Consider the following 71,459-nt stretch of genomic DNA (forward strand, 5'->3'; position numbering starts at 1 on the left):
CTGAACGTCTTCCTCATGGACTCACCATATACTGAACAAGGGCCCTGTGACAGGCCCTGTAGGGAGGACATGAGGGTGGATAAATCAGAGCCTGTGTCTGCCCCACACAGCATTCGTTTCTAGTGTGGAAATCAGATAATGAAGAGCCACTGAACAATGCAATACTTAGAAGCTGTGATGTGTGCTAGGAAGCAAACAGGATTGATGGAGGGGGAAAAAAAAGGATCTGCCTTTGATTTTGTGGCTGAGAAGGCAGCTTTGAAAAGGTCCCATAAGCTGCTCAGAGAATTAAAGGGCAACAGCGGTGGCAGAAGTCTAAGCTCTTGGCAGAGGGGCACCAGGGTCTTTTCTGCCAACTGATAACTCTATGCAGACTGTGAAACAAGAATAACAGCCCCTTCCTTGTGGCTGACATAGTCTTCTCAGGACCCAAGGCTTTATAAACTGTGCATGGACCTCAGCCTAAAAATCTGTTGGCCAGTGCTGGCGCAGTATGCAAACCATACAACCGTACATGGCAGACTTGGCCAGCCAGTGCCTGAAAGTCAGCACCCCTGAGTAATAAGACCAGGCTGTCACTAAGACACTGGTCATTTTAACTCCGTTTGACCTTGTCCTTATTTTAAATATTGAAAAACAAAGTTATGTCTGTTTGTAGAGGTCTTGGTGCCAGAATTTGGGGGATTCTTCAAGTTGCAACCATCTAGGCAGTGCCTGCAAGTCAAGGGGGTGGGGTGGGGGGAAGGCAAGTGCCTTTTTGTCTTCAGGGTAAACCATACGTCCTACTCTTTGGGGGTGCCAGAAAAAAGGAGTCCAAACTCTTGCAATAAAACAGGATCCTAGCTGAAGTTCCCCGCCCCCCTTTTTATTCTTCATCCTTTCTCAGGAACCAGAACTTGTTTAGCAAAGGGGAAACCTTCTGGCTTAGAATCCCTGTTAGAAACCCAGACCTTGTCAATTCTACTTAGTCAAACCCTCATCCATCTTTGAGACCGGCACAGCTACCAGAGCTGTGCATGGAGGCCTGGATTTGCCACCTAAATAATTGGAATGTCTGCATTCACTTCAAATCTCAGTTTTATGCAGGAAGTCTCTGTGTCTTTTCATGATGCCTTGATTTTGATACATTTACCACATTCTTTAAAAGTTGGAAAGTGGAGAAAACAAAAGAAGGATGTCTTAATGCATCCAGGCTGTAATAACCAAATGTCCTATAGACTGAGTGGCTTCTAAGCAAAAGTTGTGGAGACTGGAAGTCCAAGGTCAGGGTGCCATGATTTGGTGTCTGGTCAGGACAGCTTTCTGGCTCATAGACAGCACTTTGTAACTGTCTTTACAAGGTGGAAGGAATGAGATAGCTCGCTAAGGTTTTTTATGAGGGCACCAATCTTATTCACGAGGGTCCCACCCACATGGCCTAACCACCTCTCACAGCCACACTTTCTAAAATCATAATTTTAGAGATTAGGACTTCCATATGTGAATTTGTGGGGAAGGGGAATATGCATCCTGATCACAGCAACATTCTAACGAATCTTTTACAGAATTGTGTTCAAGAGGTTTGTGTATTCGTTTCCTATGGCTGTTATAACAAACTAACATAGATTTAGAGCCTTCAAACAACTCACATTTATTATTTTTATAGTTCTCGAGGTCAGAAATCCAAAACCAGTCTCACTGGGCTAAATTTAAGGGGTTGCCAGGCCAGATCCTTCTGGAGGCTTTGAGGGGAGAACCTATTGCCTTGTCTATTCCAGCTTCTAGAGGCTTCCTGCTTTCCTTGGCTTATGGCCCCTTCTTCTGCCTTCAAAGGCACATCTCTTCCAAGACGTGCGCTTCCTTGTGTGTTCTCTCTCTCTCTCTCTCTCTCTCTCTGTCTCTCTCTCTCCTCTCTCTCTCCTCCCTCTTATCTGTGCTCCTGTCATCACATTGCCTTTGCTCACTCTGACCCTCTTTTAAGGATCCTTTCTTATTTTTTGAAATTTTTATTTATTTTGGGGTACTGTTGTGCAGCTGGGCGGAGCAGGGGCATCCACTGCTATCCTTAGGTGTTGGTTCTGGTGACTCTGCTGGAAAGAATTTGAGTGAGACACAGAGTAGTAATCAAAAGTTTAATGGAGTGAGAAGCGAGTGAATGTATAGCATGGGGACTGTGGGGACTGCCTTCAAGAGAGGACAGTGAGGCTGGATTTTTAAGGAAATGGAGTCATTTGTTCTTGCCTCAGTTTCCCTGTTCCTCCTTCATTGGTTTATTTCCTTTGGATAGCCATCAGCAAGCTTTCTTTGGGAGGGTCTTGGTATTCTGGTTGACAGTGTGATTGTGACAGTTTTGGTAATAAGGGAGGGTTGGTTGCCAGAGACAGTGATGGCATTTTTCTGGAAATCATGGTGTCTCTGGGGTGGGGGGGTTATAATTAGCTGTAGCTAGGGGGCTACCTTGAGGTACCAGATAACTTCTCTGATGCTTATCTGTTTTAGTTAGGGTCCCCAGGACTTTAAATAATAATTCCCTTAAGGGATTTTCTCTACACCTTGGGGAAAGTTAGGCATTGAATAGCTCATTCCCCAATGCTTGCCTATTTAGATAAGGTTCCCCACAGTTTCAGTTTTGTGACTCCCGAATTTTTCTTGGTGTCTGTCCTTCATTGCCTTTTCCATCTACCTGTCTATTCATGGCTAACTAACCCAAAAGTACCAGGGACTGAACCCAGGGCACTAAACCACCAAGCCACATTCCCAGCCCTTTTAATTTTAATTTTGAGATGGTCTTGATAATTTGCTGAGGACTTTGTTAAATTACTGAGGCTGGCTTGGAATGTGTGACTCTCCTGCCCCAGATTCTCTCTCTTTTTTTTTTTTTTTAAGAGAGAGAGAGAGAGAGAGAGAGAGAGAGAGAGAGAGAGAGAGAGAGAATTTTATTTTTAATATTTATTTTTTAGTTCTCCGCGGACACAACATCTTTGTTGGTATGTGGTGCTGAGGATCGAACCCGGGCCGCACGCACTCCAGGCGAGTGCACTACCAGTTGAGCCACATCCCCAGCCCTGCCCCAGATTCTTGAGGCTGAGATTATAGGAGTGCACCACTGAGCCTGATGAGGAACCTTTTAAATTAAATTAAACTAATTTTTTTTTTTTTTTTGGTACTGGAGATTGAACGTAGGGGTGCATAACCACTGAGCCACATCCTCAGTCCTTTTAAAATTTTTTTTGGAGGGCTGGGGATGTGGCTCAAGCGGTAGCGCGCTCGCCTGGCATGTGTGCAGCCTAGGTTCGATCCTTAGCACCACATACAAAGATGTTGTGTCCGCCGAAAACTAAAAAATAAATATTAAAAAAAAAATTTTTTTTGGAGACAGGACTTCGATAAGTTGCTGAGGCTGGCCTTGAAATTGCCATCCTCCTGGACAGCCTCCCAAGCTGTAGGGATTATAGACATGTGCCACCATACCCATCTACATTTTAATTTTTATATGTTTAGTTTTTGAGAGATGAGGTCTTACTATGTTGCCCAACTGCCCCCAAACTTCTGGGCCCCTGCCTCAGCCTCACGAGCAGCTGGGACCATAGGCATCCACACCTGACTCTCATGAGGAGCGTGTGTGTGTGTGTGTGTGTGTGTGTGTGTGTTGCTGGGGACTGAACCCAGGCCTTGTGTATGCGAGGCAAGCACTCTACCAACTGAGCTATATCCCAGCCCTCATGAGGAACTTTGTGATCACACTGGGCTCCCTGGATAACCTGGGATAATCTCCCTTGTCCAAATCCTCAATATCTGTATGATCCCACTGAAACATGAAATCTAAAATAGTCATACTCAGCTCCCCATGGTGGTGCCCACGCCTGTAATCCCAGCTACTCAGGAAGCTGAGGTAGGAGGATCACAAATTGGAGGCCAGCCCTGGGCAACATAGTGAGAGCCAGCCTAAAGAAAAGTCATACTCATAAAGACAGAGAATAAGTAGGATGATGGTTTCCAGGAGTGGGATGGGGTGAGGGGTGGTGGGGGCACAGGCAAAAGAAAATAGGAAGATACTGGTTAAAGGGCACAAAATTTCAGTTGTGCAGGATATATATAAGTCCTGAAGATCTAAAGATCTACAATGTAGCATTGTGCCTATAGCTAAGGATACTATATTGCAAGCTTAAAATAGTTGAGATGGGGGCTGGGAATGTGGCTCAGGCGGTAGCGCGCTGGTCTAGCATGCGTGCGGCCCAGGTTCGATCCTCAGCACTACATACCAACAAAGATGTTGTGTCCGCCGAGAACTAAGAAATAAATATTAAAAAAAATTCTCTCTCTCTCTCCTCTCTCTTTAAAAAAAAAAAAGTTGAGATGGTAGATCTAATGTGTTCTAGCAGCAAACATAAAAACAAGGTCGGGGAGATGACTGTGGGAGGTGATAGGCATCTTTATGACTTTTCTCTTTCTTTTTTTTAGTTGTTGATAGACCTTTATTTTATTTATTTTTATGTGGTTTATTTATTTTACATGGTGTTAAAGATCAAACATGCTAGACAAGCCTCTATGGCTGAGCTACAGCCCCAGCACTTTATGACTTTTCTTTATTGTCTTGTTGAAGTGTTTTCAAGGATGTTTACTTATCTGTAAACTCATTGAGATGAACATGTTACATATATACCGGTTTGGTTTTTGTCCCCTTTCCATTAAGGTTGTAACAGAAAGATTTCCCCACAGGAAATCTTTGTAACCATCTTTCTTCAAGGCTGCATAAGGGGTTGCTTCAGATTGCTCAAACTGAAGACCAGACTGTTGACCCTGCTACATTTTGCTGCAGCCCGCATCCCTTATATTTAGGACTATTGCCATAGTGTAGATTCCCAGCAGCAGGTCAGTAGGGGAGAAAAGGTTTATGAATCTTATTACTTACTGCCTTGAGTCCTTCTAGAAGGATTTTATCCATTTACACAGCCTCTCTTGAAGAATCCCATTTGACCTTCTTAAAAATAAAAAAAGTTCTTTTCTAAATAATAAAAGCATTATATCCTCATTAAAGAATATTTGGAAAATATAAAAAGAGCCAAAGGGGAAAAATCTTTTATAATTTCATAAAATGAAACACCACCTAATTATAATATTGTAAATACTTCATTAATATGAAATGCATTTCTTTTCAATACTTCTCTGTGTGCAAGTGTGTGAGACTTTTAAAAATCAAGGATATAATGTTAGGAATTTTTTTTTTTTAGATTTAAGATTCTTCATGATTTTAGATATGTAAAAGTTCTTTTCTGCACACCACTAGGTATCAAAATCAGGACCTTGCACATGCTAAGCAAGCACTCTACCAACTGAGCTATACCCCAAGCCTTTATTTATTTATTTATTTATTTTTGTGTGTGTGTGTGTGATAGGGTCTTGCCAGGTTGCCGAGGTGGGACTTGAAGTAGAGATCCTCCTCTCTCAGCCTCCTGAGTTGCTGGAATTACAGGAGTGGCCCACAGTGCTTACGAATATTTTATTGTGCTTATCTTGGGATGGTTTCCATCCTGTTTAACCTGTGGATGACCACCTTCTATGTCACTCAGAATCTGGAAGGCTGGTGGATCCTTCTTTCCCTGGGTGATGAATGTCAGGGTCTAAGGTGGGGCCCATAAATCCTAACTCCCCTACTTAATCTGAAGTCTGAAGAGTTCACTAGAAAATAGTTAAAGAGCTTAAATTTTATGACAATTGAGCTTTATAAAACAAATAATTGATGCCATTTATAAGTAAAATATTTTCCTCTTTGAAAAATAGATTATGGCTGGGAGTAATGGCCCAAGCCTGTAATCCCACCAACATAGGAGGCAGAGGCAGGAGGACTGCAAATTCAAAGCCAGCATCAGCAATTTAGCAAGGCTCAGAGATACTTAGCAAGATCCTGTCTCAAAATAGAAAATAAAAAGAGCTGGGGATGTGACTTAGTTGTTAGGTACACCTAGGTTCAATCCCCAGTATTGCAACAAACAAACAAAACTCCCCATACCTACCCACTCCCAATAACAACAACAATAAAAACTGTTTTTTTTTTTTCTTTTCTGGATGTTGTACATTGTTCTATTTGAAGGGAAGTTAGGACCTGTAAGAAAACCCAATCCAAACTAGACAAGGCAAAAAAGGTATCTTTTGGTTCAGAGGGCTGGAAAGTACAAGACTCATATATGGCTAGATCCAGGAGCATGCTACATACGTGATCTGATCTCTGCCTCTTTTTTAAGGGCTGGTTCTATTTTTAAGAAAAATCTTTATTTCATCAGTCCCAGGAACTCTCATCCAGTCTCACTGGTTCCTCCCTGTAGCTAGGGCAATGTGGAGCTCTAGTTGGTTAGGCCCCATCATAGCTTGTGGACTGGGAAGGTGAATTAGGATCAATACCCCTGCACCCAACCAACAAAACAAGAAAACAAAAAACTGCAGGCGGGACTAACCTGTCCCCACAAATGTCCTTCTGTCCACTCAGTGCCACCCAAGAGTCGTCCTCAGGGATTCGTTGTAGCTGGGTCAAGCTGAAGCTGGGTTATTAAAATGACACAGGCAAACCCAAGCGCTGGAAGAACAGAGCCATTCAGGACACAGGGCTCCAGAGCCACCTCCCCTCTCCTGGAGTTGCTCCTTTTTCTGTTCTTTTGGTTTCTTTAGCTATTTCAAGGTCAACCAATGAGGAAACTCAGATACCAGACTCAGGACTGCCTGAGGATAGTGAGGCTCCAGGACTTTTCCCTACTATTTCACTTTGGGTTTTTTCTTTCAGACTTTCGAGGGAAGGCTTGACTGTCTCAGCATGGTCCACCCACAGCCCAATTAGCTGTGGCAAACCGAGTGGAAGGGACATTGAGGGTGTGGTGGTGGTGGCAAATCTGGTATAAATTGCTGCCTGCTCCCCATTCCTTCAGGGCTGCCAGGGAAGGGGTCTGAGTCAAGTTGTAGTGCGATTGATTAGATTCCAACCCCAGAGCTTCCAGGTCTCCTTGGGGCCCCCAGTTGATTTCCTTCAGTTTATGAGTGCTTGCTCTTCATGTGTCCCATTTTTAAATTATACCAACATTCTGAAGTTGAGACTCTGCCAGGTCAGAGTTTTTCCCAGGGTCATACAGAGTGTCTCGGAGGGCATGCGGTGGTTAATCCCAAAATAGCACCCACAGCAGCTGAGATTAGGAGAGGCCTGGGGAGTCCTCCAGGTGAGAGATCTTAAAGCAGGTTTGAGGTGATACTGGAAGGGCAGGAGGACGGTTCTCCCAGCCTCACAACTGGGCAGCACTGGTGGTGGTGGCTGCGGCAGGGCTGAGGCCTCCCCTTCCTTGTCCTGAGCTCCCTCCCTTGGGCCCTGTCCTCCTAAACTCTAGCTTTACTGCACTCTTGAGTGACTCAGCAGCTTTCCCTGCCTGCCAGTCTCTGGGAGTGGTTGGGCCTTTGTGTGCAGCAGAAGACCCCAGGTTGGGAAGCAGGAAGTCCTCAGAGATGGGGCGACTCATGGGCTTGGGAGGCAAATCATCTATTTATTTTTTGCTCCCTAGGATCTGTTTTTGCTTAAAAAAAATTTCTTTTGGGGGGTGCTGAAGATGAAACCCAGAGCTCCACTTGCTACACATACTCCTAGCCAATTTGGAATTACACACCACATCCTGATTCTGAGCATACATCTGCCCTCCCCTCCTCAGTTCCCTTTTCTCAGCATTCTGCCATTGGAGCGACATTCCTCCTTCCTGAACTGGGGATTGAGCCTGGGGGCGCTCTACCACGGAGCCACATCCTCGGCCCTTAACACCATTTCTAACTCCGGTGGTCACTTTCCCATTTCTTCTGCCACCTCCATCCAGAAGTCTACCCTGACTGTCTCTGCCAATGTCCCTGCTGCCTACTTCTTTAGTCACAGCTGGCTGTGAGCAAATGTCCTGATTCTGCAACCTGGCATCTCTTCCACGGGGCCTTAAGTACGTCGTTGGTCCAAGGCCAAGGGTGTGCAGAATCTTCATTCATCCTAGAATTCATTAATCCTTTAAGCCGGCTTCAGGTGGTCTGGCGCGGGACAATGGGGACAGTGATGAACCAGGCCCCCAGCTTAGGCCTAGCAGGGAGAAGGTGATAGTTCACTCTACACAGGTCCTGGCGGGACAGGGGTCCCTGAGAGGCTCTCTGCTGGCCTGCGGACCCAGCGTGAGGTATTTGCAGGGCAAACTCGGCTGCACTGGGGAGTTTTCTTTGCCATTTAAAAGCTGATGCACGCGGGCGGGTTTGAGGCACCGGAAACATTGTGTCCAGATCCTGGAGTGCAGAGCAACAGTGGCCACCAGCTCAATACTGCACCGCCTCGAGGGCTCGGTGTTCCGGCTAGACGTGGACTGACCTCAGACACTCGGAGCCCGATTTAACACTCGCGCGGACTTTGCTACCGGAGCACCAGGGCCACCTAGTCCACCCAGGCGCGGACCCGTTCCAGAGCCAGCCGCCCCATCAACTCCGGAGAGGAGGTCTCAGTTTCCAAGACCGAACCGTAGGCACAGGAACCCTGCGCCTTTCCAGCGCTGGGAAACCCAGGGCACCGCTCAGCTAACCGGAAGATCCCCCTCCCCTACCCAAATGCTTCCACCCGGCCCGAGGTTCCGGCAATGACCCGCGTGTCCCCGCGCACGCACACACCACGCGCACGTCCGTCTCACGCTTCTCGGTCGCTCCGTGCCCGGGCGCACGCAGGCCCTTACCCGCGCCCGCACACTTCTGCAGGCTCGCGCGTTCGCTGCGGGCTCAGAGCGAACCAGAAGGGTAAGAGCGCGGCTTGCGGGAAGGAAGGGACCCAGGCCCCAACGGGGCGCTGCCCGGGGCGTGGCCTAGGGCGGAGCTCGCTCGGCTGGGCGCGCAGGGCGGGGGCGGGTCCGCGCCGCCGCTGTCCACAGGGCCCCGCCCTCGGCCCCGCTGCTCGCTCCCCTCGGTTCTTCTGCGCCGCATCCCGGGCTGTATCCGCCACCGCTTCCGTAGCTCCCGCCGCCACCGCCTCCGAGGTAGGCGCAGCAGAAAAGGGCCTGGGCTCTGCTTGCGCCCCGGGTCGCGGGCCGGGCTCCTGGGGAGCTGAGAGGGAGGCGATGGCGGGAGGAGCGGGCGAGGGCGAAGGGCCTAAGAGCACGGTCCGGGGAAGAGAGCAGGGACGGCCAGCGCGGGCCTGCCTGGTCAGCAGCAGGCAGAAAAGTCCTGCGGGTGGACACCGAGAGGGTTCTGGCTGAGGAGCGCGAGAACTAGGAGCCAGCGGCTGGGGGCGAGAGCCCAGCGGACTTGCGGGCGGAAGGGCATGGGCCACCGCGTGGAGGCCCTGCCGGCCTCGGGTCTAGGTGACCTTCCTCGGCCTGCGCCCTCTGGCCCTCGATCCTGTCAGCGTCGGTCTGGTGGGGACCCTCCCAGCTCCCACGCTTCTTGGTCCAGGACCCCGGGTCTGTGTGGGCCAAGATGCCGCCGCAGGAATGAACTCCTGTGACGTGCCCCGGAGCCCCCGGTCCTACACGCTCCGGTCGGCCCACGCCCGAAGAAGCTGGCGCTCGGCAACTCCAGCGCGTGCCAGCGCCTTCCAGGGCGGAACGGAGAGTCGACTTAGGCCTCAGACGTCAGGACTCGGGCCTGGGCAGTAGGTTTGGCCTCGGAAACGAGATCCTCCGGGAAGCAATGTGGCCTCCTTGTCCTTAGAAGGAATTTCTGATTCGGTGGCTCATTCATTCAGCAACTGCAACTCTGCGTTTAGGAAAACTGGTTCTGAGCGGACTTCAGATTTGAGGCCCACAGCCCTAGTGATTTGTCCAAGGTCATAGAGCTGGGAAGATACCAAACATCAGTTTTGTTATCTGTAGAATGGGAGCAATTCTACTGTCCCTCCCTGGGTTCTGAGGAAAAATGAGTTGATGCCTTCAGAACTTGTCTAGTGTGCACAAGGCCTCCATAGAAACCCTGACATTTACCCTTGAGACTTTTGAAGAGGATCTAGCCCATCCCCCACAGACCATTTTGCTCCATGTGGTATTCTGAAAGGGATTCAATAAATATAGCTCCGTTATTGTAAACATTATTGCTGTATTAGCATCAAGAATTTTATACAGGTAACTTTCAGGATAATTCATGAGAAATCCTGTTCAGTTTGCAAATGACAAGGTCAGACTGGAGCAGTAAGTTTGCATGTGCAGTCCTTGAATGCAGGAGCAGACAAGTTTCACCTAGGCCTCTCTCACCTGAAGTCCCCTCTACCAGCCTCCCTTCACCAGGGGAGATAGGAGAAAGTGCTTCTCTTTTGCCTAATATTCTGCTGTTGCAAAGATCAGGGCAAACTACCCAGGGCCAGCCTTCTTTTTCTCCATCCCAGCTCTGGACTGACAGTTCCTAGAGGGTCAGACTTAGGCTACCTGGCACACAGTAGGCTCTTCAGAGGGTCTGTGGGAGTCAATGCACTCTTTTTGTCCACCTTAATCGAAAGAGTTTTTTTTTTTTTTAATTATTATTCTAGCACATAGCATATAGTAGGTAACATTAAGTATTCTTGGAATTATTGAATGGGCCTATGTAGGGGCTGAAGACCCAGGCCATTGTCCATTGATCCTGGACATCCTTTTGATGAACATAGCTATCTCACTCACAGAAAATAGTTTTGCCTAGTAGAGAGTCATAAATATTTGAAGAACTATTGTGGTATGTACAGCCTAGAGCATTTTGTGGGAGGCAAAACTTTTCTGATTTGAAAAAACTTTACTTTAAACACTTGATTTTCATTCCTTGATGTCCCAAGTCCCATGGGAAACTTGTTGAACTGATGTTTCTAGGCTTGAAGGCAGGGTGACATGGATGAGTGGGTTTCTATCCAAGGCTATGGGCCTGGTGCCCTTTCCTTCTCTGATGGTGGGTGGGTTGATGTCTTCTGCCCAACTTGTCGGGAGTAACATGCCTGGCCCAGGGAAGTTACTGCTCACAATTGATTACTTTGTTTTATTTCTGCTATTCTAGAGTTGGGCTATAGGCAGGTGCTATTGGTAGCACAGAAAGCTTGGACTCAGGAGGACCATACAGTGAGGAGGTACATTGGGCCTCTGGCCCTGCTGGATAATAAGCACATGTGGACTCTGAACTCTAGGCTGGTGGCGATCAGGGGCATCATCCCCCACCTTTGCCAGCAAGATGATCCTGAGGCACTGAAGTTCACTTTGATAGAATTTCCTGTAGTCTGATGTCTTTGGTGGTAGTGACTGAGAGGCGCATGTGTGGCTGAGAAAAGCCAGGAGGCAGCCTCTCAGGATGTCCCAAGGATCTGCAGTCTTTGGTCTTGGGATCCCCTGGACTCCTGTGGATCCACTAAGAGTCAGAGGAGGACCTTCAGCTGGGCCTGGGCATATTTTTTTTTTTTTTTTTTTTAAAGTGGGTAGGGGTAGAGGGAATCTGCTCTTTATTCACAACTGGTTTGGAAAGAAACAGAGAGAGCAACCTGAGTTTGCAAAACAGGTCCAAAATGAGCCATAGGGTCTAGTACAGGCTAAATCACTTTCTTATGCCTCAATTTCTCTGCTGCAAAAGTATGATTATCATTGTCACTTTGTTTGTTGAGAGTCTGCTCAGTGCTTTTCTGGGGGATGTATGTATGTTCTATGACATTGAGTTCACCTCCTTACAACCCTGGGAGAGAGGTTCTGTTGTTGACATTTCATTGGTCAAGAAGCTTGGGCACAGGTAAATGTCACACAGGTGAGCAGGGTGGTGTTCCATGCAGGTGTTCTCACACTGTCGTCCCTGCTCCAAGGGCCATTTCAAGGAGCTAATAAACATGAACGCCTATTGAAAATTAGAGATTGCTGTTCGGATGGGAGATGTTATTCTTTCACAGCAATTGGAGTGAGCTTGTGCATGACTGAGTGCAAGCCAGGCAGCAGTGGACGATGGTCAGGTCACCCCTGTTTGTGACAAGGACAGTGGTACTGGTGTCTTTTAGAAGGGTCAGTGTTCCGTGGGTTGAGGCAGGAGGCTTTCTTCCAGGACCTGGCCTGACAGTGCTCAGCTAAACAATGCCCCTTTATGGACAAGGGAGAACTCTGGACCCTGCGGTTCAGGGTGATTTTTTGGCAACATGCTCAGCAGCCATTATTATAATAAGAAATTTACAAAATGTAACTTTAATAAAACATTAGCTGTGTTTGTTGCAAGCTTGATGTGAATGAAATATGAGAGTGAGGGCTTTATATTAACAAACTAATGTGTTTCTGAATGATGCTGAGCCAGGTGCTCCTTCCCCATGTTAAAGCTGAAGAAGAGTGAGGTCACAGAGGTGTTGACTTGCTCAAGGTCACACACCTAGAAACTAGCCGAATAGGATTGAGACTTGGGTCTTTTTGACTCCCGAGGCTACTACCTGTCCCAAATGCAGTCTGTGTAATCCCAGTGGGCCAAATGGGGAGCAAGGCTCCAGAAGAATGAGGTGCCTGAAGTCAGGCAGGAGTGCCTGGTGTGCCTGGACCCTGGACCCTGGACCCTGCTGTGTTTGCCACCAGCCCAGGCCTTCTTCCTTTGGTGGGTGGGTGAGTAGGCAGCTGTCTCCTAGTCAGCTACATTCTCCTGTGTCTCCTGGAAGGCCAAACTGGTGGCCTAGCTTCCAGCGTGTTTTAAAATAGAAGCAACGCCTGGAAAGCCGGGCTGCCCTCTGCGACTGTTGTGGAAGAGAGAGTGTGTGTGGGGGAGGGCAGCTGCTTTGAGAACACAAACCTGCCACCAGAGCACAGAGCCTTGGCTTTGCCAGCATCTGGAAGTGGGGAATGTTCCCTGGGCTGCCACTTCCTGGAGAGAGAGTGCTGTATGTGGGGGCTGAGGGGAGGCTCCTGAGTATGATCCATCCCCCCAACATTCTGGCTTTCAGAGCTGGCCTCTAGGCTTACCTTGTGCTGGGAAGTTGTTTTTCCTGGTCCCCAGGGTGGGGGCAAAGTCTTGTTGGTCTAATCTAATCCCAGTGGGTCTGACGCCCCTTCTGTAGGCTTATTGCCCTGGAATGGCCAAAGTCGTCCCCCCCCCCTTCCTGAGGGGATTCCTGGGATGATGATGTTTGTTGGTTTTGACTGTTGTGTTGGTCACTGTCTTAGCAGGCATCAGACGCGCATTTCCACATGGTGATCCGAGAGAGTTTAATGAGGGGATCACTTGCAGATAGGTGGGCAGGGTAAAGGATACCCACAAGGGGGGTACTCCTGGGTCTGTTAACAACTTGAGGCCTTCAGCGGGAGGAGCTCCCTGTCAGGGGCTCTGCTTTTGGGTAGGAGAAAGCAGTTGCTATCCACCTGAGGCCAGGAAGGGAGGGAACCTGAGGGTCAAGGACCTGATCCCACTCTCCCCTGAACTCCCGTCTTCTGCATGTGCCTCACTTTTGGTGAACCCAACCATAAACCCATTGATAACAGTCCATAATGATCAGCTCTGGGCACAGAGCAGGATGGGATGGAGAAAAGTACATCTGGAGGAGCAAAGAGGATCTAGTATAATAGATGATGTCACCACCATCATTGAGTTTTCTCCCTGTGCTAGACACTCAGTGTTCCATCTATTTCACTTATTCCTTGGAACACTTCCCTTCAGGAGGCTCCATCGTTAGCCCCCATTTTAGAGATGAGCAATATGAGAACCTGTGAGCAGAAGTGGCTTGTCCAAGGTCATACAGCCAGTAAGAGTTTAATGAAGGGATTCATTAACAAAGATGCGGGCAGGGCACAGGGTACCTGACTGGGGTGTGGACCTGGGTTTATTAATATCCTGGCTATCTTCTGCCAGGCTCAGCCTTTCTGAAGTCACTGTGCCCTGTGGAAAACTGAATGGGCTGGGAAATGCCATGGCAGGGTAGCTCCTGGTTTGTGGTTCATCCTCCTGGTGCCCTTTTGTCTTTGGAGGTAGAGTCTTAACCCCCTGGGGTGTTAACCTGTGTTCAAGGGACTTCTCCCAGCTATTCCTGGCTGAGCTCTGGGGACCCACAGCCACCCCACTCCCTGCTTTAAACCACTGCAGTCATTCTTGGCTCTCTGAGGGCACCGAGGGTCACCTGCCTGGATCCTTCTGGGGGAGGATCTGCTGAGAAATGAGCATTTGTCAAGGTAGGGGTTCTAAGAGGTGCTTGGTGCAGGAAGTGAGCCTCTTCTTCTTGTTGACATTTGGGGCCATGCTGCATGCGGACAACCAGAGGCTGGGGGTGGGAAGACAGGAGGATTGGCGTCTGCTTGCCCTGGGGGATTCTCATGCACATGAGGAGCTTTGTCCCACTCCTGCTTTTGGGTAGTGTGGCCAAGCCATTGGTGGTCACCTGGGAGTGGAATCTCCTGTAGACTTTGCCTGATAACCCTACCATCTCAGTATAGTTTGAATATATTCTCAGTGTGGACATTGTCTACATAATTTTTCCTTCTGGCATCTCTACTTGCAACAACCTGTTGGAACATTTTGGCTTTTAAAATTATCAATGTATGCAAACAATTTAAATAATGAAGTAGAATAATGAAAGTCCTCTTTGAACTCCATACTTTCCCCAACCTTAGATAAATTCAGTTGTGTTTTAGATGACTGTGTCACCACATATAAATCCACCTCATTATTTTCAATAATCACGGCGGCTCTCCTTATTTTAGCTAGCATGAACTTGTGAAAATGAATTTTCTTCTTTTGTTTTCCTGTTGATGGACATTTTAGGTTGCTTCTGGTTTTGCATTACCAGTAATGTGTGTGCATCCTCTTGTGCACACCTTTGACTGCATTGGATACTACTTTGGTGGGTTCGTAGGAGTGGAATTGGCACTAGGGTTAATGCTGGGTTTATTCCTCAGCAATTGCCCTCCAAAAAAGTGTACCTCTAGTATTTACACTCGGTGTGAACAGGAGTGACTTCCACACCAACATTGGGTATCATTTAGTTTTGCCAGTTGCCGCTTGGCAATTGGACTGTGCTTGATTTTGAGACCATAAGTGTCTGATTCTCACTTCTGAAGGCACTTGCTCACCTTGGGTTTAACTGTCCTTAGGCCTGGATTAAAGCAGGTGTGTGCAGGGTGCCAGTCCAGTCTCTTACTCTCTCCACTCAGGGTGCTGCAGCTGCCCTGAACAGGGAGCTCCTATTTTCTGGTTACATTGTAATATCTTTAGTCCCAATTGTTAGATACTAAGTTTCTATCCCTACCACCCTTACTATATTGCTTTTTTGTTTTTGAGTCAAGGTCTTGCTTTGTTGCCCTGCTGGCCTCTAACTCCTGCGCTCATCCAGTCTTCCTGCCTCAGCTTCCCAAGTAGCTGGGACTACAGGTGTGTGCCTTCAGGCCTGGCGTACAGTAATACTTAGATGTTCATTGCTCATTCACTCATTAAACATAATTTATAATGAATACCTATCTTGTGCCAGGCCTTGGAATCATTTACATCTAGCTTTTTCCATAATTTGGATGTTTATGCATAGTGGACTTTGAGTACTTCGAGTTCAAAGGTGTGATTTGGGGATAAGTGTGGGAAGGTAGGGGCACGGTGAGCAGAGCAGCTATCACTGACATGCAGCTGATGAGTCAGGAAGGATGTGTCCCCCCAAGATGGAGGTTATGTAAGTGTGTTATGCTGGGTGATATACTATCTCTCCCTTCTTGTGCTTCCAGTATGGCTGGATTTACATTCCTTAGCTGGAGTGGAGCTTGCATAATTTGTTCAAGGTCAGCCAGGGAAGGGTTGGGTAGGCAGGCTGGCAGGCTGTGGAGGGGAACTAGGGACTACTGTCTCTGGTGTGCTTTGCTGGTCATTCTCAAAGTCATCAGTGACCGCAGGCAGGTCTGCATACCCTGCCTTGCCCAGCCTTCTGTTTCCTGTTCTGTCATGGGTGTGAAGCTCCTGGTTCTGCCCAGAAGCCCTTGTCCAGGCAGAGAAGTGTGGTCCTGTCTTCCCCAGGCTGCCTTTTCTTTTTCTCTGTGCAGGGCTGGCTGCCTGGCCTGCATCAGACTGCTCTGATTCCTGCTTGGCCTCTAGAGGCTGGGCTTCTGGAGGCACGTGGGACAGATGCTGCAAAGACAGCTGTGCATGCAAGACAGTGTGCATTGGTAAACTGCACAGATAGTAACTGGGAACAGGTCTGGGTGGGAAAGGCAGGGATGAGTCAGGGCCAGGGTTCAACCTCAAAGCCAGCACCCTCACAGGGTTAAGTGAAAAAACTGTGTGCTCCCTTCTCTATCTAGTCTTAGCCTAAAGAAACAATACAGATCATTGTATCTGCCATAAAACTGTCTCTGAAGTGGGTTCTGAGACTCATATAAAAATGGGTGTTTTCTTCATAATTGTAAGAAGGCTGAGCTCTTGGGGAGGCAGGGCTATCTGTCTCAGGGCCTTCCTTAATCCTGTCAAATAATGAAGCACAGGAGGGGGTGTGGGTGCACAAAAGGCAGAGAGGAAGCTACAGCTACCTAGCAATGGGGCAGGTGGGGGTAGTGAAGGGGCGAGCCATCCTTTAGTTCTCAGGTTCAGGAGTGGGTTTGACTGCCCAGCTAGCAGTCCTCCCTGCAAGGTGCTGTGCTGGGGAGTTACCTAAGCATGGGGCACCCTTACCCGAATGGGGAGCATTAGAATGGGGGTGTTATGCTCCATTATTTTGTGTTTAAGCAGACTGGGAAGTGATGTGCATCCAGAAATGGTTAACACGGAGTGTTGGCACTTGGGGTTGTGTTTTAGTTAACTGGTAACTTCACTTACATGCATCTGGTATCAAATAAAGGAAGTGTTGCAGGACTTCAAGGAAGGGAGCCCATAGCCCTGGGAGGGCTGGCTTTATTTGAGTTCCTAAGGGCCCCTCTTCTGAGCTCTGTCTTCCCAACCCCCTTGTCCTTGCCTGGTAATCTCCTTAGCAACCTCAGGCTTTTAGGCTGATGTTTGCTGTGGGTGGAGTGTTTTTTTTTGATGGGTGGCTTTGCCTGTTGGGTTTTGGAGATTAAGTGATAAGAGAGGGTATTTGGGGAGCATTAAATGATGAGAGTTCTGCCTTTTTCCCTGAGGGAGATACCAGTCCAGATGCAAAGGCCTCCGTGTCTGTCAGGCAGGTCCTGGAGGGTCTCTCCTGTGGGGCCAGGGAAGAGTAGAGGGAAGGCCCTGGGTGCTGAGGTGCTGGAGGGATTTAGATAACCCAAGGTACCACCACTGGACATTCCTCCTCTTTCCCAGGCCCATCCACAGAGCAATAACACCAAATGGAGGTGCTCTGTCCACTGGCTTGTTAACCCTGGCAGAGATGGAGAATGTTCTGGGTCCTTTGCCAAGATGTCTGCAAGTCTGCTTGGGGCCCTATTACCTCAGCTTTCCATCTAGGACTGTTTTGCATTGGCTTCTCCTAGGAGGGGCCAGGCTTATCTGTCTTAAGACCCTCTATCCTTAGGCAGGTAGTATGTCTTGAGGACTTGGTAGGTGGTTTCTGGTGTGACCCTGGGGTTGATGTCCCTAGAGGATTAGTTGAGAGGAAAGAACAAGTGGGAGGAGGGGATTCCTCAGACCTGAAAATGCCCGTAGGGGTAGCCTGAACTGGATCTCCTCCCCTCTTCTCTGTGCTCTGACCCAGGGTTCCAGCCTGTTCATGTGCAAGAAATAACAGCAGCAGCAAAAATAGGACAGAGTAAACAGCTCACTGCTCTTCTCTGCTGTGACACATAAGTGAGCTGGGACAAAATTAGCAAAGCTTCTGAAAAAAAATAAAATAGGGCCTGGACCACAATTTCATGATTTAAAATTGTGGAGGTGTATAGTCTTTTTTTTGGCAGTGTACCCAGCATTTCAGTGGGCTCTCGGCAGTGTCGGTGGAGTGAAGGCCTTGGTCAGGAATGCAGCTTCTAGTTGTGATCTTGTTCCCCTGGGATCACTTGAATCCCTCCTCAGTGGGCTCCTGCTCCCCAGGAACATGCCATGAATGTGTTTATTTGTGTAACTGCATACATATTATGTGTGGTTTCAGATGGGTTATATGCAGATTCAGTTTGATAAATTAGGTATAATGTTTTTAAAAGTGAATGGAACTGACCTTCAGGTTAATGAGACTACTATTCTGTAATAATTCTGGGGATGGAGAAGGTGTGGGAAATGGTGCTTTCTTATGACCCCTTCTTTTCCTGGACGGGGTACATAGAGTGGGCTTTCCTGGATTAGGATTTTAATTCTATGTACATAGCTTGTCAAAGCAAAACCTTCCAGGGCTGTCAGGCACTGTGGTGCATGCCTGTAATCCCAGAGAGTTCAAAGCCAGCCTCAGCAAAAGCGAGGTGCTAGGCAACTCAGTAAGACCCTGTATCTAAATAAAATACAAAATAGGGCTGGGGATGTGGCTCGGTGGTCTAGTGCCTTTTAGTTCAATCCCTGATACCCCTCCCCGCAAAAAAAAAAAAAAAAAAAAAGCCTTCCAGGGATGTAGTGTTGTCTTTCAGGCAAAGATTGAGTTACTCTCTTTCCTAGAACATCAAGATGCTTGATGAATATTTGTTGACTGACTTTATGATATGTAACAAGCCAAATAGTGCTTTTTTTTTTTTTTTTTAAATTTGTGCTGGGGATCAAATCCAGGCCCTCACACACGCTAAGCAGGTGTTCTATTATTGAGCTCCATTCCCAGTCCCCCAAGTAGTACTTGGATAGTTGGTTTTAAAATGAAGTGATGCTGCAGTGCAATTAAGTTTTGTTTAAATTAATTTTTTTTCTTTTTGTATTATATGGCTGAATTTCTTTCCATGTTGGGATTGCCTAACTAGTTAGATCTTATTTTATTCTCTATGAGGAACATGACTCTAAAAGCGGGATCCCCTGAGGTCTGGGAATGTAGCTCAGTGGTAGGTATTTGCCTAGAATGCTCAAGGCCCTAGGTTCAATCCCCAATTTTGTATAAAGTTGGGCTCATTCTGGTACATAATAGATACTCAGTAATATTTGTTGGTTGAATAAAATCAGAACCATATAGAAATACGTCATCATAAAAAACTGATTTTTATTTTTTTTTATTTTTTATTTTTTAAAGAGAGAGAGAGAGAGAGATAATTTTTTTTTATTTTTAATATTTATTTTTTAGTTCTCGGCAGACACAACATCTTTGTTGGTATGTGGTGCTGAGGATTGAACCCGGGCCGCACGCATGCCAGGCGAGCACACTACCGCTTGAGCCACATCCCCAGCCCAAAAAAACTGATTTTTATTCAGTGCATTTAATGTCCTAGCAACCGACATTTTGTAAGAAGATATGTTTTATTGGCAAGAGTCCTGCAATCCAGTAAAATAGCTGGCTCATGGGAATGTGTCTTTGATAGATAATTCATTCAGCAAAAATTTACTGACTCCCACTATGTTCTGGGCCTGTGCTCTGTCCTGGGGATACCCAGAGGAGGCTGGTGGCCTGTCAACAAAGATTTACTGAGTGTCTCAACTCTGGACCCAAAGTGAAGGACAGGACCTTACATGCTTCCTCTGCCCACACCTGGGAGGATACATTGCCTGAAACTCTTAGTGGTGGATAATTTTTATTGGTTGTTAATTGTGTCTAATAATTTTTATTGATGGTAAACTAATTTCCATAATTACCAATGTATTTATTCTGGTGGTTCTTTTATTGCAGCAGAAGATGGCTGTGCCTCCCACGTATGCCGATCTTGGCAAATCTGCCAGGGATGTCTTCACCAAGGGCTATGGTAAGTGCTGCTGGGAGGGAGGGGGCGCCTCAGCTACAAACCCAGTTGGCATGTTTGCAGTTTTACCTTAATAGTGTGGGAGACCTGGGTTGGTCCACTATTTAGAACTTCTATGTCTGGGAAAAGAGATCAGCTTTCTGTGGTTGTGAAGCAGTTTTTGTTGTGTACTCAGTAGGGGCAGCTTGTGGATTGATGCTAACAAGCGGATGTTCTCATTTTCTCTTGCAAGCAAGGAGCAGCCCTGGATGCTGCTGCAGTGGAGCGCAGCTTCTAAATATAGCCTGTCGTGCTCACGAGGCCCTGGTGACTGTCTCTGCCAGCTGCAGGCACCTTTCTCAGGCCTCACTAGGAGTGCATGTGGAGCCCAGGTGGGCTGTGCCTGCCTCTCTGCTCTGTTCAATGGCTGCTGAGCTCCATGGAGGCCACCGGCAGCAGGCGCTGGGCCCTCAGCCTTCGGGGCCTCCGTGTTCTTCCTTGTAGAAAGCATTTCCAAACAGCTATGAGTGAGGCGCTGCTCTTGGCTTCATTACTTAATCTGTTTACTGTTTTCTTTTTTCTTTAGGCTTTGGATTAATCAAACTCGATTTGAAAACAAAATCTGAGAATGGATTGGTAAGTTATCCAACTCACATGGAACATGGGTATTTATTGTTGATTGGCAGATAGCTACCCTGTGCTGAGTGGCAGAACCAAAAGCTCCTTTTTGGATTGTGTCAGTTTTGAGGTTGTCACTCATTGCATCTGTGTGTAATGGGTGGTCCAGGGAACTATGCCCAGAGGCCCCCCGTTTAGCAGCTGTTAATACAGGAAATGGCAATGGTTTCATTTGACGCTTCCCTTTCTGTCTCCCTCCCTCCCTTCTTTCCTTCTTATGTTGGGGATCAGACCTAGGGCCTCCAGTGTGCTAGGCAAGCATTGAACCACACTCCCAGACCCTTCCTTGTGTTTCTTATTTTAATATCAACCTGTGTTTAATGCCATATGATTCTTTTAGAAACAATCTTAGTAGTCCCTTTTAGATTGTGTGTGTAGTCATGACTGGAAAGGAGATTTGGGTTGAGTTGCTGCCCTTGGCTTCATTACTTAATCTGTCAACTTCAGCCCATTGCTTCTTCTCTGAATGAGGCAGGAGATAGGAGGGAAGGGAGGCCTTCTTGGCCAGACTTAAGAGTAAGAGGGGAGGAAGGAATCTGTCTCCTGACAAAGCATTCCCCATAACTCCTCGAGGTAGCACAGACTCTTTTACGCCTCTGTACATTTTAAAGATCTAATTGAATTGTGAGATTAGATGTCGCCTGCCCACACTTCAGGTCTCAACTGTTGCATGATGGCCTGAGTGGTACCAAGGACATGGTGGGCTGCAGGTTGTGACTCTCCCTCTCTTTTGAAGGAATTTACGAGCTCAGGCTCAGCCAACACAGAGACCACCAAAGTGACGGGCAGCCTGGAAACCAAGTACAGGTGGACTGAATATGGCCTGACATTTACAGAGAAGTGGAACACTGACAACACACTAGGCACTGAGATCACTGTGGAAGATCAGGTAACAGCCCCTGTGAAGGGACGTGGGTTTCATTCATTCACACCTGCCGGCCTGCCCTGTGACTAAACCTGGTGGCACATTTCTTTTTTGTTCAGCTTGCACGTGGACTGAAGCTGACCTTCGATTCATCCTTCTCACCTAACACTGGGTAAGACTCTCATTTCTTCCCTGTGAGGGCTTTCTATGGTATTAGGGGACCTGAAAGCCTTTTGAGACAAAGGTTTTTGAGAACGGGGCTGACGTTACCTATAAGGCAGCCTCCAAGACATAGAGATACAAATTCTCTGGTTTTCATTTGGTTTCAGGACACATCCACATCCATCCATTAATGAGCACTTTTTAATTTAGAAATGGTTTTTACCCAAACCCAGGTCTTGGTGTACCTGTCCTTGACCTTGTACTCATCTGGGGATCTGAGGGTGTCCAGGCCAGGCTGCTACCCTCCTCCTCACCACAAGGAGCTTCCTTTTTAATGGAGGATGAAGACTCGTGTTTAGCAGTGTTTTTGAATAAGATTCTGTACTATCCTGTACTTCTGGCTGCAGGCTACAGAATGTCTGCTTCAGTAATGCTGTTTCATATGGCAAGCCTGCTAGTAATTGTAAATGGCTAGGGCCACAGGGCAGCAGGTGATATTTGGAAGGAACGGCTAACTGACCAGTGTTGCCAGCCCATTTGTTGGGTGCTAGGGGTCTTTTTCTCCACTGAGACCTTTTGGGCTTGACTACAAGAGAGCTCCTGAGGCTGCACTTTCCATGGTGGGACCCTCTGGTAGGTTTGTTGGTTCTTAATGCATCAAATTAACTTGCCTCAGCTCCAGAGTGCCTGAGTGGCTAATAGGAACTGTTCTCTTCTGGAATACACACCTGTTCTTCCCCCTCCAGTTGAGGTGGGTCCCCTCAACTGGAGGAACATTGTTTTTTACACTGATGATGGGATCAAAGGCACGTACTGAATTTAAGTTTTTAATTTTTAAGTTGAACGATTTCTTTGGTAACAAGATACATAAAATTCATCATATTCATTGTCTATTGTTCATTGGCATTATGAATTTCATTTTTTGCCATTCCATGTTATCTTCTTTTTTTCTTTTCTAACAAATGCTTATTCGAAAAAGCATCCACTAACGCCATGCTGTGCGAGGTATGGGGTGACCACAAGCAACTAGATTGGCTGACATGATTCCTTTTCCCTGGAAATAAGACCTTCTTTCTTCTTCTTCTTCTTTTTCTTCTTCCTTTTTTTTTTTTTTTTTTTTTTAATGGTACTAGGGATTAATCCTACCTAGGGGTATTCTACCACTGAGCTACATTTCCAGCTTTTAAAATCTTTGTTTTATTTTTAATTAATTAATTATTTCTTCTTCTTTTCCTTCTCCTTCTCCACCAGAGATTGAACCCAGGGGCACTTAACTTCTGAGCTACACCCCCATCCTTTTTATTTTTTTGAGACAGGGTCTTGCTAAGTTGCTGAGGCTAGCTTTAAACTTGTGATCCTTCTGCCTCAGTCTCCCAAATTGCTTGGATTATAGATGTGTGCCTCTTTGCCTGGTTAAAATTTTATTTTGAGTCAGAGTCTCACTAAGTTGCCTGGGCTGGCCTCAGAATTTGTGATTGTCTTGCTTCAGCTTCCTGAGTTGCTGGGATTATAGATGTGTGCCACCATGCCCCACTGAAAAGGCTTTTTGTAAGATGGTTTTGGATGATTGGTCAGGAGCTGTTTAACTCTTGTCCCCTTCTCTGCCTTGATTCCTCCTGCCAGGAGCATTGCCTTTTTGCTGGTCCACTTCCCCCGGGCATCATGCCATCATACCAGGGAGCAGTTATCCACAGAGATCCTCTGACGGGGTGAGGGGCTGGAGGACAAGACCACATGCCTGAATTTGCTGCGTGGACTTTGCTTGCTGCTCTAAGATAGCACACTTTGGGTTTTTCCATGACCTTTGGGGAGGTCTGCAGAGAAGAGGTTTGTAGCAAGTCTGAGAGACTTCTCTGCAGACCTCCCCAAAGGGAGGTTTTTACACACACCCACACACGTATGTATATATTTACCCACTGTATTGAGTGACTGACTTGGACCATCTAGGTTTGAGTAAGTACACTCTATGATGTTTGCTAAATAATGAAATTGCTCAATGATGCATTTCTCAGAATGTGTCTTTGTCATTAAACAAGCATGACTGTAATGGTCAGAAGCAGCAAATGAATGTTGCTGTTGTATTATTAATGGTTGTCCCACTGAGGTTTTCTTTCTAGTCCATGAATCAGGATCCTATGTTGCATTTAGTCCTTTGTCTTCTCTAATATGGGCAATATTCTTATCTTTCTTTGTCTCTCTTGACATTTTGAAGAGCAGCCGATTATCTCATAGAATGTCCTTTAATTTGGATCGGCCTTATGTTTCCTCATGATTAAATTCAGGTTATAAACAGGTGTGATGGCAAAGGCCTATAATCCCAGTGACTCAGGATGTTGAGGTAGGAGGCTTGCAAGTTCAAGGACAGTCTTAGTAACTTAGCAAAATCCTCAGCAATTTAGTGAGGACTTGTCTCAAAATAAAAAGGGCCCTTGGTTCAATTGCTGGTACCCCAAACAACAACAACAACAACAAAATTCACATTACACATTTTTAGCAACCATAGAAGTGATGTTGTGTTGTGTCCTCAGTAGATGCTCTCAGGAAGAATATGTCAGTGTGCCTCATTACTGATGAAAATGACTCTGATCATGGTTAAAGTAGTGTTTGCTAGGTCTCTTTACTGTAAAGCTATTGTTCTTTCTCTTTGTAATTAGTAGGTATCTGATGGGAAGATATTTTAAGACCGCAAACATTCTGTTTCTCATCATTGCTTTGGCACAGATAAAAGCAGCCTTGGGTGATTCTTGCCTGTGACACTTCTGTTTGGAAAATGGTGATTTTTTTCTATTCCTATCACTCCTTCACTTATAATTTGGGATCTATTATAAGGAAGAGCTGTCCCTTGTCCCTCATTTACTTAATTGGTTATTTATGTTAGTAATTTATATTAGTATGATTCATGAGTATTTATTTTATGGGTTATAACCCATTGTCTCTTTTATTTTGTTGCTCACATTATCTGAGATGTGGCCATTGGGAGCTCCCTCAGGTTGACACCTTGTGCTTTTGACGAACTCCTCTCATTTTTTTTGAGCTCATCTTTATTTTTGGTTTTAGAAGATGTAAGGGTTCATCTTATATTTGCTCTTACCTGCTATTAACCATTTCTCCAAGGAGACCTGGTTTCTTATATTGGAGAATGGTGTTTAGAAGATAAGGTTGTGGGAACTATGTGTATATTTTCCTGCTGGGTATTTGAGGAAAGTTTTGATGACTCTTGATGAAGGTTGGAGATGAACATTGGCTTCCAAAGCCACTGAGGGGTGCTGCCTGGAAAGCACTTGGCTCCTGAAGATGCTGAGTGTGACCACATCTGGTCCCTAATGCAGATGGCATTAGGGACCAGCACTCATCCTAGAGTATCTGTAACAGATAAAGACTGCTTGCTAACCACAAATCAGAGTCAAGCCTCTCTTGGTGCTTGTCAGATTAGCGCCACTGCTTAAATAGCTTTAAAAAAAACCACAGTGATATTCGAGAATGGAAAGGCTTCACAGCTGTAGTCACTGTGCTAGAAAGAACAGAAACCTTGGTAGAAGCCTGAGCCACTGTCCCAGCCTTGCTCCTTCTCTTGGGGAGCTTGGATCACTGGTCAGGATCCCATGAGACGCTGGGTGCCATGGAAACTAGTGTGAGTGGTGCATACATTGGTCAGAAGCTTTGCCATGGGTACTAAAACTCTGTGATTGACAGCATCTTTTTATCTGATGCTCATAAGATGCCCTATTTCTACATTTCGTGGCCTCCTGTTCTTTTACATGTCAGCCTCTTGATAGTCTTCTTCCTGCAAAGAATAGGCAGACCAGAGTAGGTGGATTTGGAATTTTTCTCATTGAAAGGTAATTTGTTTGTTACTCCTCTTTAAAATGTATAGAAACTGAGGGTAGGAAAGAGGGTGGGATGAGATGGACATCATTACCCTAGGTACATTGCAGGAATGGTTGATTCTACTTCGTGTACAACCAGATAAGTGAAAAATTGTGCTCCAGTTGTGTACAATGAATCCAAGTGCATCCTTCTGTCATGTGTCACTAACTAGAACAAATAAACAAATAAAAATAAATAAACAAAATGTACAGAAACAACTTGAACAGAATTGAGGTCCTAGAGTTTCATTGTCATTTTTTATTTCTTTCAAGTGCTGGGGATTGAACCCAGAGCCTTGTGCATCCTAGGCAGGCACTCTGCCATTGATCTACATCCCTAGTCCCCCAAGTGTCACTTGGGAAGGGTGTTGGCTTTCTGTTCTCATTGAGAACTTGGATTGCTTCAACTTAAGTTTTTTTTTTTAATTATGGGAAATCTCAAATACACAAAATTACACAGAAAAGTATACTAAGCTCTAATCGTTTTCTCATTATTTGCCTTTAATAATTGCCAACCCATGTCATTTTTTATTTAGACAGCCATAAATAACTTCTCTACTCAAATATTACTTAAGTAAGTAACAGCATGTAATTTCATATGTAAATATTATAGTAGGTATTGCTAAATGGTAAGTGTTCTTTCTAAAGAAGTATAACCATTGTCTTGTTATTAACTGAAAAAAGTTAACCAGAATTCCTTTATATTGTCAATACTGAGAATTGAACCCATGGATACTTTAATACTGAGCTATTATCTCCATTCCTTTTTTATTTTTTGTGGCTCCAGGAATTAAACCAAGGGCCTCTCATATGCTAGGCAAGCTCTCTACCACTGAGCTACATCCCCGGCGCAGTCCTTTATATTTTGAGACAGGGTCTTACTAAGTTGCCAAGGTTGGCCTCAACAACTTGTCATTCTTCTGCCTCAGCTTCCTGAGTTGCTGGTATTACAGGTGTGTGCAGCCACACCTGGCTATACTGTCAAATCTTTAGTCTGTTCAAATATTCATGATTTTTGTGACTTTTTTTATATTTATTTTTTAGTTATAGGTGGGCACAATATCTTTATTTTATTATTATTTTATTTTTATGTGGTGCTGAGGATGGAACCCAGTGCCTCACTCATGCTAGGTGAGCGCTCTACCACTGAGTTCCAGCCCCAGTCCCATGACTTTTTTTAATAGAATCAATAATTGTCTAGGGCTAGGGTTGTGGCTCAGCGGTAGAGTGCTCACCTTGCATGTGTGAGACCCTGGGTTCGATCCTCAGCACCACATACAAAAATAAACAAGTGAAATAAAGTTGTTGTGTCCAACTACAACTAAAAAATAAATATTTAAAAAAAGTTGTGTATGTAAAATTGGGAAAATTGTTTAGATGCCTTCTCAGTCTCTTAATTTTCCAATTTTCTTTTTTTCCTCTTGCCACTTATTATAAGGCGATCATTTGTTCTATAGTTCATAGTTACGTATAGACTGGATTTTACTGTGGGGAGCCACAATGATTGACCGCATCCTTCCAATCCTGATGCCTCAGATTCTGACCAACCCCTGCATTCACTGTAGCTTGGGAGGGGTCTAGCTCGGATAGTAAGGGGTCTTCTTTGTGGGGTGTGCCCTAGGGTTGAGTTACACTCACCTGTCCCTTGTAGTCTTGCCTCTTCTGCCCTTTTTTGGATAGAACTTTCTAAGAACAAGAGTCCCCCCAATAAAAGCTCACTTCCAAACGTGTTCCCTCTCTCTCACCAGCCTCTCGTGACTTTCTCTTGCTCTCCCTTTTGGGGAACCTGAGCCTGAGGCTGAGAGCAGGGAAACTGTCCTGAAGCTTGTGTAAAGATAAACTGTGTCTGTGTTTTATCTGGTGTCCCTGCAAATTCATACCAGTGATCTTAAGTTCAGATGCCTGTGCTGGTCGGGGGCAGCACCACTTATTATAAGGAGATCAATTTGTTCTATAGTTCATAGTTACATATAGACTGGATTTTACTGTTTGTATCTCTGTAGTATCATTTAACACATTCATTCCCCTACCCCCATTTTTTTTTTTTGTGTGTGTGTGTGTGTGTGAATTGTTAAGTCTAGAAGCTTTGTCACATTTGGATTCTGTTACGGAGTTCAGGGAATAAAAATAGAGGTAGTGCTGTGTGCTTCTGTTGCCCGTGGGATGTACACATAGGCCCTCTATTTGTATGATGTCAATGTTATTCATAAGCCTACTTTTATAATTCCTCCTTCATTTATTGGTAGAATATTATAATAAAGAGAAAATTCTCATCAACTATTTGGTGACCTTGAGGCATAGTTAGTACTAACTATGATTATTGATTCTTTTTTTTTTTTTATTTTCAGAGTATTAGATTGATTCTCTGAACACCAGAAAATTTTTTGTGTCATTATGAATTCATAGATTAAAAACATACTCAATATGTTTTAATCTACTGCCAATATTATTTTTTTTAAATGTTTTCATTAGTGCATGATATTATTTTTACCAAAGCCCTTCCTTCAAAGCCCCTTCATGTGAGCTCTTCAGTCTTTTTGTTCAACCCTAGGAATGTTTAATCGCTGTGGTAGCTGGTGCAGGATCACCTTATATATTTTCTGCCCAGACTTATAATTGGACATTTCTCAAGGAGCAGTGGTTCCTCAGAGGAGGGAATTAAAAAAAAAAAAAAAAAAATATATATATATATATATATTAATGTCTTTATTTATTTAGGCTGTGCAGTTCCTGCATTCTAAGCAGATCTGATTTCTCCTGTGGTCTCTGCTGAAAATGCAGATGGTCACAGAATGGGGCCATTTTATAGCTGAACAACAGAAACAACCAGATGAACATAGTTCCTATTCTTTTGATAAATTCAATCTTTTTTTCCAACATTTGCTTTTGGTAAAAGACAATATATTTGCTGGTGATATGACCCTTCTTTGGGATTTCTGGTTCTGGAGGAACAGGCATCAGAGGCACTAAACTGGTCATAGACTCAAATGTGGCACCATTAGCCTGGACCTGGGGTCAGGTGCAGCCAACCAGGACTTCTGGCCCCCATGACTTCCGGGCCCCAGCTTCCACATCAGCACCCAGTTCTCTGAATTATATACACAGCAGGGTCTCACAAACATGGCCTTGAAAGCTATCTTACCTTTGTATTCACTTAGAAGGGATGTAGTATTTGCTTTTATACTTACTGGCTGATCCACAAAGAAGATGACCATCTCCTTAAAACTGCTGTTTAGGTAGCTGCCTTCATGACAGAAATATCTTTCCCACAGGTTTGGAAGATAGCAAAGATGCATCTGTTTCATAATTACATAGTAATGCTCTGCCTAATAAATGCTTGTGTAGGCTGCTCCTTAAGCCTAAGGAGAGGAGAGAAAAGAAAGATTACCGAGTGCTTACTTTTCAGGTCCCTCTGCTGTGCTCTCACTTTGTTACTGTGCCTCTGCAGACTGGAGTCCAGTTGAAGAGAGGCCACATCCTGTCCAATGTGACCAGTAACTGCTTACCAAAGACCTGAGGCCCTGACTTCATCTCCACCCCCTCTACCCCATTTAAACTGGGATTAAAAAAAGAAATTTGCATTCCTTGGCATGATGAAACCAAGGTGAGTTAGCTTCTCATTGAAATTTAATCTCTTTTTCTTCAGGAAAAAAAATGCTAAAATCAAGACAGGGTACAAGCGGGAGCACATCAACCTGGGCTGCGACGTGGACTTTGACATTGCTGGGCCTTCAATCCGGGGCGCTCTGGTGCTGGGTTATGAGGGCTGGCTGGCTGGCTACCAGATGAATTTTGAGACCGCAAAGTCCCGAGTGACCCAGAGCAACTTTGCAGTTGGCTACAAGACTGACGAATTCCAGCTTCACACTAATGTGTAAGTGTACATGTGCAGAGTTTGAGTGTGTGATTTTCATTTTTTTTTTCCCTAGACACAATTTCTTTTCTTTTTTTGTACTAGGGGTTGAACCCAGGAGTGCTTAACCACAGAGCCATCTCCCCAGCCCTTTTTATATTTTATTTAGAGATGGAACCTTGCTAAATTGCTTAGGGCCTCACTAAGTTGCTGAGGCTGGCTTTGAACTCCTGCCTTAGCCTCCAAGCTACTGGGATTACAGGTGTGTGCCACTGTGCTTGGCCTAAGTGAAATTTTTTTTAAAAAAATATTTTTGAGTTATAGATGGACAGAGTATCTTTATTTTGTTTATTTATGTGCTGAGAATCAAACCCAATCACTCTTCCACTGAGTCACAACCCCAGTCCCCTAAGTGCAATTTTTAATCACTATAATGAGTGTTTGTTGGCATCAGATGAATCAAATGGCCTCTTGGCATTTTTTCTGTTTCTCGCCCATCTGTTTCCTAAAGTGTCTTAGTTTCTGTTCTGTGAACAGCAAATACTGCCACTGGTACCCAGGATGACTGATTGGTTATAACAAGACATGGTGTCAGTCCAGGGGGTGTCCCTTTCCTGCAGCGTTCTGGACCCTGGAGGTCCTTTCAGTTTTAGTTAACAAAATGGGAGGACAGGATAGGGAAGATGAAGCTCTGTTGCTTGCATAAGCCTGAGGATCAGCTTTCATGCTTAGTGGAATATACACATAGATAGATAGATTAGGAGCTGATTATCTCAGTGGAGTGCAAAGGTCTTCTCTGCATTTTTTTTTTTTTTTTGAGGGGTACTGGAGATTGAACCTGCCCCAGAGGGTGTTTTACCACTGAGCTCCATATTTACTCTTTTTATTTGATTTTGAGATGGGTCTTGCTAAGGCTGGTGTTGAACTTGTGACTCTCCTGCCTCAGCCTCCCCAATAGTTGAGTAGGAAGCATGCAAATCACTGTGCCAAGAATGGTGGGGCATTTAAGTTTATTAATTAAGGACAGTGTGAGGAAGGGAAGAAAGGATTAAGCTTAGTGTTGAGAGAGCTCCTTATAATTAGACTTAAGAGTTGAAATAGAGTCATGATTTAGGTTGAAGCAAACAAAGATTTTTTTTTTTTTTTTTTTTAAAGATAGAAGAGGGGGGAGTGAGAGAGAGAATTTTTTAATATTTATTTTTCAGTTTTCGGTGGACACAACATCTTTTATTTTAATTTTTATGTGGTGCTGGGGATCGAACCCAGCGCCCCGCGCATGCCAGGTGAGCACGTTACCGCTTGAGCCACATCCCTAGCCCCAAACAAAGATTTTAATCATAAAAATATTTTTTTATTAGTTCCGGTGAGGAAGGTACTAGATGAGTACAGTACAAGTTTCTTTCTTTCCACTAGAGGTCACTACAGAAGTTTAATAAGTCACTTCTTAAACTTAAGACCAATTAAGTGGCATTAATGTGTAAAATAATATTATTTGTTTCTTGAGAACTTTTTATCATTAGTTTAAAATTTGAAAATATGAGTCTTTTTTTTTTTTTTGTACCAAGAATTGAACCCAAGTGTGCTTAATCACCAAGTCACATCCCCAGCCCTTTTTTTTTTTTTTTTAAATACTTATTTCTTTTTTAGTTCTCAACAGACACAACATCTTTGTTTGTATGTGGTGCTGAGGATCGAACCTGGGCCGGACGCATGCTAGGGAGCACGCTACCGCTTGAGCCACATCCCCAGCCCCCTCCCCAGCCCTTTTAATGTTTTATTTGGAGACAGGGTCTTGCTAAGTTGCTTAAAGCCTTGTTAAGTGGCTGAAGCTGGCTTTGAACTTGGGATCCTCCTGCCTCAGCATCCTGAGTCGCTGGGATTACAGTTGTGCTCTACTATGCCCAACTAAAAATTTGAGTCTTTTAAAACTAAAAAGTCAGAGGAAAAACTAATAGAGGCAGTTCAGGGATGGCCAGGGAGGCAAGGAGGTGTGATACTGAGGGGCAGCACGAGAGAATTTGACGATGGAATTACTTTCTGTCCCGATTGCTGTGATAGCTACAAAAAAACCTGTGCATCAACACAGGTTGATTCCTTTTTTAAAAAATTGTCCCACTGGGGATTAAACCCTCGACTATTGTACCACTGAGCTCCATCCCCATCCCTTTTTAAAAATTTGGGACAGGGTCTCACTAAGTTGCCAAGGGTGGTCTTGAACTTGTGATCCTCCTTCTTCAGCCTCCCAGAGAGTAGCTGGGATGGGAGGTGTGTACCAACATGCCAGGCTGGTTCATTTTTTTATTAAAGAAAGTAACATACAAAAAAAAAAAAGTCATAGGAAAAATATTAAGGCATTAGAAGTGTTTTTAAATTCAGAATTCTGGCTAGAATGGTAAGTGCTTCCTCAGTTTGGAACTGGGAGTTGGTTCTAGGAGGAACGATGGCTATTGGACGTTTCCCTCATACCTGAACTTTGGTATTTTCAGTAAGGAACAAGTCGACAGAGTTTAGTTTTGTCACTGGCATGGAGGTAGCTGGCCCAGCTTCTCGGGGCTGCCCTGGTGTTGCTGGAGGTCAGATGTGGAACAGACTTTCTTTGTGCTTCCCGTAAGTAAATGTGAACAGGGAGTTCCCTCTGCTTAATGTTTTAAAAGCTAAGTGTAGGAAAGCAATATTGTAGACCCAGTTTTAGAATATTCTGGAAACTATGGCTTTTTTAAAAAAACACATTTATGCCCAAGAAATTTCCCTATTTGAATATCATACTAAAGCCATTAGAAAATCTATTACTTTCAACAGGCTGCCATTCCGTAGCATGCTTGGGCTTTTGAGGAAGACAGAGTTCCCTGAGAATTTGTGCCTGGGCTCTCTCTGTACTTGCTGGAAACATAGGGTCTGGCTGAGTTTCAGGGGGAAACGTACAGACTTTAGAAGCATTTAGTGCACATCTGCTTCAGGGACAGGGTATGGTGAAGAGCAAAGTGGAATGAAACAGCAAGAATTTGTAGTACTTAAGCCCTTTGCTGGTCCATCTCACCCATGCCCTTTCCACCAGAAGTGCCCAAAGTGATGAAGCAGAACTTTGACATTGATTTTATGTTAAAAATGTTTGAGAGTGTTCAGGCAAACTTGAAGACCAGTTGATGCTTGGAGGATGCTTATCCCCACCCCCTGTTTAAAATTACAGCATTAGCAGGCGTAGTGGTGCATGCCTGTAATCCCAGTGGCTCTGGAGGCTCAGGCAAGGAGGATTGTGAGTTCAAAGCCAGCCTCAGCAACTTGGTGAGGCCTTAAGCAACTTAGAATTTGTCTCTAAATAAGATATAAGAAGGGCTGAGGATGTGGCTCAGTAGTTAAGCATCCCTGGGTTTCATCTCCTAAACACACACACACACACACACACACACACACACACACACACACACATTACACCATTAAATATTTTCTTAAATTTTAATTAAAGGAGTCTGAGCCCATATTTATGAAATCAAATGTACAGAGGTGCTTAGGAAAAGCAGTGGTTCCAGCCTGTCTCCACCTGCTTGCAGTGGCTACTTAACAGTTTATGTTTTCTACGGTTTCTGCTGTAGGAAGGATGCTTCTGACTGGTCCCTGGTATGTACTGTGCATATAAACAATAATCCAAAAGCAGTAATGATAGACAGTGTGCAGACCCCAGGTTGACTGAGAAGGAAAAGTGGACCTTCAGCTCTTCATGTACATTTTATGGATGGCAGTGACCACACAACCATATGCATGCTGTTCTGCAAGTTCTCTGGGTGGGGCAGACTTCCCAGTCAAAGAACTTGAGCAGCGCCCCCAAAAAGGAGGAGGAGGAGGATCTGAATGACTTGGAATGGGGATAGGGAGGGATTTCTAGTACAGTATGTTTGGAAAAGAGGACAGAGTTTGGCCAGGTGGGATTTCATTTAGAATATTTTTGTGAGATAGAAACATTTTGTAACAGCAAGAAACTCCCTTTCAAATCCTGTAGGGCTTTGGATATTGCAGCACTGGGAGGGGGTACCCGGGATTGAACCCAGAGTGTTTAATCACTGAGGCACATCCCTAGCCATTTTTTTTTTTAATATTTAAATATTTTCTTTAGAGAAAATATTTAGAGTTGCTAAGTGCCTCGCTAATCTGCTGAGGCTAGCTTTGAACTCTTGATCCTCCTGCCTCAGCCTCCTGAGCCTCTGGGATTATAGAGTGTGCACTACTGCCCCAGCAATTTTGTTTTCTTTGATAATTTGGAATTCTATTGGTCATTCATCAAATTTGTGAATAATATCTGGTAATTTTCTAAACTATTAATATATATTAGCCTTAAGATGCTGATTCATTTGAATTTTCTTATAATATTGAATTCTGCAAGTTCACTATTAAAACTATTTGTTGTGTGATGTGAATTTATTATACATCTAAAAGTTAGGTAAAATTTGATTTTTTGGGGCCGGGATGTAGCTCACAGGTAGAGAGCTTGCCTAGATTGTAAAAGGTTCTAAGTTCAATTCCCCAGAACACCCCAAACAAATAAACAAATCCATAAAATTACAAGACAAACAACATACTGGGAAAAAAAAACAAAACTCTTGTTTAAATTTTTTTTTATTTTTGTTTCGTTGATACTAAAATTTATATAACAAATGAAGTTTGAAACTTAAAAAACCTAAATGATAAAAAGTCAAGATAGTTAACTATCATTGATAGGTCTGTAACCATCATCAGAAACTTTACATTTAAGAACCAAGCTGTTTAAGAGTCTGTCAGTCAGATGCTATCCATTAAACTGCCTTCTATAATCCATAATTCTTTTACTTTCTTTAAAAAATATTTTAAGTTGTAGATGGACACAATAACTTTATTTTATTTATTTATTTTTATGTGGTGGTAAGGATCAAACTTAGTGCCTTACACAAGCTAGGCAAGCATTGTACCACTGAGCCACAACTCCTGCTCAAACCTTTACATTTTTTAACTCAAAGACAAATATGTAAGATTTATTAACTTTTTTATTTTCCAAAAGTTCTCAGAATGATCAGAATCATCCTACATGGAAAAAAACCACAGTTGGGAAGTCTATTTTCCACAAATGAACCCCTGCTTATATTGTGAGGTAGCAATCAATGACTGAATGGACATCTGTGGTGTCCTACTCACAAACGTTCCCTCTTCACGCAAAGAGCATAAACAAAGAGGGGTCAAAGAGTCCACCTTTCATTGATTCATTGACTTCTGGTGTTTGTGTAGCATGTTAAATGCATGATTTCAGTTTAATAACAACAAAATAACCAATATTTAGTCTGAAAAGTAATTATGTTCCCCATAGCAGATATTGGCAACTTCTAACACAATCTCTAGGAATAATTCAAAGTCCTGAACCATGTTTAGAAAAACATTTTTAGCAGTCTGTGCAGGATTTAGTCCCATTTCATCATTGATGATATTTGTGCTGTTGTTGCAGGAACTTTAAATTCTGCTCCTGCAATTTGTGTGTGTGTGTGTGTGTGTGTGTGTGTGTGTGTGTGTGTGTGTGTGTGTGTATGTGTGTGTGTGTGTGTGTATATACCAGGGATTGAATTCAGGTACCCTTGACCACTGAGCCATATTTCCAGCCCTATTTTGTATTTTATTTAGAAACAGGGTCTCACGCCATTGCTGAGGCTGGCTTTGAACTTGCAATCCTCCTGCCTTAGCCTCCCGAACCTCTGGGATTACAGGCATGTACCATTGCACCCTGCTTCTGCTGCTGCAACTTTTAAGACTGCTGTGAAAGGATCATTCTCAGAAACATTGAGAACTTTGTACAACAGGGGCAGTTCTGATATCAGCATGATCTTAAAGGAAACCTTTGACATGGTGGAACAGGTCTGAACAGATACCAGACACCAACTTGGCCATAGCCCCACTCCCTCTGCAGTGAGGAAATGTTTCTTCCCGTCCCATTTTTATGATAGAATCATTTATAAAAGTAATGACAAGAGCAACAGAAAAAATAAATCACTCAATCCCAGTGTCCTTGTTGTTGCTTCTATTTTAAAGAACATTTGGAAGCAAACTTCAGGTTCTTGACAGCTCTAGTAGTTGACTGGACTGCCTTTGGGTGTTCCCAGTGACGGTTGAAATAGCTCCTACTTTCTGAGCCTTCCTGACTCTGGTATGTTTCCCATTCTTATTAGGCTTATTATAATTTAATACCTTTTTTTTTGAAATTTGGTGATCTTCTCCATACCAGTGATGGATTCTGTGCATTTCCAGCATCCCTGCTTTCTGGTTGATAAGGGGCAGCTCTGCATGGACTCTTGCCCATTCTCTGGGCAGCTTGGCATCTGTGTTGTACTTATTTGCAGGAATGACGGGACAGAGTTTGGTGGCTCCATTTATCAGAAGGTGAACAAGAAACTGGAGACGGCTGTCAATCTTGCCTGGACAGCAGGAAACAGTAACACTCGCTTTGGAATAGCAGCAAAGTATCAGATTGACCCTGATGCCTGCTTCTCGGTGGGTACCTGTGGAATCCCACAACTCTCAAGATTGTTGGCGTTTTGTACTTCCACTTAGAGATTTTCTCATTATGAAAAGAGTTCCACATGAGTATAATTATAATAGCAATAGTGCTTACTGTGGATTCGAGGCATTGTATGGAACCTTTTACCTGTGAATTATTGCATTTAATTCCAGTTACGATAGATACTGACTTGCTTTTTTAAAGTCATCTCTGTTTTTACAAATGAGGAACTTAGAGAAGCTGATTAAGTTGCTCAAAGGCACTCCAGCAGGAAAGAACTGAATTTGACCAGACAGTCTCGCTATGAGCTTCTTCCTTTAACCAGTTCCTGTTCCATAACACAAACTGTAAAAGGGAGCACCCTTTTACAGTTTGTGTTATGGAACAGGAACCGGTAGGGCTTTAAATGTTTATTTTCACTCTCATTTTCCATTTCTTGTTTTTAGTTCTTGCAGTGCACATTAAGAAATCAGTGGTCAGTTGGTGTCTTTTTGGTTTTGCTCTTGAGTCCTTGAATTGGTGCACAGTGTTTGCAGTAAATTCTGTTGGGCTCATTTCTGTGGGTCACGAGGCATTGTAGGCTCTACTGTTTTTGGGGTGGAATGAGGAAGTTTCATGTTGAAGAATGGTTTCCGCTGGTTTGTATAATTTACAGACAGTCCATTTAAAATCTCCTGAACAGGGAATTGAATTTGGCTCTCTTAACATTAGGCACATTAAAAACAAGGGAGAAAGGACCTCATTGTTTGGAAGTTATGAACAAAAAGAAAGAGTTATAAGGGACAAAGCCTGCCAACAGCCTTCATTCTTTCTGCTTTGTTCTTATGAAGAATGCTAGAGTTCCTAACAATTCAAGCAGGAAGACACATTACCTACATTTGAGATATTTCATATTTAATTTAATGAATCCTGTAAATGAGGCAGTTATGAAAAAAGATGATTTGATTCTGATGCCCTGGGTTGGTTGAATAAAAATCTCTAATTACCCATTTTGAAGGTGGAAGTATGAAACACTTAGCTTTTCATGTGCTCTTATCTTTTTTCTATCTAGGCCAAAGTGAACAACTCCAGCCTGATTGGTTTAGGATACACTCAGACTCTAAAGCCAGGTATGTGTTGCTTGTGGGTGATGTCAGTTCTCAGTCTTAAGAAAATTGTGATGCTAGCTTGTTGATTTATTCTGTGGCTTATAAAATGCCTATATAGGACATTATAAAAGTGTGTGTGTAAAGTTTTATGATTAAATGTTTATAAAGGAACTGCAAATTTAAAACATTTGGAGAATTTGAAAAGTAGTAATCAGGAGGAAAAAAGGCTGAGATTAACATATGTTACAATTTTGGTTACTTTCTTCCATCTTTTTTTCCAGTGTATATAAATAATGATATTTATTTCCAGTGTATATAAATAATGATACTAGCCTATAAATCATTCCTATTGTAGAAAGAGAAACAGGAAAAGTGGTTTGCAGATTGTCTTCAGTATAGTCTGCTAGATGTATGAGCTCTAGGAGATAATTCCACCTTTCATCTTGGGAAGGCTGGGTTTATATGATGTTAGAATAAAGTTATTCCTGGGAAAATCAGCCCTTTAGATCTAAGATTACAAGCTACTCTTGGGAAAATCACTTGGGGGTGTGTGCGCGTGCATGTATGTAGGCATGCTATACATGTATGCATGCTGTGGAGGTGAGTGTAAGACTTCGGGACTGATTTGGGTAGGGATTCTCTTTCAAGGCACCGTTGTTGAAGAAGCCTACTGTGCAGTAGATAGACTTCTTGTAGCGGGGGGATGATGAGAGGAGAAGGAAGTAGAGTTCCAGGGTAGATTTAGACAGGCCTTCTGGTCTGTGGAATAATGGTAATTTTGTTGTATAAGCTCACTGTAGGCTACAGATTCTGAATTTGGTGTTAACCTTTCTTCCCTTTTCTTTCTTCCGTCCTTCCTCCTTTCCTTTTCCTGCTGCAGGTATCAAACTGACACTGTCAGCTCTGCTGGATGGCAAGAATGTCAATGCTGGTGGCCACAAGCTTGGTCTAGGACTGGAATTTCAAGCATAAATGAATACTGTACAATCATTAATTTTAAACTATTTTGCAGCATAGCTACCTTCAGAATTTAGTGTACCTTTTAATGTTGTATGTCTGGGATGCAAGAATTGCTAAAAATCATGTTAGACCTCCAGGTGAAAGAGGATTCAGCTTTAAAGTGTTACCATTTCAGAGGTACAGAAGAAATCGAGTCCAAAAAAAGGTCCTTTCAGCTGTAGACTTGTGTGTGTGTGTGAGGGACTTGGTGACCCCTCTAGAGATGCCAGGTTTACTTTTTTTTTTAAATCTAGAAATGGCTGCAAATGGAAGATGATAATGTATAGGCACTTTGTAAATCTGTATTGAGTAAATGAATGGAATTGTGACTTCCTGAAAATCAAACCTTGGTTTCCTAACCCTAATTGATGAGGAGCTCATTGCTTGGTGGTGTGTACAAACTCATCTGAAAGGGACTTTTTTAGACAGACCTTCATAACCTTTTTCCACTCTAGCCCATCGTCACCTCTTTTACACCAAAAGTAGTCTGCAGGGTGTGGTCACTGTTTCTTTTTCGTGCCATTTTGGAGTGGAGAGGGTGGACATGATGAAGCCAATAATTCAGGACTTAATTCCTTTTTGTGTTGTGGTTTTCCTGCCCTTGCACCAGTGTCTGAAATAGCTTCCAGGAGCTCCAGCTATAGGCTGGGAAGAGTCTGCGTGATTGTAATCACACAGTGACAACACTAGGAATCTAAATTGGACTTCTGTTATATTCTCACCACTCAATTTATTTTTTAGCAGTTTAATGGGTACATTTTAGAGTCTTCCATTTTGTGTGGAATTAGATCCTCCCCTTCAAATGCTGTAATTAACAACACTTAAAATAAAACTTGAATAAAATATTGAAACCTCCTCCTCCTCCTATTGTCCTTATTAACAAAAATGTATATGAGGGGCTGGGGATGTGGCTCAAGCGGTAGGACGCTTGCCTGGCATGCGTGCGACCTGGGTTTGATCATCAGCACCACATACAAACAAAGATGTTGTGTCCGACGAAAAACTGAAAAATAAATATTAAAAAAATTCTCTCTATCTATCTAAAAAAATATATATATATATGAAGAGGGCACTTGTTTAGATTTGTTCTTTGTCCCCTTGCTCTGTACTGTGTGTGTGTGTGTGTGTGTGTGTGTTTTATTAGTTTTCTCTTGCTATATGACTATGGACTTAACAGCTTAAAAGAACATTCATTTCTGTCACAGTCTGCAGATCAGAAGAACCCTGGCACACCTACCTGGGCTCTCTGCTCAGGTTCTCACAGTGTTAACCAGGCTATGTTCTCATCCCAGCAAGAGGCTTGTGGTCCTTCTAAACCTACATAGATGTGGTAGATTCAGTTATTTTTGCTTGTAGGATAGAGGTCTGAATTTCCTTGATGGCTGTCAGCTTGGGTTCACCCTCAGTACTTAGAGGTTACCAGCATACCTTACCACATGGTCCCCTTCATCTCCAATGCCAGGGGGAAAAAAAACCCCCAAAAACTCTCATGTCATATTCATCTTACACTTCAAATCTCTTCCAGGAGATCCCCATCCCTTTCAAGGTCTTAGTGGATTAGGTTAGGCCCACTGAGAGTAATGTTTTCATAAATTTAACTGTGGGGTAAAGTAACCTAAGCATAGATAAAATACCATCATATCCACAGATTTTTCCCTGTGGGTCATGGAGGCACTCATTTTGGAGTTTTTCCATATATTTGTGTGTGTATGTGTGTGTGTGTGTGTGTGGGGGGGGGTATAACTTTATTATGGTGGATAATTCACACAAAAAAGTGTAATGAACTATCCAACTTAAGCAAATACAAACATTTTCCCCACTGATTGTTTTTTTAAACAGAATTTTTTTTTGTTGTTTAATAGTGACATTCAAAACAGGTATCAGATTTATTTTTAACATTTTGTGTAACTGATTACACAGAACTGTGGACCTTAGTGTTTGTCATACTATCTTCATCAGGTTTACAAGGACTTGCAACTTGTTTCTAAGTAAATGTTTAGAATTTTTCCAGAGATTCTGGTAAACAGGTTGCTGAGTGTATCCGGACAGGTGCCAAGTATAGTATTAAATATTTTGAAGTGTATAACTGCCCTCAATATGAGGGAACATTTTGCTCACCAATTACTTAATAAGTGTCTGCCTATTTTGTATGCTGTGCATTGGAATATCCTATGCAAAAATGAAAATGTCTTGAGTATATAATATTAGTTAAGAGAACTGGAAACAATCTGTTATGAAGACAAAGGTTCAGAGGATTGAGGTGTGTTTATTACAGGAAAAAATCCTATTTAAATCTGAAGCAATTTCTAAACAAGCAAGAGCTAGGATTGAGAGGTTTAATTGTTAAACTGTTTTCTTAAAAAAAAACACAAAACAACAAAAACTTCATTTATTATTTTTGCAGTACTGAGGTTTCCATTCAGGGGCTTGAGCATGTTAGACAAGAGATCTACTATTGAGTTACACCTCAGCCGGCCCCCAGCGGCCCCCCCCCCCCCCCCCCCCCGGGTTTTTATTGGTACTGGGGACTGAACTCAGGGACACTCAACTAGGAGCCACATCCCTATTCCTATTGTGCATTTTATTTAGAGACAGTGTCTCACTAAGTTGCTGAGGCTGGCTTTGAACTTCAATCCTCCTGTCTCAGCCTCCTTAGCCGCTGGGATTACAGAAGTAGGTCACCATACCCAGCATCCTTGGCCCTTTTTATCTTTTGTGTCAGTAGTACTAGGGGGTGGAACCCAGGGCCTTGTACACGCTAGGTAAATGCAGTATGTAGAGCTCATCCCTAGCCTGAGGGATGTTTTCTGTACTCACTGGAGTGAAAGCTCCTGGGCACTGTGGGGGTGGGGGGACTGTGTGCTTTGGCTAACTTGGAAGTTTTGTAATAAGGGCACCATTCCGCCTATATGGGCTTGTGGTGGACTTTGGAAAATAATGAATGGCTTCTTAGTTTTCTTAACACAGACTTAAGTGTTTCTGAGCTGTCTCTGGAGCCAGATAAATGCTATGGGAAAAACAGATTCAGAACACAGGCCCTTCTCTACTCTAGAGGCAGTTCAGCCGTCTCTGGGGACAGCAGCAATCTTCTGAGGGAGTCACAGACAGTGGTGAAACTGTGGACACAATAAATGTCTTTATGCCATGCTAACTTTCTTGACAATTAATCAAATAGGACCTTTATAAACTGAAGCCTATAGCTGTTTATTAAGGAAATATTCACAGAAGGAACACACAGACCAACGCATTATGCCAAGGCCGAAGTGAACTTCCTGGAAGTTTCTAAATTTGCATTTTCATATACTGGGGGTTTTGTATTTTAACTTACAAAATTTAAAAAGTAAAAAAGTGGGGCTTGGGATGTGGCTCAAGCGGTAGCGCGCTCGCCTGGTGTGCGTGCGGCCCGGGTTCGATCCTCAGCACCACATACCAACAAAGATGTTGTGTCCACCAAGAACTAAGAAAAAAAAATAAATGTTAAAATTCTCTCTCTCTGTCCCCCTCTCTCTCTCACTCTCTCTTTAAAAAAAAAAAAAGTAAAAAAGTGTATTTTAGGAAATCTGGAAGCTCTTCACAATGGTAACCCCTCACCCCTACTTCTAGCTACCTTCTCTGTTTCTTTACCTTCTTACGCTTCCCGCTGTCGTCTCCCTCCCAATAAACTTTACAAAGGCTTTGTGGTTCATTTTGTTTTCTGCTGTACCCTGAAATATGGAGAAGTGCTAAATATTTGTCGAAATAATAAATGATTGTGGGAACGATAATAATAAAATAATGTTTACCACCCACATATGACCACTATACCATTCTCGTTTCCATTGCCTTTGGGAGGTGGGGGAGTTCACTTTCATGATCAGTCTACTTGAAACAGCGACATTTTTCTTCAAAAAATGTTTTAAGTGGATAAAAAAAAAATTGTGGCAGCTATACACAATGGAGTATTATGCAGCACTAAGAAACGACAAAATCATAGAATTTGCAGGGAAATGGATGGCATTAGAGCAGATTATGCTAAGTGAAGCTAGCCAAGCCCTAAAAAACAAATGTCAAATGTCTTCTTTGATATAAAGAGAGCCACTAAGAATAGAACAGGAAGGAAGAGCATGAGGAAAAGACTAACAGTAAACTAAGACGAATGGGGGGAGAGAAAGGAAGAGAGAAGGGAAAACATATGGAAATGGTAGGAGACCTTCAGTGATACACAAAATTATAAGAGGTTATGAGGGGCAAGGGGGTGGGGGGAAAAAGGGGAGAGAATTGAACAACAGCAGAGGAGGTAGAGAGGGAAGAAAAAAAATGTTTTAAACCCTCTTATTGGAAGCATGGTACTCCGACAAGCGGGAGGCAGCGAGGGGCTTGCCCTGGCCCTCTTTAGGACCTTCCTCACCCCATCCTTAATGCGCGGCAGAGCACAGAGATAAGCTCAAGAGGCAACTCCCACCACCTTTTCTCCTTATTCCTGTTTCCAGATGCTACGTCATCGCGCTGGGACGTAGATGCCTAGGGCCGCGCTGCCTTACGCAAGGTCTGACGTCATGACGTAAGCCTAGCAACAGCGCAGGCTCCCGGCCGAGTCCGTTATGGCCGCAGCCGCCTTGGGGAGGATGAGGGGGGCCTCGCAAGTGAACCAGCTTTCCGGGCCCGGCATTCAGATCCCCGGAGGGCTGGCGTGGATACTGGTCCTCGTGCTCCTGCTGGCGTCCGCCATGTCCACTGGTAAACGGGGCGCGACGGCAGGGCGGGTGAGGGAAGGAGGTGAGGGCCTGGGCGCGGGTCTGGAGACAGACTGGGCCAGGGGAAAGGGCGCTTCCGAGTGTCCAGAGCAGACGGCATCTAGTTGGGGCAGAGTCTGCCCAGCGTAGAAGGGGGCACATGGTGGGGTCCAAGACGGTGGAGTCTTCCAGGGCCTCAGAAGTGCGGCTGAGAGATGCAGACGCCCGGGAGCTGGGAAAAGAGTGTAGATGGGCGGGGAGCGGGGGAGTGGTGGTGTGGTTCACAGTCTTGAAGAATGGACTGTCACAAGGTGTGGCGACTGTCGGGTTTCCACAGTTTTTTGGAATGGGGAGTTAGGGTCTCGAAAGGGGGTCGGAGGTGACAGGGGCTCGGGGTTGCGGGGTGTAGTGTCTATGGAGGGTCCCAAAGTGTGTGTGTGTAGGAGGGCGGGGCGGGGACCTAGCAGGGTCTTGGAAGGAAAATCTCCCCTTTCCCGCCCCCCCCCTCCGCCACCCCATGAGTGAGGTCGGTAGTAAAGACCGAGGTGGGCAGGATCAGTGACCCAGTGACTGGACGAACTGAACTGAGTGAATGTTTGAGAGAGAGAGAGAGAGAGATAGAGCACGAGCGAGAGAGCGAGAGAGCGCGCGAGCTCGAGAGCAAGTGCTGCTTTCGGGTACTGGTGCATTTCTGAGGTCCTGGTGCATTGGTGAATAGCTAGCGTATGGCGCTTGGGCCCTTGAGGAGCCTGGGAGAAGTAGTTTGGGAACCCGGCGCCGTGGCGCATGCCTGTAATCTCAGTGGCTCAGGAGGCTGATGCAGGAGGATCACAAGTTCAAAGGCAGCCTTAGCAAAAGCGAGGCACTAAGCAACTCAGTGAGACCCTTCTCTAAATAAAATACAAAATAGGGCTGGAGATGTGGCTCAGTCCTTGAGTTCAATCCCCAGTACCAAAAAAAAAAAAAAAAAAAAAAAAGATAAAAAGATTATTTGTAAACTGTAGTCCCCTTCTCTGTATCTTGGGTTATTCAGGACAACACTGCCTCAATTTAATGGCAATTAAATTTAACCCAATGGCAATTTAACCCTAACCCTAACCCTAACCCTTACAAGGTACATTACTGTAAATCAAGATAAGATTGAGACTTAGTGGGGAAAAATCCACTAGTAAGAATTTAGAATGATTTAGCAGTATCTTGTTCAGTAGTCTCGATTTTCTTTCAGTCCAAGACACAGTCCTTTTCTTCCAATGTCTTTTTTTTTTTTGAGTTTTCAGATGAAAAATAGTGTGAAAAAATGTTTTACCCTCTTATTGGAAGCCTGGTACCTCGCCATGTGGGAGGCAGCAAGGGGCTTGCCCTGGCCCTCTTGAGCACCTTGTTAGAGGAAGTTATGCCAGTGGGGGGCGCCCTTAAAGAGAACTGTGGAACTCCTATCTTTTTTTTCTCTCTCTTTCACTTCCCTGGCATGAGGTAAATGGGCCTCCTCAACCACACCCCCTCCATGATGCTGTATAGATTTATTCCTTTGCCAATCGTGAACATCCAGCCATACATTTTACTACAGTGCTTTGGGTACATATTTCCTCAAAAACACTGAAGGCAGTACAATACATTGCCTTCCCAGAGTTGTTTGCAAGTCTGAGGGGAAGGACTGTGGTCAATGTGATCCATTTTCCCAAGGCCCTTTCATCATTAGTAAAATGTAATGAGGATTTCCCTGGTTAATGTTGGTGTTTCTGTTCCTAAAGTATTCGAGTAGCATAATTGTTTGGATCATTTGATTATCTTAGAACAAAATGACATTTAAATATCTGTATTTCCAGCTGGAATGATTAAGAAGTCTGTATAGCTAGGAAGTAGTTACAGAAATAGATTTTTTGGTTGAAAATCTTGTGTTGGGGGAGAGGGCAAATGAGGGGGACTGTGAAGTATTAAGGTGTCCTTTTGTCTCTGTTTTTATTTCTTAGAGTACTTAAATATTGCTGTAACCATATTGAAGATTTTAGGGAATCTTTATCTTTTAAAATTGTCTTTATTTATACCTATTTTGAATGTTATAAATTCAGATTATTTCCTACTGAAAATAACTTTAATGAAAATGAACATAGGTGTTTTTTTTTATAGAAGCTCCATTGCAGTAGTGTAGCATTTATAAAGTTTGGGGTAATGTAAGTATTTTTTTGCAAGCATGCCTTATGTGGAATAATGTCAATGTAATCACTCTTATAATAAGAAAATTTAAATCTAGAATGTGTTGGGTTTCAAATTTCAAATAAGCCTAGAGAAAGTTATCATATTAGGTTTATTTAAATTTGTTTCATAGTAGGTTTCTTAAAATTTCAGTGCTTGGTGTATTCTTGGAAGTGTGTAGGAATTCATAAGTTTTATGTTTTTGTTTTGATAAAATCTAAAAAAAAAAAATACTCATTTTGTATCACTGGATGACCAGCTTATGTTCAAGCCTTGCTGAGCTGTTTCAAAAGTGCCTGCTTTTCTTCATTTGCTATCTTTGTTCCCTAATGATCACCTTAATTTAATCTATAATACATTTATTTATTTTTTTAAACATTTATTTTTTAAAATTGTAGTTGGAAACAATACCTTTATTTTGTTTATTTATCTTTATGTGGTGCTGAGGTTTGAACCCATGGCCTTGCACATGCTAGGGTGAGTGCTCTACTGCTGAGCCACAACCCCAGCCCCAATACATTTAATTTTTAATGCAAGTTTTCTTAAACCAGCATGTGAGTGAGTTCTCAGGGTCTTCTTCATTCTCAAGTTTGAAAAATGCCAATATAATTTTAAGTCATTTTTTTTAAAAAGAAAAAATTAAAGAAGAATTTAAAAAGTCCTATTTTTAAAATGTTAAGTTTTAGCTAAAGAGGTAATACCAATTAGGAAAGGGTAGAAATGGAAGATTTAGACATCTAGAGTAACGTGTATGTTTGTAGAAGCTAAGCAATTAAATCCATAAAGCAGGAGTTGTCTCTGTTCTGAAAACTCTTAATAGCTAACTGGATCAACTTCTCTGATTTGAAGGAGAAGAGGTCAAGGAAGTTGATTTACTTTGGATCAAATGTATCAGATGAATTCTTAGTTATTTTCCTGTGTGGTATTTGTGTATTACTTTTTTTTTTATTTCTTGAACAATACACATGCTGCTCCTACTTGGTGCTAGGTATTGAAGTTACATCATTAGTAAGGGTAATATTAAAGGTATTTTTAGAGCAGGTAGTGTTTCCTGGGCTTTTCAGGAGCAGGGGTAGGTGTAGAGATGCTACTTGGGATGCCATGTGTAGTTGGTGGTGAGAATTGGATGAAGAGCACATTCAATAAACATTAAATGCCTACTACTTGCTAAATAAGTGGTGGGGGTGGAACAGGTAGGGAGATTAGCAAGTGACACTGAGAGTGAGTTAACCAGGCCAGATCTTTTGCACTATTATATAGACTTTGGTTTTTGAGAGAAAGGGAGAGCCCCTGGAGGGTTTTTTAAGTAGAAGAGTGACCTCATCCAATTTAAATTTTTACAGGCTATCTTGTTGAGTGTGGACAGCATGGGTTAGGGTGGAAAGAGCCAGATCAGTTAGGAAGCTGTTGTAATAATCCAGGTGAGGCTTGGAGTAGACAGTAGCAGTGGGCAGGTGAAAAGTCTTCAAATTTTAAAGGTATAGTAACAGATTGGATGTGAGGTGTAAAGAAAATGACAACTCCAGGGTTTTTGGATTGAATAAACAGAATGATGAAGTTCCATTATTTGAGATGGAGACTGTGGGTACAGCAAGGTGGTTTTTTAAAAAATTTTTTTGGAGTGGGGTTTAGATATTCATTTCTTTATTTTTTTTGAGATAATTAGCAGTTGTAAGAAATAATTATAGAGATTTTCCATACCCTTTACTCGGTTTTCTGAAGTTGTAGCATCTTGCAAAACTGTAGTATAATATCACATGCAGGATATTGACATTGATATAGTCAAGATTTCCATTGGCATTTCCAATTAAGGGTATTTCCATAGCCACACTTGTTGCCCTTCTGAGGTCACCCCTCTTCCTTCCTGTTCCACCCTCTCCAGAACTTCTGGCAACCACAAATTTGTTTTCCATTTCCATAATGGTATCATTTTGGGAGTCTTATATAAATGTAATCATGCAGTATATAACCATTGGATTGGCTTTTTTCACTTAGCACAATTCTCTGGAGATTCATCTAGGTTGTAGTATGTGTCAATAGTTTGTTCCTTTTTATTGCTGATTAGTATTCCATAGTATGGATATATTATACTTTAATGATCCATCTGTTGAAGGATGTCTGGTTGTTTCCGGTTTCTGGCTATTATGAATAAAGCTGCTGTAAACATTTGTGTACTGATTTCTGTCTGAACATAAATTTTCATTTTTCTGGAATAAATGCCTTTGCGTATAATTTTGAGTCATATGATAGTTATATATTTAGTTTTTTTTTTTTTTTAAGAAACTGCCAGATTGTTTCTCAGAGCCTCTGTTCTATTTTATATTCACACCAGTAACATATGAGTGATCTGGTTTCTCTGCATCCTCACCACATTTGGTGGTGTTCTTATGTTTCATTTTAGCCATTCTGATAGAGGTGTAGTGATATCTCATTGTAGTTTTGATTTGCATTTTCCTAATGGCTTATTATCTTTTTATATGCTTATTTGCCATCTGTGTATTCTCTTTTGTGAAATGTCTCTTTATGTCTTTTGGCTATTTTGGGACTGGATTGTTTGTTCTAACCCTAAATTTCAAAGATTGTCTTGTATTTTTTCTAAAGGATTCATAGTTTTATATTTCAATATGTGATTTATTTTTAGTTTTAATTTTTGGTGCTGAAGATTGAACTTGTCATACATATCAGGCAGGTGCCCTGCCCTGGAGCTATAGCCTTAGTCCTTTTTAAAAATGTTTTTTTTTGTTTTAAGACAGGGTCTTACTAAGTTGTCCAGGCTAGCCTTGAACTTGCAGTCCTCCTGCCTCTACCTCAGGATACAACACTGTGCCCAGCTATTTTTAGTTAATTTTTGTATCTAAAATGGTAGATTACATTGATTGCTTTAATAATATTGAACCAGTCTTGCATCTCAAGAATAAACTTCATTATTCATGGTCTATACTTTTAATTTTTGTATTCTGGTGGTGCTGAGATGAAACCTAGGGCCTATTTATGCTAAGTATGATCTCTACCATTGAGCTACAGCCCCAGATCTTTTAATTGATTTTTATTGTACTAGACAGCTTCATGTTACTCTAATAAAATACCTGAGGCTATTAACTTATATAGAGTATGGTTTATTTGACTTACGGTTCTGGAGGTTCCATTGGAAGATTGTGTGGTCTTATGGCTTTGGGTCACTGGTGAGGACTGTCATCATAGAGGAAATGTATGGAGGGGCAAAAATCAAACAGGAAGCAGGAAGAGTCAAGGATCCAAAATTCTCCTTTGAGAGCATGCCCCCAATAACCTGAGGATCTTCCACAAGTCTCTACCTGGAGGTTTCACAGCTTCTCAATAGTACAACACTGGTACCCAAACCAAACCGTTAACACATGGGCCTTTGGGCACCATTCAACCTCCAAAATATAGCATTTATATTGCAGATTTTTATTTGCTAATATTTGTTAAGGATTTTTTCATGTATATTCACAAGAGATATCAATCTGTAGTTTCCTTTTTCTGTAAGGTGTTTGGTTTTGGTACCTAGCCAGATTCTTCTTTTATTAATATGTTTTGTCTTTCTTTTTTTGGTTAGCTTTAAAAAATGAATTGAGGGCCTGGGGATGTGGCGCACTCGCCTGGCATGCATGTGGCCCGGGTTTGATCCTTAGCACCATATACAAACAAAGATGTTGTGTCGGCCGAAAACTAAAAAATAAGTAAAAAATTAAAAAAAAAAAGAATTGATAAGTATTTTTTTTTGCAATCTCCTGCCTCAAGCTTCTGAATCATTGGGATTACAGGTGTCTGCCACCTAGCCAGCTTCTTCTTTTATTAATATGTTTTTTTTTCTTTTTTTTTTTTTGGTTAGCTTTATAAAATGAATTGATAATTTTTTTTTTTTTATTCTCTGGAAGAGATTGTGTAGAATTGGTATTGATTCTTGTTTAAATGTGTGGTAGAAATTGATGAAACCATCTGGGCCTAGAGATTTATTTCTTAGGAGCTTTAAGTTAAGAATTCTATTTCCTTAATATTTATAGGGCTAATCAAATGATATATTTCATAGTAGGTGAATTGTGGTAGTTTGTGCTTTCCAAGAATTTTGTCTGTGTCATACAAGTTGTCATATTTATGTGTGTGGTATGATTCATGATTATTTTTCATTTGATTTCTGTTGTATCTGACTTATATCCCTTGTTAATTTCTGATGTTGATAATTTATGTCTTTTTTCTCATTTTATTTTGTCTTTCGTGGTAGGGATTTGTCAGTTTTTCTGATCTTTATCTTTTCAAAGAACCAATTCTTTGTTTCATTGATTTTTAGTATTTTCCTGTTTTCAATTTTATATTATATTTATTATTTGCTTTCTGGATTTTGAGTTTGTCTCTTTTCTTGGTTACTGAGATAGGAGCTTACATGATTGTTTTAAGACAGTCCCTCTTTTATATGCTTTTATTTTTTATATGCTTTTAGTGGTATAAATTTCCTTGTCATTGCTTTAGCTGTATCTCACATACTTTGACATGTTGTATTTTCATTTGCATTCAGCTCAATGCTTTTTTTCCCCTTGAGACTTTCTCTTTGATTTATAAATTATATAGAGGTGTGTTGTTTAAGAAAAGCATTGTGGTTTATGCCTGTAATCTCAGCTACTGGGAAGGCTGATGCAGGTGGATCACAAATTTCAGGCCAGCCTTAGCAAGACCTTATCTCAAAAAAAAAAAAAAAAAAAGTGTGGGGAGCAAAATCATCTGTCATACCAAGAACTAGGAAGATGTCAAGGTATATGAAAAACACAAATCAGTAATGCTAACACAGTTGTGGCTGTGGCTGAGTGGCAGAACCCTTGCCCTCATGAGTTCAATCTCCAGTACTGGCAGAAAAAAAAAAAGTGTATTGTTTAGTTTCCAAATGTTTGAAAAAATTTTCTTTTTCTTTTCCTCCCTTCCTCTCTCCATCTCTTCCTAGTTGAACTGGGGACTGCTTTTCTACTGGTTGACATCCTCAGCCCTTTTAAATTTTGAGACAGGGTCTCAGTCAGTTGATGAGACTCGCTTCAAATTTGCAATCTCCTGCCTCAAGCTCCTGAGTCATTGGGATTACAGGTGTCAGCACCTAGCCAGCTTCTTCTTTTATTAAAATGTTTTGTCTTTTTTTTTTTTTTTTTGTAATACTGGGGATTGAACTCAGGGCCATACACATGCTAAGCCCATGCTCTACCAATTGAGTTACATCCCTAGCCTTAGTATCTGGTTTAACCCTTTTTCTCCTCTCTTTCTAGGTTTTTTCGTTATTGCCCCTCAGGTCTTTGAGGTTTGGTTTATTTTTCTACAGTCTGTTTCTACAGCCTGGATAATTTCTGTTGTTCTTTCAGTTCACTGTTTTTTTTTTTTTTCCTCCTGACTCCCTTCATTCTGCTCTTAAATTCACCTCCTGAACATCTTATTTATTCATTTGATTCTGGGGAGTGAATCTAGGAACAATCTGCCACTGAGCTACATCCCAGCCTTTATTTATTTATTGATTGACTGAGATAGGTTCTTGTTAAGTTGCCTAGGCTGGCCTCTGATTTGGGATCCTCCTGCCTCAGCCTTCTGAGTAACAGGGATTACAGAGTGTACCACTGTGGCTAGCTCTGTTAGCATCTGTTGATTGTGTTTTTCATATAGCTTGACATCTTCCTGGCTCTTGGCATGACAGATGATTTTGGATTGAAACCTGGATTTTTTTGTACTATCCTATGGGACTTATTTAATCTTTCTCTTTCAGTTTTTTTTTTTTTTTGTAACACTGCTGTGGCAGGGGTTGCTGCACACACATTACTGCTGTGTAGGGATACAAATCTTGTTATTTACATTTGCTTGCTGTTGACACCTAAATAGTGGTGGTCTCCTTGTTTTTCTTGGGTGGGGGTAGGATTCTGGCTTCCCTCAGGGTCTGCACTGACATAATTGTGGGGGTGGCCTTGTTATTGTTTGATGATGGTTGAAATCTTGACTGTACATTCGTTCTCTTCTGGCACTGTTCCATTATTCTTTCCTGATCTTTTGACTAGAGAAAGTAGCCTTTTGGGGGACAATTCTGTCTGTACTTGTTTTAGTCAGCTTTTTTGCTGCTGTGACTAAAGGACATGACCAGCACAATTATAGAGGAGGAAGAGATTATTTGAGGGCTCACAGTTTCAGAGGTCTTGGTCCATAGAAGGCTGGCTCCATTTCTTGGAGCTCAATATGAGGCTGAACATCATGGTGGAGTGTGTGGCAGAGAGAAGAGGTTCACATTATGGTGATCAAGAAGCAGAGAGAGAGTCCATTCTCTAGATACAAAATACATACACCAAAGCCATGCTCCAATTCCCACCCCCCTCTAGCCACAACCTACCCTTCAATTAATCCCATTAGGGATTAACTCACTGATTAGGATAAAGCTATAACCCAATCATTTCTCCTCCCATCCTTCTTGTGTTGTCTCACAGATGAGCTTTTGGGGGATACCATATCTAAACCATAACAATACCCCTTCTTGTTTTTAGGTTGCTTGCTTCTTTATCTGCCAGTTTGGGATACATGAGATAAAAAGAAAATTCAGGACTGTGAGTCAACTTTTTCATCACTCTAACAAATACTAGATGTTGAGCTTATAAAAAGAAAAGATTTACTTTGGGTCACAGTTCTAGAAGTTTCAGTTCATGATTGGTTGGCCCCATTGTTTTGGCTCTGTTGTGGCACATCATGGCAGGAGTTCATAGTAAAGCAAAACTGTATACCTCATGGCTGGGAAGCAAAGCTGAGGAGGTAAGGACTGGGGAGAAGGGAAGAGCTTGGCATCTATGATCCCCTTCAAGGGAGCTCCCAGTGATCTGACCTCCCAGTAGGTCCTACGTCTTAAAGTTTCTACCACCTCTCAATACTGCCAAGCTGGGCACCAAGCCTTTAACCTTTGGGGAACATTACAGATCCAAGCTATAGTACCAGGGAAGGCACTACCATGTCATTTCTTAGGTTCTGAGTCTTGTAACTGTCCTGCCTTGTTCTTTCCACCTTTCAGAGTCTTATTACATTATATGTATATAATGTTCAAAGGTTTTAGTGATTCTTAGTGGGAGAAATAGGGAAGAGTACATCTGTCTTCCTGTAAAACAGTGAGAATCCATTTTGAACCTGTTAATTTGAATGTCAGACATCTGAGAGGAGATGTCAAGCAGGCGTATGGGTCCAGAGTTCTGGCAGTTCACAAAAGTTCCCTTCTGATGGCTTCATTTTTCACTGAGAAGTTGGGAAGTGATGTCAGTTGAAAATGAGAGTAACAGAGAAGGTGTTGGAAATTTGATAGAGGAAAATGTGAATTGCATCCTAAGAGGGGAGGAGGGCAAATGGACTAGAAAAATACAGTATATAATATCTTTATATATCTTTAAACATAGATCTGAATTTTTGGTTTTGAATATCAAATGAAAACAGTAGCATGGAAGTATATTTATTTCCAGCCATGTTCAGCTGCTTGATGCCTTGGTGAATTGTCAGAAAGCTTGATTTAATGAGGGGTAGATTTTGCCTCACCAAATGAATGAGTCAAAATGAGTAAGAGGGAAGGGAAGGGGCTGTGGATGTAAGGCAGGGATTGTAATGGCTGATCATCATAGAATTGAATCTTGGTTAAAAAAGCGGAGAGTATGTATTGGTGGGGTTTGGTGGAGGCCAAGGATGGGTGAAAAGTGTGAGGATCAGAGAGTAGTAGTCTTGATGGATTGAGAATACCAGGGGATGAGCTGAAAGGATAGGAGGCTGTGTCAGCAAGTAGAATGCATGAAATAGTTGATGGAAGAGTTGTGATAAGAGATAATGACCATGGACAAGAGAGACTAATGTAAGGAGGGAGGGCTAGCTTATCAGAAGAGGGGAGGTTAAGGATGTTGAAATCAAGACAGGAGTACTTGTCTTGTATTAAATTTTAAGAGCCAGGAGCTGAAATCATTAAAAATTAGAGGACACAACCTGACAAAAGTGAGTGATAGCTGAAGATATGAGACTCACAGCTTGTGGAGCTTATGTAGGGAATGGTCTAATCTGTATGAGGCAGAATCTGTGGTACAAGGATGGTGGGAGAATAAATTATTAATTAAAAGGGTTGTAGGGCTAGTGTGTCTTTAAGGAACAGTTAGGTTTTAGTTATACCAAGAGAATGAAGGATGGAAGGAGAGATCTGCTGAGGATTGTGAATTCTAGAGTGCTCCATGGAGACTTTCTTTATAATCATTCCCCCAGGTATCAGCTTGTGTTCTTTAGACATAAATGAGTATCCAAAAAGTCAGATGTAGAATAACAATTGTTTTGAAAGTCATAGTTAATTATTTGGCTCTCAGTTATTTGAATATTTAATTTTATTTAAAAACATGACTGGCTATACTTTGGGACAAAAGTTAAATGCATTATAGAAATAGTAATGTATAACCTGAACTTAACTAAGTTGAAGTGATGAATGTAAAAATTCTTTTTAGAAGTCCCTGTTTAATAGTTTTTGAATTGTGTACTCTGCCAGAGGTCCTATTTTTCTTTTCTTTCTTTTTTTAAATATATTTTTTAGTTGTAGATGGACACAATATCTTTATTTGTTTATTTTTATGTGGTGCTGGGAATTGAACCCAGGGTCTCACGCATGCAAGACAAGCGCTCTACCACTGAGCTACAGCCTCAGCCCCTGTTTTTCTTTTCTTCTAGTAAACAATTTCAAGGAACCAATAACTGAGAATGCTTTAAGAGAGTTTAATTTTTTATTTTCTTTCTTTATTTTTATTTTTGTAGCACGGGGGGTTGAATCTAGGGCCTCCACACATGTTAGGCAAGTACATGACCACTGAACTATATTCCCATCCCCCTTTTAAAGCTATGCACCCCCCCAAAAAAAACCCCACAAATAACCCAATCAATAAATAGGCCAAGGACATGAACAGACACTTCTCAGAAGATGACATACAATCAATCAACAAATATATGAAAAAATGTTCATCATCTCTAGCTATTAGAGAAATGCAAATCAAAACTCCTCTAAGATATCATCTCACTCCAGTCAGAATGGCAGCTATTATGAAGACAAACAATAATAAGTGATGGCAAGGATGTGGGGGAAAAGGCACACTTGCTGGTGGGACTGCAAATTGGTGCAGCCAATATGGAAAGCAGTATGGAGATTTGTTGGAAAACTGGGAATGGAACCGCCATTTGACCCAGCTATTCTCTTCCTTGGTCTATACCCAAAGGTCTTAAAAACAGCATACTACAGGGACACAGCCACATCAGTGTTTATAGCAGCACAATTCACAATAGCTAACCTGTGGAATCAACCTAGATGCCCTTCAATAGATGAATGGATTAAAAAAATGTGGCATATATACACAATGGAATATTACTCAGCAATAAAAGAGGATAAAATCATGGCATTTGCAGGTAAATGGATGGAGTTGGATAAGATAATGCTAAGTGATTAGCCAATCCCCAAAAAACAAATGCCAAATGTTTTCTCTGATATAAGGAGTCTGACTCATAGTGGAGTAGGGAGGGGGAGCATGGGAGGAAAAGATGAACTATAGATAAGTTGAGGGGTGGGAGGGGAAGTGAGGGGGCAGGGGATTAGCAATGATGGTGGAATGTGATGGGCATCATTATCCAAAGTACATGTATGAAGACATGAATTGGTGTGAACATACTTTATATACAAACAGAGATATGAAAAATTGTGATCTATATGTGTAATAAGAATTGTAATGCATTCCGCTGTCATGTATTTAAAAATTAAAAACAATTAAAAAAAATAAAAATTTTATTTTTAGATAGGGTCTTGTTATGTTGCCCAGGCTAACCTTTAACTTTTCAATCTTCCTGCTTCAGCCTCCTGAGTAGTTGGGATTATAGGTATGTGTCACCATGTCTGGCTACTATCATTTTATTTTTTTTACTTTTTTCTGTGCTGTTGATCCAACCCAGGACCTTGCACATACATACTAGGCAAATGCTCTATAACTGAGTTACATCCATCAGCCCTAATCTTTTTAAAATAATTTATTAAATTATTTTCTTGGGAGACATTATTCATCCTAGCTGAAACCTGCTACATGAAATAGATATCAACTGTGTTAAGTAAACAAATATATTCACATAAAGGATTCGTCTGTACATGCACACATTTGTGAAAGGCCTAGTGTGGCTTGTTTTAATCTTATCCCCATAAAATATTTTATTTTAATTTGATAGGCTTTTAAATATTATCTAAATATATTTATATCCCACAAGCCTTTTTTTTTTTTTAAAAAAAAAAAAAAAGCATAATAGGGCTGGGGATGTGGCTCAAGCGGTAGCGCGCTCGCCTGGCATGCGTGCGGCCCGGGTTCAATCCTCAGCACCACATACAAACAAAGATGTTGTGTCCTCCAAAAACTAAAAAAAATAAATATTAAAATTCTCTCTCTCTCTCTCTTAAAAAAAAAAAAGCATAATAGATGTCCTTGAAGGTCTTCAACAAATTCTACATTTGGTTATGTATTAGAAACACTGGTTAATTTCAACAGGAGGGGCTGGGGAGGTGGCTCAAGCGGTAGCGCGCTCGCCTAGCATGCGTGCGGCCCGGGTTCGATCCTCAGCAGCACCATATACCAACAAAGATGTTGTGTCCGCCGAGAACTAAGAAAAAATAAATAAATGTTAAAATTCTCTCTCTCTCTCTCTGTCCCTCTCTCTCACTCTCTCTTTAAAAAAAAAAAAAATTTCAACAGGAATTCCTCAGTTGAGTCTGCCTCTATTAATACTTCTTGTTATATAGTTACTTACATAAATAATTTTCTAAACCATACTGAGTAGGTAGCACCATAGGGAACTGAGAATTGGGTGTCTATTAGATATCATTTCCTATACCTAGATTGCCTTCTCCAGTCTTTGGAAATACTTTTTGTTTTCTTCTTCTTTTCATACGGGGATTGAATCCAGGGGTATTCACTGAGCTACACTCTCAGGCCTTTTTTTATTTTTAGATAGGGTTTTGCTGAGTTGCTTAGGCCTCACTAAATTGCTGAGGCTGACCTCAAACTTGGGATCCTTTTGCCTCAGCCCCCTGAGACACTGGGATTGCAGGTGTGTGCCACTGCGCCAGGCTTTAAATATTTTTTTTTTGGTGTGTTTGTGAGGTGCTGAACATTGAACCCTGGGCCTCACACATGCTAGGAAAGTGCTGTATCACTGAGTTACAGATCCTGCCCCTTCCCTAGTCATTATCATAGTCTAACAAAGCCGTCACTGAGCTTTCAAGTTCCAGTTTCTAATTTTTGTCCTTTATGACTTTTCCCTTTCTTTCTTCTATGGGTACTTTAAAAACTCTGAATGAGGGAGTCTTCCAGTTCAAGTGTCACTTAGGAATGCTGGAAGCTTGCTTATATCTTCTCTTAAATTAATTATATTACAAGTATTAAGTTTCCAAATTACATATCTTTTTTGTGACCTCTTGACCCACGATTAGCCAGCTTTCTGTTCTGGGGGATAGAGTGGAGCCTGGACAAAGATTACTGAAGTCTAGCTTCTCCATGAATGGAAGATAGCAGGGATGGGTAAGGGCCGTATGTGGACTTTTTCATCTGACCTAAAGTCAGATCCCACTGTTTTCTTTCAGTGGTGGGCTATGCCACAGTGGGTTCATTATGCTACTTAAATTGTTACTACCCAGCAAAGCAATTGTTACCTGATGAATAATTAACTTAAAAGAAATATAACTGATTGCTGGCTATTGAGACTTAATAACTAGTTCTTGAGAGAAAGTTATAAGAATTTAGCAGAGGGTAATGCTTAATTAAAAATCGAACTAAATATTGCTTTTAGCTTGGTAGAGATGAGTTGGAGATTTCAAGGTAATGGCTTTCTTCCTTTATTTCAGCTCCATCACCAACAGATTCACCGGGCCAAACTGTACAAAGCTCACATATTTCTACTTCAAATATGAAAGCTGTAACACAAGAAAACCTGATCAAATCTTCTATTTCCCATATTAGTACCACTCTCCCTCCTGCAACCAGTACAGAGAAAAGTGGAAGAGCATCTGCAGCCCCCCATCCCTCCCCTACCACTTCTCTGTCCCAAGAGGAAGCTGATAACAATGAAGATCCGAGCATAGAGGAGGAGGATCTTCTCGCACTGAATAGTTCTCCATCTACAGCCAAAGACACTATGGACAATGGAGATTATGGAGAATCAGACTATGACTGGACCACCAGCCCCAGGGATGAGTCCGATGAGACTTTAGAAGAAAACAGGGGTTACATGGAAATTGAACAGTCAGTGAAATCTTTTAAGGCCCCATCCTCAAATGTTGAAGAGGAAGACAGCCATTTCTTTTTTCATCTTATTATTTTTGCTTTCTGTATTGCAATTGTTTATGTTACATATCACAATAAAAGGAAGGTAAGTTTGGGGGATTTTTCAGCCTCTCGTTGTGTATTATTAGCTCAATTTTATTTCTTATCAATTATATTTTAGTTTAAATTGGTAAAATATCAAGCTGTCTAATTGATTTGTAAATCTGTGGTGTATTTTAACAAACTACAGACAGAATACTTGTATGTGTTTCTAAAAAAAAAAGTGTCATTATTTCTTAATGAGTAAAACGCAAGGTCAATATTTTTTTTTTGTTTTTTTTTTCCTTTTCAGTACTAGGGATTGAACCCATGGGTGCCATATCACTGAGCCTTATCCCCAGTCCTTTTTATTTTTCATTTTGAGACAGGTACTGGGGATTGAACCCAGGGGTGCTTAACACTGGCCCCTTTAAAAATATTTTATTTAGAGACAGGGTCTTGCTAAGTTGCTTAGGGCCTAAGTTGCTGAGGCTGTCTTTGAATTTGTGAATCTCCTGCCTCAGCCTCTGAAGCTGCTGGGATTATATGTGTGTGCCAAGAGCCTGGCTAAAATGGATTTTTTTTTTTTTTTAAAGAGAGAGAATTTTTTTAATATTTATTTTTTAGTTTTTGGCGGACACAACATCTTTATTTTTCGTGGTGCTGAGGATTGAACCCAGGGCCACACACATGCCAGGCGAGCATGCTACCGCTTGAGCCAAATCCCCAGCCCCTGAAATGGATCTTAATAAGTTACCAGAGCTGGTCTCAAATTTGGGATTTTCCTGCCTCAGCTTCCTGAGTTGTTGTAACATGTTACAAAAAAATTTTTTTAAAAAAAAAATTTTTATGTCGTCATTTAGCATTGATATCTCAGTGTGAGTACTATGATTTTATAATCTTTTTTTTTTAATAGTACTCACACTGGCTCTAAAAGTATTTAATGTTTATTTTAGGAAATTCAGAAAACATGAGTTTAGAAAATAAAATTCAAGCTACTATCCAAGGGTATTAACATTTTGGAATATTTCTGATCTATAAGTGTATATATAATTCATACATACATGTGTATAAATTTTAAATGAATATTATATAGTTTTTTATCTTGCTTTTTGCCTAACAAATCCTGACCATTTTCTATAATATTAATATTCTTTAAAAACATTGTTTGATAGCTGCATAATTGATTCAGCCATTTTCCTATTGGACATTTAGATGATTTCCAATTTTTGGTTCATAAATAATATTGTAACAAACATTTCTATGCTAAAACACTGGCTGGGTGATTTAATGTAAGAGTGTATCTCTGTACCATACAGTCTCATAAAGGCTGAAGAGTTGAGCTTTTCAGAATACTCAGAGAGATCAAACACAGAATTTCCTTTTTAATCAGGAAATCTCAGTTTTTGACTATTGCTTTTAATTCCTGGAAAGTCGTCTTCCTATTCTGAGCTTCATTTTCTTACCCAAAAAATGGCAAAATTGGAGCAGACAATTTAAAAATGCTTATAACTTTGAAAATCAGTTAATCTAATAATAGAAAGTAGCAAAGAAAGCTGATTGTGGTGGTAAATGCCTGTAATTCCAGTGGATGAGGAGGCTGAGGCAGGAGGATTAAAGCCAGCCTCAGCAAAAGAGTGAGGCACTAAGCAACTCAGTGAGACCCCCATCTCTAAATAAAATACAAAATAGGGCTGAGGATGTGGCCAAGTGCCCCAAAGTTTAATCTCTGGTTACCACCCCTACCCCACCCCCCCAGCCCCCCCAAAAGAAAGAAAATACCAAACAAACTAACCCTCGGGTTATTTGTCATTACTGACCTATCACTGGCTTTGAATTTGTAGATAGACAGATTTTTGAATGCTAGTGATATTGTATCCTAATGTTTGGTGTTGGACTATCTTTGTTATAACTCCTAATGGACTTGTGAAAGTAGGCTACTGGGCTCCATCTCAGCTCCTAATTCAGGCTGAAAGTAGAGCCCCAGAATCAGAGTCACTCCTGTGTCCATTAACATCTGAGAAACACTGTCTGACCTTGTTTATAAGATGAAAAAACAAAATAGCCTTTTTTATTATTGATATTTTAGTTTTGGGAACTGAAGAGAGAGAGATTTCACTTGTTATAAAAACTTTTACTATATATTTTTTTTCTCTTTTGTACATCTAATTAATTTTCTTTTTTATTCCAGATTTTCCTCCTAGTTCAAAGCAGGAAATGGCGTGATGGCCTTTGTTCCAAAACAGTGGAATATCATCGTCTAGACCAGAACGTTAATGAGGCCATGCCTTCTCTGAAGATTACCAATGATTATATTTTTTAAAGCACTGTGATTTGAGTTTGCTCATTATATAATTTTATTTGCTTGACTTTTTATATGATATTGTGCAGTTGTTTGCCATAGGCAGTTGGTACTTAAATGAGAGGCGCATTTCTCTCTTTTGCCTTGGTGCTTTGGAAATTGAATGTCACAAACAGGGAGTATATGATTTTTAAATCTACATTTTTAGAGCTGAATTCAATCAGGTGTTGTCTGAAATGTGAGTTAAGCATTACCTTACATTTACACTGGTAGTTTTTGTTATTTTCCATTCATTGTACTTGTTCTGGAAGTAATGCTACTTTTAAAGATCCCAGACTTGTAACTAAATTCTAACATAGTTAGTACTATTGACTTAGAGTCATTCTCTGCCATCCAGGTACTATTTTTTAAAGACACATTACTTTGCAGTCCCAAACCAAAAGGTGCAAGGGTATATGTAATAGTACTTTGTATTCAAGTAACACACTTTTTTCTCTAAAAGAAAATTGCTTTGTGTATTTTAGGCAATTAAAATACAGTTTAAGATAATGAGACTGCTCAATCCCACTAAAGTTTTAGGTAGCATATTAAATGTGTCTAAAAATTCTGGCAGAAGAGACTGAATTTTCAGTGATTGTAGATAAAATATTATATAGATATCATTTTTGGTTTGAATTATTGAATTAAATTGTAGGTAGAAATTGGTAAAATGTTAAATAGACGAAGAATTACTTTTAGTTAGCAGTTGATTGTACCACAGGTTCCTCAAAAATTTCAAGCAGTGGGCAGAGTTTAAAATTATATCATTTGTTCATTTTGGTTTTTATTGTATAGTAAGTTTGAGTAAATTTTAGGGCCCATTATCACTTAAATAAGACTGTATCTCAGTCTTTCAAAATAAAATTATGCCTGAATGAAATTATTTGTAATTATTTGAAATTATTTCTTGTTTGTTTATTTTTTATAGCAACTGGAAGTTATTTACTGTATTTCCTTTGAGTCTGTCTTTCTATCACAAAGAATTGATCAGTATGTAAATAAGTGATTTGAACCATGTTTGACTTACAAGTGTCACTACAACTTTTCAGAAAGAATCACCTCTACTATGTGTTAAACAAGGCCCGGGCGAGCCACAGTCATGTGCTTTGTGTAGAGATGGAAGAAGCAGCACCGTCCATCCTTCCTCTCGGCTGGACACTTGACTGCCCCAATGAGGAAAGGAAGCACAATGGAAATACACCCAAACTGTTTTATTGCAGTAATTTTTTTCATATTTGAAATTGTATTATTTAATATTTTGAATAAGATTTTAAAAAATAAATCCAAGATATAATTCCATGATTTTATAATTGTGTTTCATTTTAGTAGTAATGTGGTGACAGAGGTCAGTGCTGTCTGGGAGAGGAAACAAACTTGATCAGCTTGCTATCATTCCCTCTTAGCTATAGAACTTTGTAAGAATGCTACCTATATTTTAAATCCTTATTTAGCTCCAATTTCCAACAAAATTGAAAATGAAACAAAGTAGGATGGCAAAGGAAAGGACCTGCTCAATGTGCTCTTCCTAGCATCCTGGACTCCCTATTATGGGAGCCTTTTCAACTTGGAGGCTCATCCCCCTTTAATGGATCTAGATCTCCTAGGTACTTCCTGATGTCCCAGTCTTTGCCACTCAAGTTCCAGTGCTGCCTTCAAGCAGCATTTGACTTTTGGAGCTTCAGATTATACATTAATTAAAAATGTTGTTGGAGTCACAGAGGCATCTGCTGGACAAAGGATTGAAGACTCACATTTGAACCTTATAGCATTTATGTATGTTATTCATGTGTGTATGATCTGCTCCCTTCTGGATAGACTAGAAACTATACTCAGTGTTGGTACTGATGGCATAAGTCACCCTTTAGCTCCCATCTGTGTCTTAACTGAAAAGGAATGTATTGAAACTTGAAAGACAGAAATAGACATTTAGCATTTGTACAGGCTGGCATGCAGGCATGTCTCGATGAGGGTTTCTTGATTTTAGGTGTAAACTCAGGATGAGTGTAAGCTCTTTGGGGAGCATGTTGTTTGCCCCAGAGTCTCTTGAGAATAGGAAGTAGCTGTTGCTGTCTTCCTACCCCCAATTCAACACTGTGCCTGGCACTTTCTAAGATATTCAATGCAATGTTTGAGAAGAAAAAGTAGAGCCCAACTCTGCAGAGGATCACATAGTATATAGTTTATGCTAACAAACTGGACACAACGGCTCTTAGGGCTTGAGAGCCAGGATGTAGCCTGTCAGTCATTATCTGCACATCCACATTTCTACTTGAAGCTGAAACCAACACTGGCTATGAATTGTCACCCTTTCCCCCAAATACCAGGTCTTGGTTAGAGCAGTTGCTGCCTGTTGAGGTCAAGGTTGCTGCTGACACAGCTGCCAGGCCTTCTAGCTCTCCGCCCCTGCTGTGTGTGTATGATGATTGCACTTCTGCCTTAGCTGGTTTGCTGCTCTAACAGTTGTCTCTAATGGGTTCTACCTGAAGCTGTTCCATCTTGTCTTCTGAGGGCAAGATGTTTTCCAAGTCAATAGAAGAAAGCTACCCTGAGGTTTGAGGTCTATTTGGCCTGATCCAGCACAGCCTTGGCTGTAATTTTTACAGTAGGATTTTGTTCACCTGTGTTTTCACTTTGGCATGAGGAAGGGAAGTTGCTTGGACAGATTCTGGAATGGAATGAGGACCATTTCTGACTCATATGCCAGGAGCCTGATCTCTCAAGACATTCTGTCTAGGCAGCTTAAGTAACTCAAGGGATTTGATTTTGGATAAGCAACAGCTTCTACTGAATGAGAAGTTTATATCTCTTTCACCTCCTTCTGAAAATAATCCTTGATTTGTTTTCTATCAGTAATGAAGCTCCAGATTTAAAAGCCCTTCGTTCCTACTTAGGAAGTCTTTATCTGTCACTCTAATATCTCTGCAGTGAAACCTTCAACTGCCTAATTTCTCTGCTGGGAACCCCTTTACTTCCTGGATGCCCTCTCTTGCAGGCATGAGGGTTGGGTGTACTGACACCTGAGACCCTTCCATGGGAAGCAGTGTCTTGGAGCGGGTTAGAGCTGTGGTGGGCCCTAGAATCTCAGAGGCCAGGATTCCCATTCTGGGCCTGACCCCAAGGCTCAGAGTCTTCCCCAGGCCATTCTGTGGCCTCTAGAAAGAGGCCAAACATATTTCCTGCCATTTCCTTGGGAGTGAGGAAGGGTCAGGGTTCTCAAGGGATAACAAACATTTTGGGCCTTATTGGGGCTAAAGTTGGCTTGGCCCATGTTGCTTCTACTTGGTCTTTAGAAATACAGACCTAGGGAGAAAAGCAGGGAAAGGATGGGTGTGGAGTAGGGCAGGGGCTGGATGACCTTGATTGAGCTTTTTGTTACTCAGTTCCTACTTTTAAAATTGGTGATTTATGACCTTCCAGGTCTGTTAGGAGGAGTAGATAGTTTTTGTTTTGTTTTGTTTAGATAAGGCTCCAAATTCCCTATTGCTCTAGAACACAAGACAGCTAAAGAAATGTGAGAAGAAAATATTACTAAAGGTCCTCAATAATTTAGGTGTGTTCTCTTTTCCTTCCTTTAAAAATTTCTTTTATTATAATTATGACATAGCACATCATAAGGAAATACATAAAATCAGCTGGGCATTGGTGGCACATGCCTGTAATCCTAGTGACTCAGGAGACTGAGACAGGAGGATTATATGTTCGAAGCTAATCTTTATCAAGACCCTGCTTCAAAACAAAACAAAACAAAACAAAAAAACGATAAAATCAATATACAGCCTAACATTTTATTATGTTATTATAATATATATTTATTATATTATTAAGCAAATACTTGTGTAACTACTGTCTAGGTAGAGAACTGGAACTTTGCTGGTACCCCAAACCCTCTGCCCAAGCACTAAAGCACTATCTTCACCCTGCCTCTACAGGGAGCTATCATTTTTAATTTATGGCAATTACTCCCTTCTATCCACCTCCAACCTTTTTTTTTTCTTTTTGGAAGTTATGGACCAAACTTGGGTGCTTTTGAGCCATAATCCCAGTCCCCCCCTTTTTTTTGAATTTAGGGGTACATGACCCCTTTTTAAAAATATTTTTTAGTTTTAGATGGACCCAATAACTTTATTTATTTATCTTCATGTGGTGCTGAGGATAAAAGCCAGTGCCTCACCCATGCTAGGAGAACACTCTACCACTGATCCACAACCCAAGCCCAATCCCATCACTTAAAAAAAAAAAAATTAAATTTTGAGACAGGCTCTTGCTTAGTTGCTTAGGGTCTCACTAAGTTGCTGAGATTGGCCTCAAACTTGCAGTCTTCCTGCTTCAGAGTTGCATGGCTTACAGGTGTGTGCCACCATGCCCAGCCCTTGTATTTCTTTTTTAGATTTACCATGGAAGTAAATATCTCTAAACCCCATCATCTGGTATAGTTTGTAAATTCTCATAAATTAAATCATGCAGTATGTGTTATGTACTTTTGTACTACTGGCTTCTCTCATTCAACATTAGGATTGTGAGATTCATCATATTAGTTCCATGGGTGGCTGCAGTCCATTTTCTTTGCTGTATTGTATGTGTTGTGAAACATATACTGCCATATGCTTATTTAGTTTACTGTTAATGGACATTTGAATTGTTTCTAGTTTCAAACAATTATGGATAATACTATTAGGAATGTTCTCACATTTTTGTGGCTTTGTAGCCATATACTTAGAAGGTTCAGTTGTTGAATGTATGTGTTCAACTTGAATAGCTAATGCCAAACAATTTTCTAAAATGATTGTAACAACCCCTAGCATTGTATGAGTTTCCTATTGTATTAAAGGGAACAGTGCCTTGCTGAGGCTTGACATTATTCGTATTCTTAATTTCAGCTATTCTGGGGGATAGTGGTTTGACTTTGCTTTTCCTTGATAAATAATCATAGTGATTATTTTTTCATATGTTTATTAGATATTTGGCTGTCCTCTTTTGTGAAATGCTTGTTTGTAATTTATTTTTCTATTGAGGTATATCCCTCCTCCTCTTTTTGTGTGTGGTAGTGCTGGGGATTGAACCCAAGGCCTTGTGCATGCTAGGCAAGCACTCTACCACCAAGCCATATCCCCAGCCCTATCTTTTTCTTACTAGTTTGGGAGAGTCCTTTCTTTTATATATGAACCCTTAGTTGATTGTAATATTATTATTGTTGAGTTTTTATTACTCCTTATTTTTTGGGTGTACTGGCGATTGAATTTAGGGGTACATGACCACTGAACCACATCACCAGCCCTATTTTGTATTTTATTTAGAGACAAGGTCTCACTGAGTTTCTTAGTGTCTTGCTTTTTGCTGAAGTTGGCTTTGAACTTGTGAACTTGTCTCAGCCTCCCGAACCATTGGGATTACAGGCGTGCACCACCATGCCTGGCTTGAGTTTTATTTTTAAGTGGCAAATAATTTTATATATTTATGGTACTATGTAATGTTTTGATATGTTTACCTTGTGAAATGATCAAATTGGGGTAATTGATATTCTATCAACTCATATATTTATCATTTCTTTGAAGTGAGAACATACAAAATGCTCTTATTGTTATTTTGAAATATATAATACATTATTATTAGCTATAGACACCTCACTGTGCCATAGAGCACCTGAACTTGTCCCTACCTACTAACTATAGCTTTATACCCATTGACCAATATCTTTCCTTTTGTCAGCTGTACCACTCCTGACCCTCAGGCTCTGGTAACCACATTTCTGCCTTTACATCTATGAGTTTGACTTTTATTTCATATATAAATGAATTTATACAGTATTTGTCTCTCTCTGCCTGGCTTATTTCACTCAAAATAATATCCTTTAGGTTTATTCTTATTTTCTATTTCTGCCATTATTTCTTTAAAAATGTATTTTGTTCCTTTCTTTTTTGGGCCTGCCAGTAATAGATAGGTCATCCCGTGTCTGTTAACTGTCTTTACTCTTTTTTATTTCTGTTCCTTATATTGGATGATATCTAGTGACCTATTGTTTGCTTGATCTGATTAGCTATTAAAATCCTCTGTTGAATTTTCCAGTTCAGTTACAGTATTCTTCAGATCTATGATTTCTCTTTGGAACATTTTAAATGTTTTTTGCTGAAATTCTCAGTTTTTCCTCACATTGCTCTTTTTGGTATTGGTGATCATTTTTTATGACCATTATTTTAAATTCCCTGTCAGGTAAATCATTTATCTCCACTTCATTTGGGTTGATTTTTGGAGAGTTTTCTTTTGTTGGAAATATATGTCTCCTGTTTCTTCATTTTCCTTGTTTCCCTTTGTTGGTATCTATAAATCAGATAATTACTCTTCTAGTCTTGTCATGCTGGTAAAGAGGATCTCATCAATCTATAAAGACAAGGTGCCTTTTAAATCTCTGTGTTTGACCAGATTTCTGTCTTTTTTTTTTTTTTTTTTGGTGGTTTTCTGTGCCATGTCCTGCAGTATCCTAAGACCACAAGGGTAGGAGGCAGAATCTCTATGTATCTGGAAAGGTCAGAGTGGTGGCTCTGTATTCCAGTTCCTTTGATCTTCATGGTAAAGATGAGTGTGAGCATTTATCTTTCACTCTCTCTGTTCAGCTGAGTAAAGGCTCTGTGGGAAATGCCTGTACTCATGTTCAGGCTGTGCCTTCTGATTCTGGGGAGAGAGCTGATGGAAGTGGGCCTATTTTACATGCATCTCTCTGTTTCCTGTGATCTAAGGCCACTCAGGAATGCAGTGCAAACTAGTTTGCTAAGGATCCCATCCTTTGGATGGGAGCTAAAGAAGTTGTGACATTTAGTGCATGGCCATACCCCTTGCATGAAGAATGATGGGCCTGGATTTGTCATTGGGTGAGCTAGAGGGAGACTTCATAAAGTCCTGAGCTCAGGCTCTGGCTACCAGAGGGCATATTGTTTCTTTGTCCCATTAGCTCTTTGACGAAAATTTGTTAGAAGCCAGGGTATTGAGTAGTCACTGGGATTGTGTACCATAAGCTCCTTTCAGAGAGAAAATGAGAGCCGCACCTTCCTGTTTCTTCTTGGTACTGCTCGGAGGACAGTATCTGTAGCCCTTGAAGTGCTTGCATATCCATTTAAAACCAACACTTTGTTCTAGGATCTCGGGAGGCTCTTATGCCTACTTCCTTCTGCTCTCAGGGGTAAAAGGTTTAGGATGGAGTTTTTGGGAGATAGCTGTAAGAGTTGGGGAATTTCATAAATGGCATATATCAGGGAGCTGTGTTTTTAAAGCCTCTTTTCTGCATAGCTCCTGAGGAATGTGTTAAACCATGACATAAAGAAAAGACCACTGACTCCAATTTTAAATCAAATTAAAGCCAGCTTGTAATTCTGGCCAGGATTGTCTCTCCTGTAAACCCTGGGCTAGAGAACAGTACCCTAGCTCTCTAGGGAGCATAGTTTTATAGCACAAAAAGTTGCAAAGGGGGTTGTCTTGAGAACTTATAGATAACTGGATTTTGACAAGCATAATACAAAGGCAGATAGTAGGTTAATGATCTAAATGGCTCAACATTTCAAGTTAGGGAGTAAATTTAGATCCCAATGCCAGAATTTATGAAGCGCCACTGAGGTTTCAGAGAGGGTTGTTATCTGGTCAGGGAAAACCAGAATTTATGAGGCGCCACTAAGGTTTCAGAGAGAGTTGTTATCTGGTCAGGGAAAGCCAGGCATGGGTGAGTTCAAGGCACAGGCAGACATTTCAAGCAAGTTTAGAAATCGCAGTAATTTATAGTAAAACAGAAATTAACTTTTCATGACTTTGTGACGAGATGGCTCCCAATCTTAAAATGGAATTAGGCTGGGTTCATTAGAATGGAGCCCCTGGAAGTACTTACATGCTCATATAATACAGATTATTTATATATTTATTTATTTGTTTTTGTTTCCAGGGATTGAACCCAGTACTTAACCACTTGGTCACATCCCCAGCCCTTTTTAATTTTGTATTTTGAGATGGGTCTTGCTAAATTGCTTAGAGCCTTACTAAGTTGCTAAGGCTGGCTTTGAACTTGTGATTCTCCTGCCACAGCCTCCTGAGCTGGGGATTATAGGCATGCGCCACTGGGCATGGCTAAAACAGCTACTATTTTCTGTAGTCTAGGTAGTCTAGGTATATACTTGGTTCCCCCTGCTTCTAGAGGTAGGGGTTTTCAGATGTGGTTTCTCATGTAGGAGCTGTGAATATTGGGGCACTCTATGTGTAGACAAACTCCTTCCAGGAGGGATTGATAGAATTGGAGTTAGGGCTGGGTCAGCTGTAGGATAAGGCTTGAGAAATGCTAGTCTGCTCCACAGGCTGTCTGCCAGGCTAATATTTGTCCCTTTAATTCCCTAATGCAACTTAGTTAGAAACCAGGTCACCAAGTAGCTACTGGAGGAGTGTCATAAACCACTCCTAGAAGAAATATGGGGCTGAAATTTTTAAGTTCCTTCTCTGGCACTTCTTTGGGGGATGCAGCCCTGTAGGTGATTGGGTGCCCTTATTAAATTATTGATCTCCTTCCCCACCCTGTGCCCCTCCCCTCTTGTCCATGGTCTAGAGACTGGCATATGTTTACTCCCCTGTGCAACCAGAGCTGGGAATTAAGAGCCAAGCGAGGGACCCTTAGAGTTATGGTGGTGTGTGAGGGCTGAACTCTCCTCTCTACAGGGAGCATCTGGGAGTCAGGGAGTACTTTCCTAGTTATGTGGCCCATACCAAGGGTGGGGATATGTCTCAGCTTTTGCTTTCCTAGTTGCCGAGTAGACAGGAATCTCTCAACCTGTCTCACTCTCCGGAACTGAGGCATGAATAGATCAATAGGTTGTTTATTTGGTGCATTCATGGGAGGAGGCAGAGTTCAGAGCTTCCCACTCTGCCATGTTGCTGATGTCACTGTCCCCCAGGGATTAAACTCAGGGGTACTTGAACACTGAGCCACATCCCTAGCCCTTTTTATATTTTGTTTAGAGGCAAGGTCTCACTAAGTTGCTTAGGGCCTTATTAAGTTGCTGAGGCTGGCTTTGAACTCACTATCCTCCTGCCTCAGCCTGCCGAGACACTGGGACAAAGTTGTTTTTTAAAAAGGAAATTATAGCTCTGTTTTATTGAAGCATACCTTACATACATAAATTCACAGATTAAAAAAAATTTTTTGGTAGTTGTAGATGGACAGCATGTCTTTATTATTTATTTATTTTTATGTGGTGCTGAGGATCAAATCCTGTGCCTCATGTGTGCTAGGCAATGCTCTGCCACTGAGCTACAGCCCCAGCCCCAAATTTACAGATTTTTTTTAAGTGTTCAGTTCAGTTTTGACAAATATATATGAAAAATATACACATATGTATAAAATAAAATGTGTGTGTAAATGTGTGTGTGTGTATATATGTATATATATGTATGTATATATATGTAACCACAATTCCAACTAACATATTTCTATTGCCCCCTGAAAACTCCCAAATGCCTCTTTTCAGAAAATTTGTCTACCACCTTCCAGAGTTAACTACTTTCTAGTTTCTGTCCTAGAGAGTAGTTCTATCATCAAATTTCATATACATATATGTAAAAAGTATACATTCTTTCAGTTGTCATGTTTTTTATTTTTAGATTTGTTAATATTGTTCATTGTTAGTAGCTCATGCCTTTTTATTAATGAGTTGTATTCATTGAAAAAATAGACCACAATTTGTTTATTCACTCTTCTGCTGATACACAAATGTGTTGTTTCATTGTATATGTGTAGATGTATACAAAGACATTTATATTTGGATTTTACATTATACATATATTGATGTATTAATTATGTATTTTGATAATTTGATAATATTTTCTCTCCGAATACCTGCATGGTGATTGAACAGTTCTTCTGAGGGTAGGAGGTGGGTCGGATTAGGGAAATTAGAAATTATAGAAATAAAGACAAAGACTCAATTATGAGTGGAAGCAAGCCTTGGTGGGCTGATCAGGTCTGATGGGTCTGAGCTCAATGAGAGGTTGTGTGTTTATTTTATAGGTTTTAAACATCAAAGAAATTCACGGTAGAAGGGCTTCTTGAGGTAAACAGGATACAGTTGAGCAAAACAGCTTGGTTGGGGTTTATCAGTTTATGCCCATCTCTTCTACCTCGGATAGCTGAGATTTGAATTCAAGGCTTTCGAACTATGACAATCACCAAATTCTCCCTATCAACAGAAGTCACCTTGCAAATGGACATTTCACTTGGTGCTTTCCAAAGGGAAGATTCTCAGAAGCGAGGCTCACTGTCCAGGTTTCCATAGTTCAATGCAATGACTTATTTACTGTTCACGACAGTATTTAACATATATTAAATATAAAAATATATAATTATATGTACTTATTTCAAAATAATTATAGATTCACATGCAGTTGTGAAAAATAACTATGTCCCGTGTGCCCTTTACCCTACTTCCCTCCATGATAACTTTTGCAAAACTGTAGCACTATAGCACAAACAGGATATTGGCTTTGATACAGTCAAGATGCAGAATACTTCTGTCACCACAAAGATCCTACTTGTTGCTCTTTTGTAGCTCCCCACTTCTAGCCCCTCCTTAATAATCACTATTCTCTTTTCTTTTTTAAAAAATATTTATTTTTTTAAGCAAACACAATATCTTTATTTTACATTTATGCTGTGGATCGAACTCAGTGCCTCAAGCATGCTTGGCAAGCACTCTACCACTGAGCCACAACCCTAGCCCTCTTTTCAATTTCTATAATTTTGTCGTTTTGAGTGACATATATACATATAAAAACATACAGTATATAACCTTTGGGGTTTGTCTTTTTCACTTAGCATTATTCTCTGGAGATTCATCCAGGTGGTTGCAAGTCTCAGTGGTTCCCTCTCTTCCCTTACTGAGTGGTACATCAAAGTATGGCATTTTCTTTAATCCTTTACGGGCTGAAAGGTGTCTGGGTTAGTTCCAGCTTTTGGCTATTAATGCATAAATGTGTGTGTACAGGTTTTTGTGTGAACAGAAGTCTTCATTTCTTGGTATAGTAATTCCTGGAGTGCAATTACTGGGTCATATGGTAGTTGCGTTTTTAGTTGTATAAAACTATTAAACTGGTTTCCAGACTGGCTGTCCAGTTTTACACTCCCCCAGCAACATAGGAGTGATCCAGTTTCTCTGCATGCTTGCTAACATTTGGAATTGTCACTAATTTTTATTTTTTACTTTAGACATTCTGATAGGTATGTGGTGATATCTATCTTATTATGGTTTAGTTTGTATTTCCTTGATAGCTAATTATATTAAAATCTTTTCATATGTTTGTGTATCCTCTTCAGTGACATCAGTGACATGTCTCTTCATGTCTTTTGCTCTGACTATAATTCAATGATTTACTTTTTTTTTTTTTTTAATGGGGGTGGCTTACTGGTTACTGGGTATTGAACTCAAGGGCACTTGGCCACTGAGCCACATCCCCAGCCCTATTTTGTATTTTATTTAGAGACAGGGTCTCACTGAGTTGCTTAGTGACTCACTTTTGATAAAGCTGGCTTTGAACTTGCAATCCTCCTGCCTCAGCCTCCTGAGCCACTGGGATTACAGGTGTGCATCACCATGCCCAACTTAATGATTTGCTTTTTTGCCGTTGAGATTTTTTGAAAACTTATATTGTTGTAAAATATATGTAACATAAATTTTATTATAATAGCCATTTTAAGTGAAAATTCAATGATATTAATTACATTCACACTATTGTGCCATCCTTATTACTAGTTTCAAATTTTTTTCATCACCCCGACAGAACCTCTGCAATCATTAAGCAATAACTCCATCCCCCACCTGCCCCTGAAAACCTGTATTGTACTTTCTGTCTCCATGAATTGGCCTATTCTAAATTTTTCATATAAATTGAAATTATTTGATATTTTTCTTTTGTGTCTGACTTATTTTGCTTAGCATAATGTATGAAGTTGATTCATGTGTAGTGTATATAAGAGCTTCACCTCTCTGTGGATGAACAGCATTCCATTGTATGTATATAGTATGTTTTATCTGTCCATTCATCTGGTCATAACACTTGGATATTTCTACCTTTTGGCTAATGTAAATATTGCTGCAATAACATTGGCATACAAGTGTCATGTGAGGCCCTGTTTTCAATTCCTTTCAGTATATATAGAAGAGTGAAATTGCTGGGTCATCT

At 41.5% G+C, this 71,459-nt stretch overlaps 2 protein-coding genes across 3 annotated transcripts; both read left to right on the forward strand.

The window, feature by feature from the left end:
- The first annotated feature begins 8,610 nt into the window (after positions 1-8,610).
- Vdac1 (voltage dependent anion channel 1) lies at positions 8,611-38,514 on the forward strand. Of its 2 annotated transcripts, none has more exons than XM_078050643.1 (9): positions 8,611-8,763; positions 19,592-19,664; positions 20,227-20,276; positions 21,055-21,207; positions 21,303-21,355; positions 28,858-29,085; positions 35,415-35,565; positions 36,624-36,681; positions 37,541-38,514. In XM_078050643.1, the coding sequence occupies exons 2-9, from the start codon at positions 19,598-19,600 to the stop codon at positions 37,630-37,632; spliced, it is 852 nt and encodes a 283-aa protein (XP_077906769.1). In that variant the 5' UTR covers positions 8,611-8,763; positions 19,592-19,597; the 3' UTR covers positions 37,633-38,514. The 2 variants fall into 2 exon arrangements, with proteins under 2 accessions (XP_077906769.1, XP_005335808.1); XM_005335751.4 differs by lacking the exon at positions 8,611-8,763 and adding an exon at positions 8,868-8,999.
- Positions 38,515-42,189: 3,675 nt separating this feature from the next.
- C1H5orf15 (chromosome 1 C5orf15 homolog) lies at positions 42,190-60,560 on the forward strand. Its single transcript, XM_005335752.4, has 3 exons — positions 42,190-42,375; positions 56,464-56,987; positions 59,112-60,560. The coding sequence occupies exons 1-3, from the start codon at positions 42,240-42,242 to the stop codon at positions 59,241-59,243; spliced, it is 792 nt and encodes a 263-aa protein (XP_005335809.1). The 5' UTR covers positions 42,190-42,239; the 3' UTR covers positions 59,244-60,560.
- The last annotated feature ends 10,899 nt before the right edge of the window (positions 60,561-71,459 follow it).

Source organism: Ictidomys tridecemlineatus, chromosome 1, assembly GCF_052094955.1.
Source record: "Ictidomys tridecemlineatus isolate mIctTri1 chromosome 1, mIctTri1.hap1, whole genome shotgun sequence".
In the NCBI taxonomy this organism is placed as follows: Eukaryota; Metazoa; Chordata; class Mammalia; order Rodentia; family Sciuridae; genus Ictidomys; species Ictidomys tridecemlineatus.

Coding starts and splice junctions, on each gene's coding strand:
- Vdac1 (XM_078050643.1), top strand. CDS start 19,598: ATGGCTGTGCCTCCCACGTATGCCGATCTTGGCAAATCTGCCAGGGAT. Junction 29,086..35,414: donor TTCCAGCTTCACACTAATGT/GTAAGTGTACAT, acceptor ACTTATTTGCAG/GAATGACGGGACAGAGTTTG. Junction 36,682..37,540: donor CACTCAGACTCTAAAGCCAG/GTATGTGTTGCT, acceptor TTCCTGCTGCAG/GTATCAAACTGACACTGTCA.
- C1H5orf15 (XM_005335752.4), top strand. CDS start 42,240: ATGGCCGCAGCCGCCTTGGGGAGGATGAGGGGGGCCTCGCAAGTGAAC. Junction 42,376..56,463: donor GGCGTCCGCCATGTCCACTG/GTAAACGGGGCG, acceptor CCTTTATTTCAG/CTCCATCACCAACAGATTCA. Junction 56,988..59,111: donor CATATCACAATAAAAGGAAG/GTAAGTTTGGGG, acceptor TTTTTATTCCAG/ATTTTCCTCCTAGTTCAAAG.